Below are 72,089 nucleotides of genomic sequence, written 5' to 3' on the forward strand. Positions count from 1 at the left end.
TACTTGAACAGGTCTGTTCTCTATTAGATGCTGGGCCATTGTCAACACATTGAACACTGCCCGCAGTTCCAGAATATTTATTCGGAGTAGAGACTCCTCCTTGGTCCACCGACCCTGAAGAGAGTGTTGTTCCAACACCGCGCTCCAACCTCTCAGACTGGCATCCGTCGTCAGCCGGACCCAGTTGGATATCCAGAAGGGACGGCCCCTGCTTAATCGTTGGTCACCAGCTCAGAGACAGGCGGACCTCCGGAGACAAGGCGATCATGTGAGATCTGATACGGTGAGGCAGGCCATCCCACTTGGTCAGAATTAACTTCTGCAGAGGGAGAGAATGGAATTGAGCATACTCCACCATGTCAAAAGCAGACACCATGAGACCTAGCACTTGCATTGCCGAATGTATCGACACTTGCGGATGAGATAGGAAGCATCGAATCCTGTCCTGAAGCTTCAGGACTTTCTCCTGAGACAAGATCAACCGTTGGTTGCGAGTGTCCAATAACGCTCCCAGGTGTACCATGCTCCGAGCAGGAACCAGGGAAGATTTCTTCCAGTTGATCAGCCACCTGTGGGCTTTCATGAACTGGACTGTCAGATCTAGATGACACAGGAGAAGTTCTGGGGAATTTGCCAGGATCAACAAATCGTCCAAGTACGGTAGGATCCTGACCCCTTGACGGCGGAGTGTAGAAGTCATGACCGCCATTACTTTTGTGAAAACTTGGGGAGCCGTTGTCAAACCAAAGGGTAATGCCCGAAATTGGTAATGAAGGTTGCCCACTGCAAACCTGAGGTACTGCTGATGAGACACTGCAATAGGAATATGCAGGTAGGCATCCTGTATGTCCAGGGAGACCATATAGTCCCCAGGCTCCAAGGCCAGAACAATAGAGCGCAGAGTTTCCATATGAAACTTGGGAGACCCGCACATACTTGTTCAAGGACTTCAGATTGAGAATGGCCCATGGAGGACCCGTTCGGTTCGGGACTAGAAACAGCAGTGAATAGCACCCCTTGCCTCTCTGAGCCAGAGGCACCTGTACTACCACTCCTGTGGACAGGAGGGAATGTACCACCGAATGCAGAGTTTGCCTTTGTAGGGCCCAGAGGAACATCTGTCAGGCAAAATCGATGAGAGGGACGATTCTTGAAGGATACAGTGTAACCTCGAGTGATGAGTTCCCTTACCCAGGCATTAGAAGTGGCCTTCAACCATTCCTGGGCAAAACCTAGAAGTCGACCCCCCACCCTGGGATCCCCCAGAGGGAGGCCTGCCCCGTCATGCGGCAGGCTTGTCAGTTTTGGAAGCTTCGGTCTGGGCGCACGAGCTTGCTTTGGGTACGCCTGACCTTTTGCTTTACCTGGAGAACGAAAGGGCCGAGGGAAAAGTACTTTTAGCCTTCTGCGTGGAAGGAGCCGTACTAGGTAGGCAAGCCGTTTTAGCAGTAGCCAGATCAGCCACAATCTTATTGAGGTCTTCTCCAAAGAGAATGTCTCCCTTGAAAGGAAGCACTTCCAGGGATTTCTTGGAGTCCATATCCACCGACCAGGATCTCAACCAAAGGATACATCTGGCCAAGACGGACGTAGTAGCAGCCTTGGCCGCCAGCACCCCGGCATCGGAGGCCACCTTCTTAAGGTACAGAGAAGCCGCGGCAATATATGAGAGACATTGTCGAGCATGCTCAGATGCGTTGGAAGGCAGTTCCGCCTCTAGCTCCTGAGCCCACGCCTCAACAGCTTCAGCAGCCCAAGTTGCTGCAATGGTTGGCCTATGCACAGCCCCCGTTAGGGTGTAAATCGCTTTCAAACAACCCTCCACACGTCTATCCGTCAGTTCCTTCAGAGAGGTGACGGTAGTTACTGGCAGAGCAGAGGAAACTACCATGCGTGCCACATGAGAATCTACAGGCGGAGGAGTTTCCCAATTTTTACATAGCTCCGCAGAGAGAGGATAGCAAGCCAACAGTCTCTTATGCGGTGTGAACTTCGTTCCCGGATTTTCCCAAGATTCCCGACGTTGAGAATGAGGTAAAACTTGTTTAACCACCTTCTTTCATTTAAATCTGTCCGGATTTTTAGAGACTACGGCAGGCTCAGGTTCACCAGGCTCATGCCCAATAGCCTCAATCAAATCAGGGACATCCACCATTGACTTCCTTTCCCCATCAGAAGCATCCGAGTCAGTGTCTGTGGGGTCAGTATATGCACCATCCTCCTCAGAGAATGTGTCCGGGATAGCAGTGGATTGTGAGGAGGTAATTGACCTTTTAGAAGACGTCTTAGGTGGGCGAGTGTGAATTTTAGATTTAGTCAGTGACCGGTTCAATTGCTGTAACTGAGTGGAGATTTGATCTGCCCATGGTGGATTAATTGCAGGGACCATAAAACTGCTGCATTGGCACAGGTGGTCCCACAGGGGGAGTCAGTTTAGTTACAAGCGTGTTTAACAGTGTGGAAAAGGTAGCCCAAGGTGGGTCATTTGTTGCCCCCAGTGCTACAGACCCACTGGGGGGGTAAGGAACCCCCTGAACCTGAACTCTCTGCTGCCAAATTTTCCTCCAAAATGTCCGCGGCATCACCACGCAACGTGGGAGAAGCCCCGGCTCCGTTGCCTTGTGTAGCTGACATAAGAAGCACAATATCATGCAACCTGGTACAATCTTAGCAGCGATATGCCTTAGCAAGAACTCCCATAGTGGTGTGACTTGTGTCAGCACAAACCGCGAATCCAAGAGATATATGGCGACTATAAATCACAAAGAAACATACACAGCAAGTATATCTTGTGTAACACCTATATTATTCAGAAAATCTGACACACTAAGCCCCTCAGGTTACAGAATATAGGAGTAGCACGCTGAGTGAAATACCCGATTTGGGGTGTGTGTGTGTGTGTGTGTGTGTGTGTGTGTGTGTGTGTGTGTGTATGTATATATATGTGTATATATATATATATATATATATATATATATATATATATATATATATATATATATATATATATATATATATTAGTCACAAGCGTACCATGCAAAAATTATACACCATAAAACTACACTGGACCAGCAATACAAATACTCAGTATAGCTATATATGTAAACAGTAGATCTAACAAAGCACAGTAGGCACTGGATGTATATCACAGGGCGTTTGTACCACACAGCCCTGAATGTATGCACTCTTTCTTAACCAATACTGTCCCTTGACAGGTAGAATACTTAAGTGTCCTGTAAAATGCACAGCGCTGGCGATCAGGCGGCTTTACAGAGGAGGATATGCCCCAGCAGTCCCAGGAACAGCTCAGCTCCATAGTGATGGCTGCTGACAGGGAGTGAGGGAGAGAAATGCAGCTCCAGGGCGAGAACATTCACAGAAATGGCGCCCTGGGGCTGGGGGAGTGGCTACAAGTTAGGCCTGATCCCCCTGCTGGCTTCCCCACCGGGTGCTGCGGGCTTTGATTTAAACAGGGTTTTTATGAGAGAAAACCCCCCACCTGTGCCCAGTGACTAGTGGAGCGGCTGCCCTTTACAGTGATCACACCAGCGCCAGATAGCGGTTAACAGCGGGCCAAAGTGACCCCTTACCTCCCCTTGTACCTGCGGCCACGCGATCCTGGAGGGCAGCGGCGGGTGTGTGTGACTAACAGAAGGACACCGGAGCCTCTGCTGTAGTTACCCGGCAACTAGGGCGCGGGAGTATACAGCGCCGCTGGGGGGAGTGATGGAGCTGCAGCAACGGATGTCTTATGACATGCATAAAAGCTGCAGCCCTTGAAGTCTTCAAAAGTTCTTCTTTTCTTCTGAATAAAGCTATAGTACCAGCTTGCGGGGGAGGCTTGTTGGGACTTGTTTTTTGTAGCAGAACTACAATACTCTTTTTGACACAAAAGGCTATCAGCCTCCCATCCGCCGCCCACGGATGGGGAGTAACGACAACCTCGGGCTTCACCCCTGGACCTTGGGTGGCTGGAGGGAGGGGAAGAGAGAGAACCCCTTGATTTAAGGGGTCCCCACTCCTCCAGGGTACCCCGGCCAGGGGTGACTAGTTGGGGATTTAATGCCAGAGCCGCAGGGACCAATATATAAAAAAAAAAAAAAAAAAAAAAAAAAGTGTCCCCCGGCTGTGGCATTCTCTCTCTAACTAGTGGAGCCCGATGCTGGTGTTAAAAATACGAGGGACCCCTACGTTTTTTGGCCCCCGTATTTTTTGCACGAGGACCAGGCGCAGAGCCCGGTGCTGGCTGTTTAAATATGGGGGTACCCCAGTCATTTCCCCCCCCCCCGTATTTTTACAACCAGGACCAGCTCAAAGAGCCCGAGGCTGGCTATGCTTAGGAGGGGGGACCCCACGCAAAAAATTTTTGTGGGGTTTTAACTCTCTTTACTTCTCAGAATATACACAATGAAGCCTGCACGGATCTCACAGATCCGGCCGGGATTCATTGTGTTAAGTCCAGCAGTGTTTTACTAATCACTCCCGTAAAACACTGCCTGACATTACGAATGACATCGGCAAAAACGAAAAAGCAGAATACGACAGCATAGTAAATGAGGCGGAAAACCCCCCAAAAAGTTGCAAATTCACACTACCAATGTAATTCGTGTTTAATCTCCCTCCAAATCCCGACAATTACAAATCTTAGTAAATATACCCCAAGGACCCCGGAGGAAAGTCTCTAGTCTAAACAAATACTGTTGGGTCATATTGCAATGTAATTATACCAGTAAAGAACAAAAAAAGATGTACGTACGTACATAATCCATATTATACATTTAAAATAAAACCAAAAAGAGGAAACTTTGTACATTCTGCATTTATTGATATATATAAAAGTCATTACAAAATACACACAAGCCGTTACATTTCAACAAGCACTTCAGTTCCAAAAATAATAAGATATGGCGTTGTTTACAGGCTAAATGCAGTACTTCTCAGTTCCCCATGTGTCACTCAGACGCTCATCACGCTCATTATGAACTGCAACAAAACAAACACAAGAAGTAGTTAATATACAATCATCAATATTCCTGTATGGACACATATGAACGCCTCTTCTCCAGAACTCTCCCCACGTAGTGCTTCTCCTTCATGTTAGTGATTGGACAACCACAGTCCTGCTATGCCATAAACTCACAGCGCAAAACAGCTTCCGCGCTTAATGTACATTGCAATATGTGCCAGCAGGTTGATTCAGAGATGTACACTAATGCCGCCACTGAATGTCAAGGTGTGCGCAGATAATCTATGAAAATATGGCAATGCCGCAGTCATTATCAAACTTACCCTATGTGAATACCCTATGGTCGCGCAGTATGGCCGCAGGAAGTGAGACGCAGGCTGAGACACAGCCCGCAAGCGGTCATGGCGCGGTCTGGGCTTCCACTGCCACCGCTACCTCCCCAACAAACGGTCCCTGTACGTCAATCACTTTGCCAATTGATGATGTTCTCAGCGACCGCTGTCGCAAGTCCATCGCAGCAAATGAGCAGCGCGACTTAAACGCTCAACTGCGAACACATTGGGTTTGCGTACATCTCTGAATAATGTCCAGAGAGCGAGGCTGACAGTAAGTGGACAAACCAATTTATGTTACTAATGGTAATTACAGGAAAGCTTAAAGTCTTCCATATTATATATTGCGCAATGTATCAATCCTACATCTAACCATTGGTTACACAGGAGTCTATTTACTAAGCCTTGGAGAGAGATAAAGTGGCCGGAGATAAAGTACCAGCCAATCAGCTCCTAATTGCCATGTTACAGGCTGTGCTTGTAAAACGGACATTAGCCAGTTGGTTGGTACTTTACCTCTGCACTTAGGGGCGAATTCAGTATGAATCGCAAGTAGCGTTTTATACGGAATTTTTGCTGAGGGGCCGCGGGCGCTTGCGCAGCAGGCCCTACTGTGCATGAACCCGCATTTTCTGCGGGGGGCCGCAAAAAATACGATCACCTCTGCCTGTCAATCAGGCAGAGGCGGTCGCGGGGTGGAAACGGAGCATTGCGGGGGTGTGCCAGCCCAAACGGTGGGCTGGTACGCGCAAACGGGGGGGGGGGTGCGTGACGTCACCTGCAGCCGCTGCGACAGCAAGAATGGCGCCGGGACTCCTGCGGCCGCAGCAGGAGTCATCCTTAATTTCTGCTAACAGGCAGAAACTGCGTGCTGTTCGTAATTTCTGCTTGAAGTGGGGGGAGGCGCCGGTCAGCATGCTGGGCGGCCCGCAGCATGCGTGCTAATGGCTAGCAAAATTCTGCGGTGTAGCAGAATTTGCTAACCTTACTGAATTGGCCCGTTAATCATTCTCCAAGGCTTAGTACATCTGCCCTCCCTTCAAGTATTAGGGGGAGATGTACTAAGCCTTGAAAAAGTGATCCGTTTCACGGTGATAATGTACCAGCCAATCAGCTTCTAACTGTCATGTTACAGGCTAGGTTTGAAAAGAGACAGTTAAGAGCTGGTTGGTTGGTACTTTATCACCGTCAAATGCTGCAAATCATTTGTACATGCTTGCAGTGTCAACCACTGTTTTTTTTGGTGGCGGCCACGGACCATGGAGTGTACTCATATTTACAAAGGCATCCTTTCTGCAAACCTGGAGTAAAATCAGGATTTTGGTACTTACCGATAAATCCCTTTCTCCGATTCCACAGGGGCCACTGGAGTGTAGTTACAATGGGGAGATAGTAGGTGGTATTGGTAGCTGGCACTTTAAAAATTCTCACACTGTGGCTAGCTCCTCCCCTACTATCTCCCCTCCAAGCCAGTCTACGTTAAACTGTGCCCGAGGAGAGCTGTAATAAACAAACCGTAAGGTAGAGGAGGTTAACGACGCCCTGTAAACCAGGCGAACACAAACTAAACCTGGAACAGAACCTGACAAAAAACCAGGCTAGCCTGAACCCAACAAGCAGTCATATGGTGATCTGCAATCGTTAATCAAACAAAAATCAGGAGAAACAGCGCTGGGCGGGCGTCCAGTGGCCCCTGTGGAATCGGAGAAAGGGATTTATCGGTAAGTACCAAAATCCTGATTTCTCCTTCATCCACTAGGGGCCACTGGAGTGTAGTTACAATGGGGACGTCCCAGAGCTCCCAAAAAACGGGTGGGAAAGCGCTGAGAGTCCTGTAAAAACTGCTCGGCCAAACAGTGATGCAGAGGCCGTAAAAGTGTCAAACTTGTAGAATTTGACAAAACGAATGTCGGTTTGACCAAGTAGCCGCCCGACAAAATATTCATGGAGACCCCGCGGGCGGCTGCCCACGAAGGTCTTACAATGCGCGTAAAGCGCGCTGAATTGGAAAACGGAGGTTCCCTAGTAACCGCCAAGAAGACTGTCTGATGATCAGATGTATCCAACTGTCCAGCATATGCTGGGGCCCCGGCTATTTAGTACGGGAGCATCGTCCAGAGCAAAGAAGAAAAAACACTTCATCGAATAGCCTGAGACCTCTGTAGAGAGAGTTGACGAGCCCTGACAACATTCAGAGAGGATTGAAAACCACTAGTGTCAGATTTATATGAAAAATGGACCTCCCCTCTGGAAGAAACGACCGCTGAGGCCGAAGCCGAGCCCGGGGAGTTGCCAATAGAGTACTCCCTGAACAAGAGGCCGAACTTACGGCCGCTAGGCTAATCTCATTTGGAAGAAAAGCGAAAAAGGCAGAGACCTAAAATTCCGGTCAGTGTGGTTTGAAGCGCAGCGGAGCAAAAAACCTCCCAGAGAAACCAAAGATGAATGGTAACTGGAAGAAGGGGGAAAAACCCCCTTTTATCTTCATTATGTTCCATAAAGTTTTCCCAAAGTGGCAAAAGCGAGAAGAGGTAATAGACTTCTGAAATCGGAGCCCAGTAGGCCTAACCGAACTAGGGAACTCCTCCCTTCTGAGGTCTCGTGAACAGTCACACGGGTAACCGAAACCAGTGTAAAATTGAACAAGGAGAAAAAAAAAAAGGAGCCTGTTGAAGTAGACAGTCCCGTCGAGGTAGGAGCCAAGGCTCCTCTACTGACAACAGGCGTATCTGTATCTTCAAGTCATGCGTGGCCCAACCAGCGCCACCGAGAGGACTAGCACGCATAATCCCCTCCTGTGTTACTGAACATGAAGTAGAAATAGAAAAGGAGGCAGGATAGAATAACCAGAAAACTCCCCGGAGCCCTGAGGGCCTCCACGGCTACTGCCGTCCGAGAGTAATAAAGGGTTAAAGAGTCAGTCAGAACGCCCTGAGGTCGATCCGAAATCTCCGCCCACAGCGGACCAGCTGACAAAACTCCGGGGCATGTTCCCTCACCCAGGAGTCTGACCTGGTGGCTTGATCTGGAAACAAGATTGTTGTCCCCCGTTCCGAGAGGAATGGAGGCGACCACTCATTACGTCGCAACTTGACTGAAGAAATAGAGTCTCTGGTGCCGAGGAATGAAAAAACCTCTGACGGACCGTGTTGAGAAACGTCTATGCGGAGCATAAATTGGATCTGTGTCGAATCAGAAGCTCGTGGATCCTCCGGATATTCAGAAGCCACCTAATGTACAGAGTGGGATAGTAGCAGTAAATTGTCCCATTAGGGAACCAACGTCACCCACTGCCCTTGAAAAAGAGTTATTCTGTTATCTTCCTAAACTCTGTGGGAGCGGAAGAGAGAAGAGTAAAGGACTTACAGTGAAAATGAGAATCCTGTTAAGGGGGAATCTGAGAAAAGCCTGTCCAACGGAAATCAGTAAACAGGCATCTCTGAAGACAAGGGACACGTAAAACTCCCTTTCTTGTTTAAACTAGCAATCACAGACTAAAAGGATTGTAAGGCCAGAATAGGCCTGTCCGAGCCACTTGGCTTCGGAACGTGAAAAGAAAACAAAGGCCTGAGAACTGTCCTAATTCAAATGACATGTGTAAAACAGGGATCAACACCCTTTGCGGTTAGAAACCTATGGAGCGCAGCCTGCAGTATGACTCTCTTGTCATCGTAAATCAGCCGACCCATGCCGAGGGACTCCTGAGACGGTTGTAACCGCCCAAGCCTTCTCCCATCGACCTGCGCCTACCCTGGGACCCTGCAGGTGTAATGGGTGTATAGGATGACATAAAATCAGACTGGACTGAGGATGTTGAACCTCTGCTTCAGCCTTTTTACCCTGAGAACCCCTGGCGACGAAGATATCACCCGTGTGGAGTCAAAAACCTGAAAGGGCACGAAACAATCTAAAGGGAAGACCAGTAAAGGTCTGTCTTGGAGCTGGGGCAGTAGTAGGAGAAATCAAAGTGGACCTACCTCCATTGGTTCAAGAAATCCTGCAGAAAGTTCCTTCCCCAGAACCATCTGCCCCGTAGGATTTCATGTTTACTTGTCACTGTCGCAGCCCCAGAGGTCGTCGGGTTAAGACAGCCCAAGCGAAGATGCAGGGTCCGAGTCTGTAGACATGGAGACCTCCAAGGAACATAAAGCAGAATCGTGATTCTGACCTGTATCAAAGTATCAATTGATCCTGATGCGAAGCATCCTGTAACCTAGAGGACAATTGTTCCCCAACCTACCTGCTCCGGATACGGTAGAACCATGCTGCCGCATATGTCGATGGATCCCTGAGCAAGGTTGCCTCAGGAAAACGGCGGCTTGATGGACCGGCGATACACCGAGGTGTATACCCTAGAGAGGTTCTGATACCATCTCCTGCCATCTGCGGGGAAAAGATAGGAAAACAAACCCTGTTTGATACCTGATATTGTGTATTCGGGTGTCTGTCGGCCGCCTACCGGAGCCTGCCCAGCTCATCCGAAACTGAACCAGTCGCTGTCATTTTCGTCAATGGCGTGGAACCCTGATGGACTTGACGTGTCCTCCTCCTTTACCTGCAGTATCAGATGAACTGCTGTATTATGTACCTGTATATTCTGAGACACTGGTTCAGATCCACAGAAAACAGACATCAGTAATGCATGGAATGTTAGCAAAGTTTCTTTTTGGAAAGGTGTGTTTGGTCCCGCTGTGATTTGATCCTGTGACCTTGGAAACCAAAGTCCAAGGGCTTACCTGATGAGCTATTGTCTGGTTAATAGTGACATTACCTGCATCATTGATCAAACAGGGGTGTGCAGGTGCGTGGAGGGCGAAGCAGATGGCTCCGCCGCATACTTCACACCTAAGAGGGAATTCTTCGACTATCCCAGGAGAGACAAACGAAAGGAGAAAAGGTGGGTTAAATAAACAGAGCCCTACGTAAGGTCTGCACTATAATGTGTAGTGACCGATACGATTAAAATAAACTTTCTGGAGCAGCGGAGACCTGAACCAGCAACGCTGCGCTGTGGGACAGGAGTCTTAGCCCTAGGCTATAGGAGTTCTCCTTAAAGTTTTGTTTGGATTCAAACCCCTGTTCAGATACCCGCTACTAGCGTACTGAGCCGCAGCGCTATTTGTCTGATGCCTTACACGCATTCCACAATTACAAATAGCATTAGTAACTAGTGACAACAAGGAATAATAAAGGGAAGGCAACACCCCGCCCTGTATTTAGTGTACCGCTAATTAAGGTGCACCAGATGTTTCTCTGAGGTTCCGTAAGAAAAATAAAATAATAAAGAAAAAAGAAGAAAATTCTTCAGCTAAACCCAAGTGAACCAGCTACCTCGGGCACTTAACTAAGACTGGCTTGGAGGGGAGATAGTAGGGGAGGAGCTAGCCACAGTGTGAGAATTTTTAAAGTGCCAGCTACCAATACCACCTACTATCTCCCCATTGTAACTACACTCCAGTGGCCCCTAGTGGATGAAGGAGAAAGTGACTAAATATTCCTGTTGTACTAAGACCAATGCCTCCACCATGTACGCTCATAACAGACACGACCATATAAAATCTCCCTTTCCAGTGTTTGATGAACAATATATTGGACTGTTGTACTCACATCATCATATTGAAAACTCACTATCCCCTGTTGGGCGCCATCTCTCCTCCTGAACGTATCTGCAAACAAACAAGCGCACATCTTTAGTTCCAAGACGTTATCAAGGATCTCACTTAGCTTATACCACCCGCCAACATACCTGTCATGGCGCGGAGTTTCACACAGCAAGCAATGTAATCGTCAAATGTTATTCGCCCATGGGTGCTGTATCTCCGTACAACCACATTCACCGCTTGCGGGCTCAGCCGGTAACCTGAAACATATCAGGCAAGAATAAATAAGTGCATCTGCCATCATTGGCTTTCAGAAAGCCAACATCTCATCACCACCAAGACCCAATCACCCCCTATTTGTATGTAAAGGACAGTAAGAGAACCAACACTGGAGACTTGACATGGGCGTCTCTTGTTCAAACTTTTATTCTTGATGTTAAAATAGTTACTGGCACATTTTGATATTTTCCTCCTCTTAGAGGACATCACCAGATGGTTACTACAATGAACAGACTACAGAATAAGTAATAGACTAAATTGAGGAAAGAAGGGAGATATCTAAAATTACCGATATCAGATTTAGGGGGACATTTACTAAGCAGTGAGAAGAGCGGAGAAGTGAGCCAGTGAAGAAAGTTTCCCCATCAACCAATCAGCAGCTCTGTATAATTTTATAGCATGCAAATTATAGATGTTACTTCAGTGCTGATTGGTTGCCATGGGCACTTCTCCACTGGCTCACTTCTCCGCTCTTATCCCTGCTTAGTAAATGTACCCCTTAGAGCAAAACCAACCAATCTCCACCTTAAACTTAGCAGCAATCTCGCTGCTGCCCACGCTCGCAGCCTATTACATTTGGGCTTACCTATGTAAAAGGACCATGATCGCCAAAACCATAAAAGTAAATGTACTTGGTCTAGGCCACAGGTTCTCAAACTCGGTCCTCAGGACCCCACACAGTGCATGTTTTGCAGGTCTCCTCACAGAATCCCAAGTGAAATAATTATCTCCACCTGTGTACCTTTTAAAATGTGTGAGTAATTAATACACCTGTGCACCTGCAAAACATGCACTGTGTGGGGTCCTGAGGACCGAGTTTGAGAACCCCTGTTCTAGGCACACCATTAAGGTCAACCCAGTTTCATGAAGCACAAATACTTTGGGACACAGTGCAATCAGGATTTTGGTACTTACCGATAAATCCCTTTCTCAGATTCCACAGGGGCCACTGGAGCGTAGTTACAATGGGGAAATAGTAGGCAGTAATTGGGAGCTGGCACTTTAAAATTCTCACACTGTGGCTAGCTCCTCCCCTACTATCTCCCCTCCAAGCCAGTCTACGTAAAACTGTGCCCGATGAGAGATGGAATAAACAAACCTTAAGGTAGAGGAGGTTAATGACGCTCTGTAAACCAGGATAATCCAAACTAAACCTGGAACAGAACCTGACAAAAACCAGGCTAGCCTGAACTCAACAAGCAGTCATATTGATCTGCAAACGTTTAAGCAAAAAACAAGGATGAACAGCGCTGGGCGGGCGTCCAGTGGCCCCTGTGGAATCGGAGAAAGGGATTTATCGGTAAGTACTAAAATCCTGATTTCTCCTTCATCCACTAGGGGCCACTGGAGCGTAGTTACAATGGGGACGTCCCAGAGCTCCCAAAAACGGGTGGGAGAGCGCTGAGAGTCCTGTAAAAACTGCTCGGCCAAACTGTGATGCAGAGGCCGCAAAATTGTCAAACTTGTAGAATTTGACAAAACGAATGTCGGTCCGACCAAGTAGCCGCCCGACAAACTATTTATGGAGACCCCACGGGCAGCCGCCCACGAAGGTCTTACAACGCGCGCAAAGTGCGCTGAAATGGAATACGGAGGCTCCCTAGCAACCTCCAAGAAGACTGTCTGATGGTCAGATGTATCCAACGGCCCAGCGTATGCTGGGACCCCGGCTATTTAGCACGGGAGCACAAAGAAGAAAAAACTTCGTCGAATAGCCGAAGACCTCTGTAGGGAGAGTCGGCGAGCCCTGACAACATTAAAAGAGGACCAAAAAACACTAGTGTCAGATTTATCTGAAAAATGGACATCCCCTCTGGAAGAAACGACCGCTGAGACCGAAGCTCAGCCGGGGGAGTTGCCAATAGAGTACTCCCTGAAAAAGAGGCCGAACCTACGGCCGCTAGGCTAATCTCTTTTGGAAGAAAACCGAACAAAAAAGGCAGAGACCTAAAATTCAGGTCAGTGTGGTTTGAAGCGCAGCGGAGCAAAACCTCCCAGAGAAACCAAAGATGACGGCTGAATGGTAACTGAAAGAAGGGGAAAACCCCTTTTATGCTTATTATGTCCCATACAGTTTTCCAAAAATGGCAAAAGCGAGAAGAGGTAACAGACTTCTGAAATCGGGGCCCGGTAGGCCTAACCAAACTAGGGAACTCCTCCCTTCTGAGGTCTCGTGAACAGTCACACGGTTACACGGAACCAGTGTAAGATTGAACAAAGAAAAAGTTGTTTAAGTGGACAGTCCAGTCGAGGTAGGAGCCAAGGCTCCTCTACTGACAACAGGTGTATCTGTATCTTCAAGTCATGCGTGGCCCAACCAGAGCCACCGAGAGGACTAGCACGCATAATCCCCTCCTGTGTTACCGAACATGAGGTAGAAATCAAAAAGGGAGGCAGGGTAGAATAACCAGAAAACTCCCCGGAGCCCTGAGGGCCTCCTCGGCTACTGCCCGAGCTCACGTCCGAGAGTAGTAAAGGGTTAAAAAGTCAGTCAGAACGCCCTGAGGTCGATCCGAAATCTCCGCCCACAGCGGACCAGCTGACAAAACTTCGGGGAATGTTTTCTCACCCGGGAGTCTGACCTGGTGGCTTGACCTGGAAAGAAGATTGTTGTCCCCCGCTCAGAGAGGAATGTTGTCCCCCGCTCAGAGAGGAATGTAGGCGACCACTCATTGCGTCGCAACTTGACTGAAGGAATAGAGTACCTGGTGCAGAGGAAGGAAAAATCCTCTGACGGACCGTGTTGAGAAACGTCTACGAGGAGCATAAATTGGATCTGTGTTGAACCAGAAGCTCCTGGATCCTCCGGATATTCAGAAGCCACCTAATGTACAGAGTGGGAAAGTAGCAGTAGATTGTCCCATTAGGGAACCAACGTCACCTTCTGCCCTTGAAAGAGAGTTATTCTGTGATCTTCCTGAACTCTGTGGGAGCGGAAGAGAGACCGAAAGGAAAGGACTGACAGTGAAAATGAGAATCCTGTAATGCGAATCTGAGAAAAACCCGTCCAACGGAAATCAGTAAACAGGCATCGCTGAAGACAAGGGACACGTAAAAACTCCCTTTGTTCAAACTAGCAATCACAGACTGAAAGGATTCTAAGGCCAGAATAGGTCTGGCCGAGCCAACTGGCTTCGGAACGTGAAAAGAAAACAAAGGCCTGAGAACTGTCCCGATTCAAATGATATGTGAAAAACAGGGATCAACACCCTTTGCGGTTAGAAGCATATGGAGCGCCGCCTGCAGTATGACTCTCTTGTCATCGTAAATCGGCCGACCCCTGCCGAGGGACTCCTGAGATGGTTGTACTCCGAAATCTAGTTTGTAACCACCCAAGCCTTCTCAGTTCTTCCCATAGGACCACCGACCTGCGCCTACCCTGGGACCCTCCAGGTGGTAGGAAAGTCTGACCTGTAGTGGGTTTATAGGAGGATGCTGAACCTCTGCTTCAGCTTTTTTAATTTTTTTTTTTTTTTTTACTGAGATCCCCTGGCGACTGAGATATCGCCCGTGTGGAGTCGAAAGTTTTTGAAGGGGCACGGAAAAATCTAAAGGAAAGACCAGTAAAGGTCTGTCTTGGAGCTGGGGCAGTATTAGGAGAAAGCAAAGTGGACTTACCTCCAATGGTTCAAGAAATCCTGCAGAAAGTTCCTTCCCCTGAACCATCTGCCCCGTAGGATTACATGTTCACCTGTCACAGTCGCAGACCCAGAGGTCGTCGGTTTAAGACAGCCCAAGCGAAAATGCAGGGTCCGAGTCTGCAGACGTGGAGACCTTCAAAGATCATAGAGCAGAATCGTGATTCGGACCTGTACCAAAGTATCAATTGATCCTGATGCGAAACATCCTGTAACCTAGAGGACAATTGTTCCACAACCTACCTGCTGTGGACAAGGTAGAACCCTGCTGCCGTATATGTCTTCGATGGGTCCCTGAGCAAGGTTGCTCAGGAAAACGGCAGCTTGTTGGACCGGCGATACATCGAGGGGTATACCCTAGAGAGGTTCTGATACCATGTCCTGCCGTCTGTGGGGAAAGGATAGGAAAAAATAAGATTTTACTCACCGGTAAATCTATTTCTCGTAGTCCGTAGTGGATGCTGGGAACTCCGTAAGGACCATGGGGAATAGACTGGCTCCGCAGGAGACTGGGCACTCTATAAGAAAGATTTGGTACTATCTGGTGTGCACTGGCTCCTCCCTCTATGCCCCTCCTCCAGACCTCAGTTAGGATACTGTGCCCGGAAGAGCTGACACAATAAGGAAGGATTTTGAATCCCGGGTAAGACTCATACCAGCCACACCAATCACACCGTATAACTCGTGATACTATACCCAGTTAACAGTATGAAATATAACAGAGCCTCTCAACAGATGGCTCAACAATATCCCTTTAGTTAGGCAATAACTATATACAAGTATTGCAGACAATCCGCACTTGGGATGGGCGCCCAGCATCCACTACGGACTACGAGAAATAGATTTACCGGTGAGTAAAATCTTATTTTCTCTGACGTCCTAGTGGATGCTGGGAACTCCGTAAGGACCATGGGGATTATACCAAAGCTCCCACACGGGCGGGAGAGTGCGGATGACTCTGCAGCACCGAATGAGAGAACTCAAGGTCCTCCTCAGCCAGGGTATCAAATTTGTAGAATTTAGCAAACGTGTTTGCCCCTGACCAAGTAGCAGCTCGGCACAGTTGTAAAGCCGAGACCCCTCGGGCAGCTGCCCAAGATGAGCCCACCTTCCTCGTGGAATGGGCTTTCACTGATTTAGGATGCGGCAATCCAGCCGCAGAATGCTCCAGCTGAATTGTGCTACAAATTCAGCGAGCAATGGTCTGCTTAGAAGCAGGAGCACCCAGCTTGTTGGGTGCGTACAGGATAAACAGCGAGTCAGATTTTCTGACTCCAGCCGTCCTGGAAACATATTTTCAGGGCCCTGACAACGTCTAGCAACCTGGAGTCCTCCAAGTTCCTAGTAGCCGCAGGCACCACAATAGGCTGGTTCAGGTGAAACGCTGACACCACCTTAGGGAGAAACTGAGGACGAGTCCTCAATTCCGCCCTGTCCGAATGGAAAATCAGATAAGGGCTTTTACAGGATAAAGCCGCCAATTCTGACACGCGCCTGGCCGAAGCCAGGGCCAACAGCATGACCACTTTCCATGTGAGATATTTTAAATCCACAGATTTAAGCGGTTCAAACCAATGTGATTTGAGGAACCCCAAAACTACATTGAGATCCCAAGGTGCCACTGGAGGCACAAAAGGAGGCTGTATATGCAGCACCCCCTTGACAAATGTCTGAACTTCAGGAACGGAAGCCAGTTCTTTCTGGAAGAAAATCGACAGGGCCGAAATCTGAACCTTAATGGATCCCAATTTGAGGCCCATAGACACTCCTGTTTGCAGGAAATGCAGGAATCGACCCAGTTGAAATTCCTCCGTTGGGGCCTTCCTGGCCTCGCACCACGCAACATATTTTCGCCAAATGCGGTGATAATGCTTTGCGGTTACATCCTTCCTGGCTTTGATCAGGGTAGGGATGACTTCCTCCGGAATGCCTTTTTCCTTCAGGATCCGGCGTTCAACCGCCATGCCGTCAAACGCAGCCGCGGTAAGTCTTGGAACAGACAGGGTCCTTGCTGGAGCAGGTCCCTTCTTAGAGGTAGAGGCCACGGGTCCGCTGTGAGCATCTCTTGAAGTTCCGGGTACCAAGTCCTTCTTGGCCAATCTGGAGCCACGAGTATAGTTCTTACTCCTCTCCGTCTTATAATTCTCAGTACCTTGGGTATGAGAGGCAGAGGAGGGAACACACACTGACTGGTACACCCACGGTGTTACCAGAGCGTCCACAGCTATTGCCTGAGGGTCCCTTGACCTGGCGCAATACCTGTCCAGTTTTTTGTTGAGGCGGGACGCCATCATGTCCACCTTTGGTTTTTCCCAACTGTTTACAATCATGTGGAAGACTTCTGGGTGAAGTCCCCACTCTCCCGGGTGGAGGTCGTGCCTGCTGAGGAAGTCTGCTTCCCAGTTGTCCACTCCCGGAATGAACACTGCTGACAGTGCTATCACATGATTTTCCGCCCAGCGAAGAATCCTTGCAGCTTCTGCCATTGCCCTCCTGCTTCTTGTGCCGCCCTGTCTGTTTACGTGGGCGACTGCCGCGATTTTGTCCGACTGGATCAGCACCGGCTGACCCTGAAGCAGAGGTCTTGCTTGGCTTAGAGCATTGTAAATGGCCCTTAACTCCAGGATATTTATGTGAAGTGATGTCTCCAGGCTTGACCACAAGCCCTGGAAATTTCTTCCCTGTGTGACTGCTCCCCAGCCTCGCAGGCTGGCATCTGTGGTCACCAGGACCCAGTCCTGAAGGCCGAATCTGCGGCCCTCTAGAAGATGAGCACTCTGCAACCACCACAGGAGAGACACCCTTGTCCTTGGTGACAGGGTTATCCGTCGATGCATCTGAAGATGCGATCCGGACCATTTGTCCAGCAGGTCCCACTGGAATGTTCTTGCGTGGAATCTGCCGAATGGGATTGCTTCGTAAGAAGCCACCATTTTTCCCAGGACCCTTGTGCATTGATGCACTGAGACTTGGCCTGGTTTTAGGAGGTTTCTGACTAGCTCGGATAACTCCCTGGCTTTCTACTCCGGGAGAAACACCTTTTTCTGGACTGTGTCCAGGATCATCCCTAGGAATAGAAGACGTGTCGTCGGGATCAGCTGCGATTTTGGGATATTGAGAATCCAACCGTGCTGCCGCAACACTACTTGAGATAGTGCTACCCCGACTACCAACTGTTCCCTGGATCTTGCCCTTATCAGGAGATCGTCCAAGTAAGGGATAATTAAAACTCCTTTCCTTCGGAGGAGTATCATCATTTCGGCCATTACTTTGGTAAAGACCCGGGGTGCCGTGGACAACCCAAACGGCAGCGTCTGAAACCGATAGTGGCAGTTCTGTACCACAAACCTGAGGTACCCTTGGTGAGAAGGGTAAATTGGGACATGGAGGTAAGCATCCTTGATGTCCAGAGACACCATATAATCCACTTCTTCCAGGTTCGCAATCACCGCTCTGAGTGACTCCATCTTGAATTTGAACCTCTGTATGTAAGTGTTCAAGGATTTCAGATTTAAAATAGGTCTCACCGAGCCGTCCGGCTTCGGTACCACAAACAGCGTGGAATAATACCCCTTTCCCTGTTGCAGGAGGGGTACCTTGATTATCACCTGCTGAGAATACAGCTTGTGAATGGCTTCCAGTACCGCCTCCCTGTCGGAGGGAGACGTCGGTAAAGCAGACTTTAGGAAACGGCGAGGGGGAGACGTCTCGAATTCCAATTTGTACCCCTGAGATACCACCTGAAGGATCCAGTGGTCCACTTGTGAGTGAGCCCACTGCGCACTGAAATTCTTGAGACGGGCCCCCACCGTGCCTGAGTCCGCTTGTAAAGCCCCAGCGTCATGCTGAGGATTTGGCAGAAGCGGGAGAGGGCTTCTGTTCCTGGGAACTGGCTGTTTGCTGCAGCCTTTTTCCTCTCCCTCTGCCACGGGGCAGAAAAGAGGAGCCTTTTGCCCGCTTGCCCTTATGGGGCCGAAAGGACTGCGCCTGATAATACGGCGTCTTCTTATGTTGAGAGGCTACCTGGGGTAAAAATGTGGATTTCCCAGCAGTTGCCGTGGCCACTAGGTCTGATAGACCTACCCCAAATAACTCCTCCCCTTTATAAGGCAATACTTCCATATGCCTTTTGGAATCCGCATCACCTGACCACTGCCGCGTCCATAACCCTCTTCTGGCAGAAATGGACAGCGCACTTACTCTTGATGCCAGTCGGCAAATATCCCTCTGTGCATCACGCATATATAAAAATGCATCTTTTAAATGCTCTATAGTCAGTAATATACTGTCCCTATCTAGGGTATCAATATTTTCAGTCAGGGAATCCGACCAAGCCACCCCAGCACTGCACATCCAGGCTGAGGCGATTGCTGGTCGCAGTAGAACACCCGTGAGTATATACATTTTAGGATATTCTCCTGCTTTCTGTCAGCAGGTTCCTTTAGGGCGGCCGTATCAGGAGACGGTAGTGCCACCTGTTTAGACAAGCGTGTGAGCGCTTTATCCACCCTAGGGGGTGTTTCCCAACGTGCCCTATCCTCTGGCGGGAAGGGGTATGATGCCAATAACCTTTTAGGAATTATCAGTTTTTTATCGGGGGAAACCCACGCTTCATCACACACTTCATTTAATTCTTCAGATGCAGGAAAAACTACAGGTAGTTTTTTCTCACCAAACATAATACCCTTTTTAGTGGTACTTGTACTATCAGAAACGTGTAAAACATTTTTCATTGCCTCAATCATGTAACGTGTGGCCCTACTGGAAGTCACATTCGTCTCTTCATCGTCGACACTGGAGTCAGTATCCGTGTCGGCGTCTGTATCTGCCATCTGAGGTAACGGGCGTTTTAGAGCCCCTGATGGTCTTTGAGACGCCTGGACAGGCACAAGCTGAGTAGCCGGCTGTCTCATGTCATCAACCGTCTTTTGTAAAGAGCTGACACTGTCACGTAATTCCTTCCATAAGCCCATCCACTCAGGTGTCGACTCCCTAGGGGGTGACATCTCCATTACAGGCAATTGCTCCGCCTCCACATCATTTTCCTCCTCATACATGTCGACACAATCGTACCGACACACAGCACACACACAGGGAATGCTCTGATAGAGGACAGGACCCCACTAGCCCTTTGGGGAGACAGAGGGAGAGTATGCCAGCACACACCAGAGCGCATGTATATTATAATATATATATATATATATATATATATATATATATATATATATATATATATATATACATACATACACACACACACACACACACACACTGGGATAACACTATACAGAGTGTTTTTCCCCTTATAGCTGCTGTTTATATTATTACTGCGCCTAATGAGTGCCCCCCCCCTCTTGTTTTACCCTTTTCTGTAGTGCAGGACTGCAGGGGAGAGTCAGGGAGACGTCCTTCCAGCGGAGCTGTGAGGGAAAATGGCGCCAGTGTGCTGAGGAGATAGGCTCCGCCCCCTTCTCGGCTGACTTTTCTCCCGCTTTTTTCTGGAATCTGGCAGGGGTTAATATACATCCATATAGCCCTGGGGGTTATATGTGATGTATTTTTGCCAGCCAAGGTGTTTTTATTGCTGCTCAGGGCGCCACCCCCCCAGCGCCCTCCACCCATCAGTGACCGCAGTGTGAGGTGTGCATGAGGAGCAATGGCGCACAGCTGCAGTGCTGTGCGCTACCTTGTTGAAGACTGATGTCTTCTGCCGCCGATTTTCCGGACCTCTTCTTGCTTCTGGCTCTGTAAGGGGGCCGGCGGCGCGGCTCTGGGACCGGACTCCGAGGCTGGGCCTGTGTTCGGTCCCTCTGGAGCTAATGGAGTCCAGTAGCCTAAGAAGCCCAAGCTGGCTGCAAGCAGGCAGGTTCGCTTCTTCTCCCCTTAGTCCCTCGATGCAGTGAGCCTGTTGCCAGCAGGTCTCACTGAAAATAAAAAACCTAAAACTATCTTTTTTCTAAAGAGCTCAGGAGAGCCCCCTAGATTGCACCCTGCTCGGTCGGGCACAAAAATCTAACTGAGGCTTGGAGGAGGGTCATAGGGGGAGGAGCCAGTGCACACCAGGTAGTCCTAAAGCTTTTTCTATTGTGCCCAGTCTCCTGCGGAGCCGCTATCCCCATGGTCCTTACGGAGTTCCCAGCATCCACTAGGACGTCAGAGAAATCTATATATATATATATATATATATATATATCTATATCTATATCTATATCTATATACACACCCACAGTGAATCCAACCGTGTATGTGAACCCAATAGGGTAGATAAATACTGTGCCTGTGAACCTAATAGTATTTGTAGAGTAAAGAAATACTGCACAGTAGATTTTTAATCATTAATGAGATGAGCCCCAGCTCCTGTAATAGAGCAGGCTCCTGTATGAAATGCCTGGCAGAGGACTCTCCTGCAGGGAGGAATGGCTGCCAAAGTCAGATATTACAAATATGTCAACAACTCCCTGCACAGAAAAACTAAAAAAAAAACCCTTGCCTAGAGGCAGTGAAGGCTGCGATCCGCCGCCGGGAGCCCGCTGAGCGGGAATAGCCTTCACCCCCACATCCTACCTTTATCCTCCCTGAACAGCCCGGAGAGGGAAGGGAGCTTGCAGCGGCCGGGGAGCGGTGTGACAGTGAAGCGGCGGTCCTGTAGCGGCCGGGGGACGGAGAGCGCTTAGCCCGCCGAACAGAGCGGGAGTTAGCTCCGCCCCCGCCCCCCCCCCCCCCCGCTTCGGCGCCAAATTCAAACCTGCTCTACAGTAAGCGGGAAGCGCCCTGTATCTCCCCGGCCGCTTGTATGCTGCGGCCGGGAAGCGTTTCATCAACAGAGCCACATGTTTTTGTTGTTTTTACACCACACGGACATAAGATGGCGGCAACTATAAAAGGCAACCAGCCTTGGATTCAACTTACATCTGTTCTGTATCCCCCGGCTGCCTTCTGCAGCCGGGTAGTGAAGAGCGCTGAGCCCGCTTACAGAGCGGGCTGAAGCTCCGCCCCCCATATAATGGCGCCAAGTTCAAATTAGTAAGCGCCTTTGATGCACTCCAGCCTTCTATGACTGGAGAGTATAAGGGTCCATACATACGTTGAAAACTGAAACTGTAAAAACATACATCAGTCTGGAGGGGGGGGGATGTTCGTACTCACCACACTTTAGGCGTACTCTGCTCGACCCCGCGGCCCCGACACGCGCCGCACGCAGCGGTGTCCGGCCACTTTTGATACTCACCGCTGCCGTAATCTTCTGCTGGATGGAGTGGCCCCGACACGCGCCGCACGCAGCGGTGTCCGGCCAACTCAGGAGAGCTCGGTGTCTCCCTCAGCCGGGGCCCATCCCGAGCCGCACGCAGCTGCGATGGGACCCCGCCGGCAGCCTCCCGCGGTGCAGAATGGCAGTGGCAGAGCTGCCAGTCTGTGCATGTGTGAAAGAAAAATAAAATAAAGAAAAAAGAAAATTTTCTTCAGCTAAACCCAAGTGACCAGCTCACATCGGGCACTAAACTAAGACTGGCTTGGAGGGGAGATAGTAGGGGAGGAGCTAGCCACAGTGTGAGAATTTTAAAGTGCCAGCTCCCAATTACTGCCTACTATTTCCCCATTGTAACTACGCTCCAGTGGCCCCTAGTGGATGAAGGAGAAAAAGGCTTAGACACAAAGTCGTATTTCCTGTTTGGTTGTAAAGCCCTTTCATCTTCACTGTGCCCGCCTGGCAGTCATGGAAACAGCGGACAAATAAGCCACCTATGATGCGACAGCAGTATTGTTCTCTCCAAGTACACTGTATGTGTTTTATTGTCAGTGCTACCACACCTTGTGTGCACCAAGCCACCTGCTGCTCGTCACCGTTTCCTTGTGTATGCATAAACTTAATATCAATAATGGCTGCCTACCCTAACTGAAATACAGAGGGCCGGCCTCCCTCGTACTCACCCATAGTCCCCAGGGCTCGCTGCAACTCCATCCCATCGACGCTTCCACTCCTGTCAGCATCAAATGACATGAAGTTTTGCTTCCAACCATTTAAAACAATCGCCAGTTCTTTAAACTCATTAAATCCCATCTTGCCCGACATGTCCCTCTTATAGCAAGTGTCAAGGAAAATAAGAATTTACTTACCGATAATTCTATTTCTCGTAGTCCGTAGTGGATGCTGGGAACTCCGTAAGGACCATGGGGAATAGCGGCTCCGCAGGAGACTGGGCACAAAAGTAAAGCTTTAGGACTACCTGGTGTGCACTGGCTCCTCCCCCTATGACCCTCCTCCAAGCCTCAGTTAGGATACTGTGCCCGGACGAGCGTACACAATAAGGAAGGATTTTGAATCCCGGGTAAGACTCATACCAGCCACACCAATCACACCGTACAACCTGTGATCTGAACCCAGTTAACAGCATGATAACAGAGGAGCCTCTGAAAAGATGGCTCACAACAATAATAACCCCATTTTTGTAACAATAACTATGTACAAGTATTGCAGACAATCCGCACTTGGGATGGGCGCCCAGCATCCACTACGGACTACGAGAAATAGAATTATCGGTAAGTAAATTCTTATTTTCTCTGACGTCCTAGTGGATGCTGGGAACTCCGTAAGGACCATGGGGATTATACCAAAGCTCCCAAACGGGCGGGAGAGTGCGGATGACTCTGCAGCACCGAATGAGAGAACTCCAGGTCCTCCTCAGCCAGGGTATCAAATTTGTAGAATTTAGCAAACGTGTTTGCCCCTGACCAAGTAGCTGCTCGGCAAAGTTGTAAAGCCGAGACCCCTCGGGCAGCCGCCCAAGATGAGCCCACCTTCCTTGTGGAATGGGCTTTTACAGATTTTGGCTGTGGCAGGCCTGCCACAGAATGTGCAAGCTGAATTGTACTACAAATCCAACGAGCAATAGTCTGCTTAGAAGCAGGAGCACCCAGCTTGTTGGGTGCATATAGGATAAACAGCGAGTCAGATTTTCTGACTCCAGCCGTCCTGGAAACATATTTTCAGGGCCCTGACTACGTCCAGCAATTTGGAGTCCTCCAAGTCCCTAGTAGCCGCAGGTACCACAATAGGCTGGTTCAGGTGAAACGCTGAAACCACCTTAGGGAGAAATTGAGGACGAGTCCTCAATTCTGCCCTGTCCGTATGAAAAATCAGGTAAGGGCTTTTATAGGATAAAGCCGCCAATTCTGACACGCCTGGCCGAAGCCAGGGCCAACAGCATTACCACTTTCCATGTGAGATATTTTAAGTCCACAGTGGTGAGTGGTTCAAACCAATGTGATTTTAGGAACCCCAAAACTACATTGAGATCCCAAGGTGCCACTGGAGGCACAAAAGGAGGCTGTATATGCAGTACCCCCTTGACAAACGTCTGAACTTCAGGAACTGAAGCCAGTTCTTTCTGGAAGAAAATCGACAGGGCCGAAATTTGAACCTTAATGGACCCTAATTTTAGGCCCATAGACAGTCCTGTTTGCAGGAAATGCAGGAAACGACCCAGTTGAAATTCCTCTGTAGGGGCCTTCCTGGCCTCGCAGCACGCAACATATTTACGCCAAATACGGTGATAATGCTGTACGGTTACATCCTTCCTGGCTTTGATCAGGGTAGGGATGACTTCCTCCGGAATGCCTTTTTCCTTCAGGATCCGGCGTTCAACCGCCATGCCGTCAAACGCAGCCGCGGTAAGTCTTGGAACAGACAGGGTCCCTGCTGGAGCAGGTCCCTTCTTAGAGGTAGAGGCCACGGGTCCTCTGTGAGCATCTCTTGAAGTTCCGGGTACCAAGTCCTTCTTGGCCAATCCGGAGCCACGAGTATAGTCCTTACTCCTCTCCTTCTTATGATTCTCAGTACCTTGGGTATGAGAGGCAGAGGAGGGAACACATACACTGACTGGTACACCCACGGTGTTACCAGAGCGTCCACAGCTATTGCCTGAGGGTCCCTTGACCTGGCGCAATACCTGTCTAGTTTTTTGTTGAGGCGGGACGCCATCATGTCCACCTTTGGTTTTTCCCAACGGTTCACAATCATGTGGAAGACTTCTGGGTGAAGTCCCCACTCTCCCGGGTGGAGGTCGTGTCTGCTGAGGAAGTCTGCTTCCCAGTTGTCCACTCCCGGAATGAACACTGCTGACAGTGCTATCACATGATTTTCCGCCCAGCGAAGAATCCTTGCAACTTCTGCCATTGCCCTCCTGCTTCTTGTGCCGCCCTGTCTGTTTACGTGGGCGACTGCCGTGATGTTGTCTGACTGGATCAGCACCGGCTGACCTTGAAGCAGAGGTCTTGCTAGGCTTAGAGCATTGTAGATGGCCCTTAGCTCCAGGATATTTATGTGAAGTGATGTCTCCAGGCTTGACCACAAGCCCTGGAAATTTCTTCCCTGTGTGACTGCTCCCCAGCCTCTCAGGCTGGCATCCGTGGTCACCAGGACCCAGTCCTGAATGCCGAATCTGCGGCCCTCTAGAAGAGGAGCACTCTGCAACCACCACAGGAGAGACACTCTTGTCCTTGGTGACAAGAGTATCCGCTGATGCATCTGAAGATGCGACCCGGACCATTTGTCTAGCAGATCCCACAGGAAGGTTCTTGCGTGGAATCTGCCGAATGGGATTGCTTCGTAAGAAGCCACCATCTTTCCCAGGACCCTTGTGCATTGATGCACTGAGACTTGGCCTGGTTTTAGGAGATTTCTGACTAGTTCGGATAACTCCCTGGCTTTCTCCTCCGGGAGAAACACCTTTTTCTGGACTGTGTCCAGGATCATCCCTAGGAATAGAAGTCGTGGCGTCGGGATCAGCTGCGATTTTGGAATATTGAGAATCCAACCGTGCTGGCGCAGCACTATCTGAGATAGTGCTACCCCGACTTCCAACTGTTCCCTGGATCTTGCCCTTATCAGGAGATCGTCCAAGTAAGGGATAACTAAAACTCCCTTCCTTCGAAGGAGTATCATCATTTCGGCCATTACCTTGGTAAAGACCTGGGGTGCCGTGGACAATCCAAACGGCAGCGTCTGAAACGGATAGTGACAGTTCTGTACCACAAACCTGAGGTACCCTTGGTGAGAAGGGTAAATTGGGACATGTAGGTAAGCATCTTTGATGTCCAGAGACACCATATAGTCCCCTTCTTCCAGGTTTGCAATCACTGCTCTGAGTGACTCCATCTTGAATTTGAACCTTTGTATGTAAGTGTTCAAGGATTTTAGGTTTAAAATTGGTCTCACCGAGCCGTCCGGCTTCGGTACCACAAATAGTGTGGAATAGTACCCCTTTCCCTGTTGTAGGAGGGGTACCTTGATTATCACCTGCTGGGAATACAGCTTGTGAATGGCTTCCAATACTGCCTCCCTGTCTGAGGGAGACGTCGGTAAAGCAGACTTTAGAAAACGGCGAGGGGGAGACGTCTCGAATTCCAATTTGTACCCCTGAGATACCACCTGAAGGATCCAGGGGTCCACTTGCGAGTGGGCCCACTGCGCACTGAACTTCTTGAGACGGGCCCCCACCATGCCTGAGTCCGCTTGTAAAGCCCCAGCGTCATGCGGAGGACTTTGCGGAGGGCTTTTGTTCCTGGGAACTGGCTGTTTGTTGCAGCCTTTTTCCTCTCCCTCTGCCACGGGGCAGAAATGAGGCGCCTTTTGCCCGCTTGCCCTTATGGGGCCGAAAGGACTGCGCCTGATAATACGGCGTCTTCTTAGGTTGAGAAGCTACCTGGGGTAAAAATGTGGATTTTCCAGCAGTTGCCGTGGCTACCAGGTCTGATAGACCTACCCCAAATAACTCCTCCCCCTTATAAGGCAATACTTCCATGTGCCTTTTAGAATCCGCATCACCTGACCACTGCCGCGTCCATTAACCTCTTCTTCCAGAAATGGACAGCGCGCTAACTCTTGATGCCAGTCGGCAAATATCCCTCTGTGCATCACGCATATATAGAAATGCATCCTTCAAATGCTCTATAGTCAGTAATATACTGTCCCTATCTAGGGTATCAATATTTTCAGTCAGGCCCGCACTGCACATCCAGGCTGAGGCGATTGCTGGTCGCAGTATAACACCCGTGTGAGTGTATATACATTTTAGGATATTCTCCAGCTTTCTGTCGGCAGGTTCCTTTAGGGCGGCCGTATCAGGAGAGGGTAGTGCTACCTGTTTAGACAAGCGTGTGAGCGCTTTATCCACCCTAGGGGGTGTTTCCCAACGTGCCCTATCCTCTGGCGGGAAAGGGTACGATGCCAATAACCTTTTTGGAATTATCAGTTTTTTATCAGGGGGAACCCACGCCTCATCACACACTTCATTTAATTCCTCAGATACAGGAAAAACTACAGGCAGTTTTTTCTCACCAAACATAATACCCTTTTTAGTGGTACTTGTATTATCAGAGATATGCAATACATTTTTCATTGCTTCAATCATGTAACGTGTGGCCCTAGTGGAAGTCACGTTTGTCTCCTCATCATCGACACTGGAGTCAGTATCCGTGTCTGCCATTTGAGGTAACGGGCGTTTTAAAGCCCCTGATGGCGTTTGAGACCCCTGGACAGGCACAAGCTGAGTAGCCGGCTGTCTCATGTCGTCAACTGTCTGTCGTAAAGAGCTGACACTGTCACGCAATTCCTTCCATAAGCTCATCCACTCAGGTGTCGACTCCCTAGGGGGTGACAACTCTATAATAGGCAATTGCTCCGCCTCCATCTCATTTTCCTCCTCAAACATGTCGACACAATCGTACCGACACACCGCACACACACAGGGAATGCTCTGATAGAGGACAGGACCCCACTAGCCCTTTGGGGAGACAGAGGGAGAGTATGCCAGCACACACCAGAGCGCTATATATAGACAGGAATACCACTATAAAATGTGCTTTTCCATTTATAGCTGCTGTTAGTATTAAAACTGCGCCAAATTAGTGCCCCCCTCTCTTTTTTACCCTTTTCTGTAGTGCAGGACTGCAGGGGAGAGTCAGGGAGACGTCCTTCCAGCGGAGCTGTGATGGAAAATGGCGCCCGTGTGCTGAGGAGATAGGCTCCGCCCCCTTCTCGGCGGCCTTTTCTCACGCTTTTTGGTGAGTTCTGGCAGGGGTTAAAATACATCCATATAGCCCTGGGGGTTATATGTGGTGTATTTATGCCAGCCAAGGTGTTTACATTGCTGCTCAGGGCGCCCCCCCCCTAGCGCCCTGCACCCTCAGTGACCGAAGTGTGAAGTGTGCCTGAGTAACAATGGCGCACAGCTGCAGTGCTGTGCGCTACCTTGTTGAAGACTGATGTCTTCTGCCGCCGATTTTACCGGATCTCTTCTTGCTTCTGGCTCTGTAAGGGGGCCGGCGGCGCGGCTCTGGGACCGAGCTCCGAGGCTGGGCCTGTGTTCGGTCCCTCTGGAGCTAATGGTGTCCAGTAGCCTAAGAAGCCCAAGCTGGCTGCAAGCAGGCAGGTTCGCTTCTTCTCCCCTTAGTCCCTCGATGCAGTGAGCCTGTTGCCAGCAGGTCTCACTGAAAATAAAAAACCTAAAACTAAACTTTCACTAAGAAGCTCAGGAGAGCCCCTAGTGTGCACCCTTCTCGGCCGGGCACAAAAATCTAACTGAGGCTTGGAGGAGGGTCATAGGGGGAGGAGCCAGTGCACACCAGGTAGTCCTAAAGCTTTACTTTTGTGCCCAGTCTCCTGCGGAGCCGGTATTCCCCATGGTCCTTACGGAGTTCCCAGCATCCACTAGGACGTCAGAGAAAGTATCATTCACCAGGCAATACTAGATCATATTATATTTATGTATCGCTTTCATAAAATCTAAGGTTGTAATACACACATTACCCTAAGATGGCGCTAACATGTTCTGCAATGCAATGTGTAATGCCGGTATGTGGAATACAATACAATATAAACACACTGCAAATAATGTGAACAATCATACGTCAGATGATCCTGCTTATGAAGATCCCTGTAGTTTAGTAATAAAAAAAAAAAAAAAAACAACACAACGTAAAAACACCCATGATAAAAAGATACATCCAACATGGCGATCATAAGTCTGCAGGTTTCCAAGTTAAAGGCTGTAAAATATACAAACACAGGTTAATGACAACATACTGTACTAATCAACGACACTCATTTAACATTAACTGAAAAGTATACCTTAATTATAATTAGGTTGTATTTGCACTTTGTCTACAGAACACGGAAAGACAGTGGCAGATTTTATTCACCACAAACAGCCTTTTGGGATTTTAGTGATCGCGTCAGCTGCCGACCCAAAGACACACTCGCTGTTACGGTCCTTTCTAAAAAAAAGTCAGCCGTGGCTGAAACGTTGCGCAAAAATCCACTCATTGCTGTGTTGCGATTCTGCCTTACTTATAAATATATATCAGGTTTTGAAAAGCCCTTCAAATTTTATTACTGGGGATTGGGATGGGGGGGTGGGGGGGGGGGATTCAGACCTGATTGCTGGGCTGCTAACTTTGCTGTCCTGCGTTCAGATAGTCGCCGCCTCCAGTGGGAGTGTATATTCACCGTGCAAGTGTGCGATGCCATCTGTACGCCGAGCTGCTAAAATCCACTTTGTGCAGTCTCTGCGCAGCCCAGGACTTACTCCTCCAGTGCGATGAGAATCAGGCTGATCGGGTCCGGAGCAGACGTCAGACACCCTCCCTGAAAACGCTGGGGCACGCCTGCATTTTCCGGACACTCCCAATAAACGGTCAGTTACCACCCACAAACTGCTTCCTCCTGTCAATCACCTTGCGAACGCCCGTGCGATCAGATTTTTCGCACCATCCTGTCGCTAACCGGCGATGCCCTTTGTTGCTGTGCGACGCGCGTGTGTATTGCGGTGCATGCGCAGTTAGTACCCGATCGCCCGCTGTGAGAAAACGTACAGCAGCGATCAGAAATGAATCACCCCCTTGGCTTTGCCCAGATGCGGTCACACAAAGCAGACTTTCTGGTACTATACTAACTGTAGCGTTTAGCGCCAGCAGCAAAATCGCTCTCTCAAAATAACGAAAAGCTTTATCCCAATCTATTTCTCAGTTTATACGCTCATGTTTGGGTAAGACATTTAACCCCTTCAGCACAGACCGTAGTAATTAGAGAACATGAACTAGCAGTTGTAATGTGTTTAAACACTAGTTCCGAGGTCGCAGAATTGGACCATCTGCGATACCATTGGCCACCTCAGTAACCCTGAGGTTATCCAGGGGGGAACTGCCTGCGACGATGCAAGCCTCGTTCTGCACATGCACAGACCCCCCCCTTTCTCAGAGATCGGGATTGCGTACATCACCCAATTAACCACAAATCACCGATTTATCAATTAAACACCAACCTTAAAACAAATGAAAAGCCTATGTGAGCTATTAAACACAGAAGTCCCTTATTTTATACAACTTTGTACTCTAGAATGTTAAAACCATTGTAAGTATCCATGCGTCCCACAAAAAGCAGTAACGTTACCATTACACACTCACGTTTATATCCGCCTGACATGCCGGCCTGTGTGAGACATCTCTGCAGCTCCTCGGACTCTATCTGACCATCCTTTAATGAAAGAAAACAATTATCACAGCAGGTTTTACAGCAAGAGCTTCAATTGTGCAATTTAGAAATACAATACTTATAGGGTTTCTTGCAAAACAACAATGTAGTCTATTCCCCGCTTGTATTGATATGTAAAGGGGGGTACTCACGGAGCGATATTCTAAGCAATCTGACTAGATTGCTTAGAATATCGGCAGGATCGCTCCGTGTGTAGCCCCCTCGGCGATAGCGATGCGCGGCCCCGCATATCGCTATCGCCGCTGCTAGATTGGCCTGCATGCAGGCCAATCTAGCGGGTCGCTCACTTCACCCGCTGGGTGAAGTGAGCGGCCCCCCCGTCTCCCCCCGCACGCTCAGCACAGATCGCGCTGTGCTGAGCGGCAGGAGAGATGTGTGCTGAGCGGTTCGCTCAGCACGCATCTCTCCTTGATCGGCCCGTGAGTACTGGGCTTTAGCTATGAACAGATCTCCCAAGGAAGAGTTTTAGGGTTGCAAAGTGTTTTATTAAGTCAGCACCCAAAGAAAATAGGATGTGGACTGAATGAATTGCAGCTGACTTACAAATTATATACGCAGGTTTTAAGTCATTCAAGGGAGGAGGGGAAGGGGGTTTAAATTCTAAGCAATGGATGCAATGAACCGTTCAGGAACGAGAAGTCGGGTCCGCCAGCATCGCAAGTATTCCCCCCCCCCCCACAGAGGTGCAAGGGGAAACGTGCAATATCTGCTCTTCCGTGAATGCCAAATATGTGCGCAGCCGTCCATAGCTGCTTTGATTTCAATTCCCACAAGAGCGCACGATGGCACATTAGGAATACTGGAGCTGTGTGCATTCATCAGAAGAGATTCATTACTGAAGGGAAATGGAGGCAACATCTACATCAGTCAAAGGAAAACAAAAGGGTCAGCTCACCTGGCCAGCAATGGCTGCAAAATAGCCATACAATGGATCTTGCTGCTGGTACGCAGGACCCCCGGGCGCACCACCATACTGTAAGGAAACAAACATAGACAGGTGATGACAATGTCCCCTCCAAACACATGATACTGCAACGCAATTATTAGATTAAGAACAATATTATATATATATCTATCCGGAGCGCCATACTTCTTCTTGGAGATATATAGCTAGAGATGTAAAATGCATCTAAACCCTCCCACCAGAACGCCCTGCATCCAGCAAGTGGAGGTAATAAGGATAATGGGACTGTGGGGTGTATTCAAACTGAAATCTGAATTGCAGTGTAAAAATAAAGCAGCCAGTATTTACCCTGCACAGAAACAAAATAACCACCCAAATCTAACTCTTTCTGCAAATGTTATATCTGCCCCCCCCCCCCTGCAGTGCACATGGTTTTGCCCAATTGCTAACAAACTTGCTGCTGCGTCAACTCAGAATTACCGCCATTATTGCATCCAGCTTAATGAAATAAATAGGAGAAAATCTCGGTCAGCGTGAATGACATCTCAAAATTCCCATTATTGTACAGAATGCTCCAATACGTATAAAGCATATTCCCGCAATAAGGGTGCAGACAGAACTTGCTGTGTAGCTCACAGCGCCTGAAACATGCAAGCAAGTTTAGGCCGTGCCCGCAATACAGTACGGCAGTCACGTCCTTCAGAGCAAAGGGCAAAAGCCCACTAGCTGCAATTAGGCAATGATATACCACACTGTGTCTACACAATATACTCTGCTAGCAGAAACAGCCAAGCAAGAGGCATCCCCTCCAGTCACAGAGCAGAGGCTGCAGGTTATGCAGCCATATGTAACAATCTATGCAGCACAGAGCATTATTCTCCATTAACCTGTGTTTATATAAGACAAACATATTAAGCAGCGCTCTACAGAGGTGGTTTGTTTAATCACAAATAAATAAAATAATAAGGCACCGACAGGTTCCTTCTGTACTATTGTCATGCAGGGAAGTCAAGGGAAAGGCTCATATTAACCACCCTTCACATACTATGCACTCCGTTATCAGTGTTGGCTCTCACACCCCGTTACTATGAGTCAGCGTAGCAGGATTAGTAATGCACACGCCTGTGTATATTAGTGCCGAGCCGTTAGCGGTGGTTACCACACACCTCAAAAGCAAGGTGCATTCCAGCCACAGAATGCCAGCCATCACTAGTACGCTCTATAGCACCTGTAAACACTTGTTTATAGCAACCAGGGAACATTAAACCTGCAATCCGGACAGTACAAGTTTCTCCATCATCTATTTCACGGTTCTGCAGCAGCTAGGCCTATTATTGAGCCATGCATGCTGCAATCTGGCAAATTGGCCATTTGTGAACAGATTTGCTCACTGTTGTAAATGGGGGAAGGTCATGCTACCCCCGCTGTTGCGATTGGTCAGGCTCTGAGAGGAGAATAGCCAATGAGTATGCTGGTCTGTTCAAATTATCTGCGGAAGTCAAAAGACAAAGGGGTCTATTCATGAAGCAGTGAAGTGTGGAGAAGTTGCCCATGGCAACCAATCAGCTGCTTCGTCTAATTTTATAGTATGCACTTTTATAGTATGCAGTTACCTCAACACTGATTGGTTGCCATGGGCAACTTCTCCACTGGCTCACTTCTCCACTCTTTTGACTGCTTCATGAATAGACCCCTATATAAGTGAACTTTACATTTCATTCTTTTTTTTTTTTTTTAAAGGCCTTTGCCCACCTATATCTTCCCCAATAGTCAAACATTAAGTCGCTTATCTCACGATTTCCCTTCTAATGTCGAATAAACACACACCCTGACTTGCGTCTGGACGCCCGTATAAATGCACACTTTCCATTCTAGACCCGGCTGTGATCTTAATAGAAGCCAATGGTATCCCCTCACATATATCACTGCAACCACAAGGGATGAATGACAAATATACCCCTCAATCCACCATTCATAGCGATTCCTGCTTAAACCATGGGGAAAGAATGGGCTGAATTAGTGCATTAGTGAATTCATTAGCATACCTAGAAGTTTAGGTCTATAGTGCCACTGGCGTTACTCTTAATTAATAATACAGGGAAGACATGACAGTAAGGCATGGGTAACCTATGACTCTGCAGCTGCAATTAAACTACAAGTCCCAGCACGCTATGCAAAAAAGCTGCCAGGGAATGCTGGGATCTGTAATTCCAAAACACTTGCAGAGTCACGGGTTGCCTGTTCCAGAATATCAGGAGCTTATCAGATTCTTTTGGACAGAACTGAAACACTGAGTTCATGACTGCATATGAAATGATTGCCCATGATATACCCTGACAATAAGTGGTAGGCGCAGTCTTTCCACTGCAATCCTCCATGGCTTGGCACAATGCTGCCCTTTTCCTGCTCATTAGGGGGCAACACGTTTAGGGGGAGATTTATCAAATCTTTAAAGTAGAGGTGTTGCCCATAATAACCAATCAGGTTCTAGCTGTCATTTTATAGACTGTACTAGTCAAATGATAGCTAGGATTTCATTGGCTGCTACAGGCTACACCTCTACTTCTCCTCTTTGTAAGGAATCATGGCCCTCATTCCGAGTTGATCGGTCGGTATTTTTCATCGCATCGCAATGAAAATCCGCTTAGTACGCATGCGCAATATTCGCACTGCGACTGCGCCAAGTAATTTAACAATGAAGATAGTATTTTTACTCACGGCTTTTTCATCGCTCCGGCGATCGTAATGTGATTGACAGGAAATGGGTGTTACTGGGCGGAAACACGGCGTTTTATGGGCGTGTGGATGAAAACGCTACCGTTTCCGGAAAAAACGCAGGAGTGGCCGGAGAAACGGGGGAGTGGTTGGGCGAACGCTGGGTGTGTTTGTGACGTCAAACCAGGAACGACAAGCACTGAACTGATCGCACAGGCAGAGTAAGTGTGGAGCTACTCTAAAACTGCTAAGTAGTTTGTGATCGCAATATTGCGAATACATCGGTCGCAATTTTAAGAAGCTAAGATACACTCCCAGTAGGCGTAGGCTTAGCGTGTGTAACTCTGCTAAATTCGCCTTGCGACCGATCAACTCGGAATGAGGGCCCATGTATTTATTGGTTTGGAATCTTGATGGATATTAAACTCTGCTAGACAACCAAGGCCACATATGAGAACAGCATGCCATAAAACTGAAGGACCTACCCCAAACCGAAGTCCGGAAATACCTAATACTTGGGTAGTTGACAAGATATAGCCGTGCAAAGGTCACACATTAAATGTGATTCAGCATATAGTTAGCCCATTTTATGGTCTCTATTTATTGCTGGATGTTGGAGATAACAGGAACACACAAATGTAATCATTAGTCATCCAAAGTCCGAGCCAATCCGATGGAAACATGACCGCAGCGGCAGCCACTCACAGGGCAAATGTGGAACAAAAACTGACCAAGCTGCCAGCCTGACCAGCAGCCGTGCCCAACTTTACGGCTTTAAAAAGGCCTAGATGTACCTGCTGCCTTTGTATTGCGCTCAGAGAGGGAGAAATGCTGAAAGCAAGTCACTTTGTTCTAATGAATCCTTTATTTTCAGCCCTTTAAATGACTGTCCCTGTTTACATGTATTCCAATTAAGGGGGTTATTCAATTAGGTCCGTTGTTTTCGCCTAGGTGAAAATAAAACTGGCCTTTTCGCTATTTTTAGAGCGAATGGGGATTCGCCCTATTCAATAGTAGGGCCATTTTTTCGCCTAGGCAAAAAAAAATTAAAAAAGGTGAAAAGGCTTTGCCGAAAATGCCTTAAAAAGGGCCTTAATTCAATAGGCAGGGAGGCAAATTCAATAGCGCTGAGACTACCGCAGCTAACTGAATACCACCCATAGGGGTCTATTTACTAAGCCTTGGATGGAGATAAAGTCGCTGGAGATAACGTACCAGCCAATCAGCTCCTAACTGTCATTTTTCAAACCCAGCCTGTAACATGGCAGTTAGGAACTGATTGGCTGGTACTTTATCTCCAGCGACTTTATCTCCATCCAAGGCTTAGTAAATAGACCCCTAAGCCTCTTATAGGCCCTACACACTGGGCGATCTGACTGAAAGATATGAGCGATCTCGTTCATTAATGAACGAGATACCGTTCATATCTTTCAGTGTGGAGGCACAAGCGATGAACGATGCGCGGCCCCGCGCTCGTTCATCGCTGGTGCCCCGTCGCCTGTGCATGCAGGCCAATATGGACGATCTCGTCCATATTTGCCTGCACTTCTATGGAGCTGGGTGACGGGGGGAGTGAAGAAACTTCACTCCCCCCGTCACCGGGTCGCCCGTATCCGCCGTCGGGCAGCTCGGCGGCGGATCGCTCAATGTGTAGGGCCTTTTAGAAGCAAACATTATTGATTATAAGACCAAACCTGCTGCAATTTACTCTTTTTCCAATCTAACTAATGTCATGTAGTATCTGCTACCTGGCCAAGGAAGGAACAAACTATTATGGGTACTATGCAAAAAGTAGGAAGTATTACCCAAGCCTAACCTCTTACAACACTATAACTGGCCTCACGAAAGACCAGCTAAAACAATTAATGTAGAATAGCACTGGGCTGTATAATATAGTGGAGCGCTTCTGTAACCTAGTCCTCATGGAACCCTAATGCTGGGTACACATTGGCCAATATATCAGACGGTCAACTGAACAGCCAATTTATTGTGAGTACAGCGGCGGGTGTGTACCAGCGATATGTCTGTGAACGACGTTGTTCACAGACATACTGCTCCGGCTGTGCAGCACAGTCAATGGCCGATATATCGGTGCATCATGCTATGTGTACGGACGGTCGGCCGACCGCCCATACAATTGCTGCAGAGGCCGCCGGTGACTGATATCACAACCGGGCGGGCACATGTAAATGCCCACCCAGATGTGATGTCAGGTACGACACATAGGGCCGACGATTGGCAAGTCTGCATGCACTTACCAGTTGTCAGATAGGTCGGCAGATCACCCGTCGTCCTAGTGTGTACCCCAACATAACAGTGCATAATGTCCAGATCATCAAGCTGGAGCACAGGTGTGTTAATTGACTAACACAACAGATCTACAGATAGGAATAATTATTCCTGAGGATACCTAGAAAACATGCACTGTCAGGGTTCCACAAGAACAGAGTTTGAGAAATACTTATGCAGGCCTCGGAGCCATGCCTGCCCAAGGAGTTCTCCAGAAAGGGTTAAAGGGCACTACGGTCAGTTGAATGGAACACCATCATTAGCAACTAATAAAGCAATCAAAATTGATCATTTTAAAACAACTTAATGCAGGAGGAGTGGGTACAAGTGCACCGAGCTTAGCAGGTACAATGAACCATGTGCACACTGGAGGCTGTACTTAATAAATAATACTATAACAATAGGAATAAGCCATAACAGCTGGTGTAAAGAGTATGAAGAAACCCTCCCCCTGCATCTTTGCAGCAGCACACTAATGGATGTAGAGGAGGCCAGCCTAGTTCCACAGTCCCCCGGGTCCTGTATGAAGCAGACCATTGCAGATAGCTGTACAGCAATCCCTGCATGTACAGTGCACCCATAAATAAACCTTCCATATCCAACCAGCAGCCCACCAACACCATCCCGGGGCCTGTGTGCAAAGGACTTACCCCAGCCTGATAGTAGCCCCCTCCTGCTCCTGGATAAGCCATTGCTGCAATGAGAGATCTGAATGCACAATGAGAATAGAGATCCGGCCGGTGACCTCACTCTGGTAACTAGTACCGCTAAGCCCCGCCTACTCCTCCCTGCACTGAGAGGTGGGCGGGGGCCGCATCCGGCATTCCTCCGCCAGCCCCATACCCCACCATCAGGGATTTCCCTAATTCCCCTGGCTGATAGCTGCCTGTTATCTCCTGTTACTGTTCCTCTCTCTCACACACATAACACAGAGAGACAGCAGAACAAAGCCTGATGATTTACTCCCAGTAAAGCTCAGTACAGCCCAGCACTGTTGTGAATGATGTTGTGATGTGGAGGCATGTTGGTGTGTAACCCTGCATTTACAATCCCTCTGCTGGATTCAGCTGTTTATGCGTTTTGCTCTTTTATAGCTTAAACTAAGTCACTGGCTGCATAGCCAGATTAAGGGGGTGTCGCAGGGCATACAGTACCCCGGACCCCCCTTTGTTAGGGGGCCCCCCAGCCAGAGCACACCGACATCGCTAGCTTTCACTCTCACGCAGTAGCAGAGCCAGACAGCCAGAATGCGAGCAGGGCAGTATTGAGTATATACTGCGAGCAGGGCAGTATGTATTGCAGGCAGAGGGGATGCGGTCAAGATCCCGCCGGACAGGATTCCGGCGGTCGAAATACCAACACTGGGATTCCGACCGGCACAATCGCGACATATTCTCCCTCTGTGGGTGTGCGTTGCGCTCGCCCCCCTGTCGGGATTGAGCCAGTCGGAATCCCGGTGTCGGTATTCCGACCGCCGGGATCCCGTCTGGCAGGATTTCGTACTGATCCCAGGCAGAGTATCAGGTTTTATGAGCTGCTGATTGAGCTTTCTGACCAGAGGAGACCAGAGGAGAGATAGGAGGGCGGAGAGAGCTGTAAGTGACACAAGGATCCCAGCTTCTCCTCCTCTCTGCCTGGGTGTCTGGGTCCTATGTAACCTGGCATTATTCAACTATTAGCTTATATCTAATATACCTAGGGTGACCATATTATCCCTTTTACCTGGGACGCTCATGGATTACACAGGTTCTGGGGCTGACTGACTTCAAGCCTACATTTCAGCTGGTTTTAATCAGCCACAAAACCTGTGTAATCCATGAGCGTCCAGCTGAAAGGGATAATATGGTCACTCTAAATATACCCCATTGGATTAAATTTAATATACACAATCCATACATCCTAACATGACCCAGTCCTGGAGGGACAACATGCTATCTTCTTAAGTTATGATTGCAATCACCTGTGGTGAAGCACCTTTCTTATATATTAAATAGTTCAACACAGGTGACACCAATCATATATTAACAAGGAAGTCCAGGTAGAGAGCATTTTGTCCCTCCTGGAATGGGTCATGTTGGGGGGGTATGCACAATCCAAAATACACTCCCCCGCCTTCCACCGGGGACCCTCTTATCTTAAGTGCCCCGAGGCTTAATCCGGCCCTGGTACTACCCTTTAGTCTTTCCTAGCAGGAGGCTACGACTGCATCTAAATCTGGTACCAGGGTGGGAAAGAAAAAATCTACACCTTAGTAGGTCTCTGATTATTAAGGTGAAGAGAAGGGAAGGAAGAAAAGCTAGGTGATCCCCACATTGCATACGGTGGCAGCATTTGTACTAAGGGCTATGACTTTGGGCCTGATTCTCATGTGTCTGCAATGTGTCTGGTCAAGATGAATACTCTCCCTAAACTGTTATATATTCTTAAAACTTTACTGATAGGAGTTCCAGACTCCTGGTTCTGGTCCACACAATTGCTAATACAACAATATGTATGGTTCCGTAAAAGGCCCCAGATAAGCCATAATGTTATTACGAGACCTGTTCGGCGAGGGGGTTTTCAATTGTCAGATATGAAGACATATTACCATGCAATATTGCAGTGCCGTAACTAGGCATTTTAGCGCTGTGTGCAATGCCCCATCCGCACACACCTAGTTAGGGCACTGCAATATTGCTTAATAGAATCTTGGACTGGACTAGGAATTGGGAGTGTAAACAATGGGTGGCGTTAGAAGTTAAATTACTTCACAGAAAGGGTAGTGGATGTGTGGAATAGCCTCCCATCAGAGGTGGTAGAGGCTAAGACTGTAGGGCAATTTAAACATGCTTGGGACAGGCATATGAATATCCTTACAAAGAATTAAGGTTAAAAAAGGGTTGAGATTGCCTAAAGGATAAAATAAAAAAGGGGCAGACTAAATGGGCCAAGTGGTTCTTATCTGCCGTCAAATTCTATGTTTCTCTGACGTCCTAGTGGATGCTGGGGACTCCGTAAGGACCATGGGGGATAGCGGCTCCGCAGGAGACTGGGCACAAAAGTAAAGCTTTAGGACTACCTGGTGTGCACTGGCTCCTCCCCCTATGACCCTCCTCCAAGCCTCTGTTAGATTTTTGTGCCCGAACGAGAAGGGTGCACACTAGGTGGCTCTCCTGAGCTGCTTAGTGAAAAGTTTAGTTTAGGTTTTTTATTTTCAGTGAGACCTGCTGTCAACAGGCTCACTGCATCGAGGGACTAAGGGGAGAAGAAGCGAACTCACCTGCGTGCAGAGTGGATTGGGCTTCTTAGGCTACTGGACACCATTAGCTCCAGAGGGATCGAACACAGGCCCAGCCATGGAGTCCGGTCCCAGAGCCGCGCCGCCGGCCCCCTTACAGAGCCAGAAGCAAGAAGAGGTCCGGAAAATCGGCGGCAGAAGACATCCTGTCTTCACCAAGGTAGCGCACAGCACTGCAGCTGTGCGCCATTGCTCCTCAGCACACTTCACACTTCGGTCACTGAGGGTGCAGGGCGCTAGGGGGGGGCGCCCTGAGCAGCAATTAAAACACCTTGGCTGGCGAAAATACATCACATATAGCCCCCAGGGCTATATGGATGAATTTTAACCCCTGCCAGAATCCATAAAAAAGCAGGAGAAAAGTCCGCGAAAAAGGGGCGGAGCCTATCTCCTCAGCACACTGGCGCCATTTTCCCTCACAGCTCCGTTGGAGGGAAGCTCCCTGGCTCTCCCCTGCAGTCACTACACTACAGAAAGGGTTAAAAAAGAGAGGGGGGCACAAATTAGGCGCAGTATTAACAATACAGCAGCTATAAGGGGAAAAACACTTATATAAGGTTATCCCTGTATATATATAGCGCTCTGGTGTGTGCTGGCAAACTCTCCCTCTGTCTCCCCAAAGGGCTAGTGGGGTCCTGTCCTCTATCAGAGCATTCCCTGTGTGTGTGCTGTGTGTCGGTACGTTTGTGTCGACATGTATGAGGAGGAAAATGATGTGGAGGCGGAGCAAATTGCCTGTAATAGGGATGTCACCCCCTAGGGGGTCGACACCTGAGTGGGTGAACTGTTGGAAGGAATTAACAGTGTCAGCTCTTTACAAAAGATAGTGGTTGACATGAGACAGCCGGCTACTCAGCTTGTGCCTGTCCAGACGTCTCATAGGCCGTCAGGGGCTCTAAAGCGCCCGTTACCTCAGATGGCAGATACAGACGCCGACACGGATACTGACTCCAGTGTCGACGGTGAAGAGACAAATGTGACTTCCAGTAGGGCCACACGTTACATGATTGAGGCAATGAAAAATGTTTTACACATTTCTGATAATACGAGTACCACCAAAAGGGGTATTATGTTCGGTGAGGAAAAACTACCTGTAGTTTTCCTGAATCTGAGAAATTAAATGAGGTGTGTGATGAAGCGTGGGTTTCCCCCGATAACAACTGATAATTTCTAAAATGTTATTGGCATTATATCCTTTCCCGCCAGAGGTTAGGGTGCGTTGGGAAACACCCCCTAGGGTGGATAAAGCGCTCACACGCTTGTAAAAACAAGGGCTCTACCCTCTCCTGAGATGGCCGCCCTTAAGGATCCTGCTGATAGAAAGCAGGAGGGTATCCTAAAATGTATTTACACACATACTGGTGTTATACTGCGACCAGCAATCGCCTCAGCCTGGATGTGCAGTGCTGGGTTGGCGTGGTCGGATTCCCTGACTGAAAATATTGATACCCTAGATAGGGACAGTATATTATTGCCTATAGAGCATTTAAAAGATGCATTTCTATATATGCGTGATGCACAGCGGAATATTTGCCGACTGGCATCAAGAGTAAGTGCGTTGTCCATTTCTGCCAGAAGAGGGTTATGGACACGACAGTGGTCAGGTGATGCGGATTCCAAACGGCATATGGAAGTATTGCCTTATAAAGGGGAGGAGTTATTTGGGGTCGGTCTTTCAGACCTGGTGGCCACGGCAACAGCTGGGAAATCCACGTTTTTACCCCAGGTCGCCTCTCAACATAAGAAGACGCCGTATTATCAGGCACAGTCCTTTCGTTCCCATAAGGGCAAGCGGGCAAAAGGTTCCTCATTTCTGCCCCGTGACAGAGGGAGAGGAAAAAGGCTGCAGAAATCAGCCAGTTCCCAGGAACAGAAGCCCTCTCCCGCCTCTGCCAAGCCCTCAGCATGACGCTGGGGCTTTACAAGCGGACTCAGGCAGGGTGGGGGCCCGTCTCAAGAATTTCAGCGCGCAGTGGGCTCACTCGCAAGTAGACCCCTGGATCCTTCAGGTGGTATCTCAGGGGTACAAATTGGAATTCGAGACGTCTCCCCCTCGCCGTTTCCTAAAGTCGGCTTTACCGACGTCTCCCTCCGACAGGGAGGCAGTTTTGGAAGCCATTCACAAGCTGTATTCCCAGCAGGTGATAATCAAGGTACCCCTCCTGCAACAGGGAAAGGGGTATTATTCCACACTGTTGTGGTACCGAAGCCGGACGGCTCGGTGAGACCGATTTTAAATCTAAAATCTTTGAACACTTACATACAGAAGTTCAAATTCAAGATGGAGTCACTCAGAGCAGTGATTGCGAACCTGGAAGAAGGGGACTACATGGTGTCTCTGGACATAAAGGATGCTTACCTTCATGTCCCAATTTACCCTTCTCACCAAGGGTACCTCAGGTTTGTGGTACAGAACTGTCACTATCATTTTCAGACGCTGCCGTTTGGATGGTCCACGGCACCCCGGGTCTTTACCAAGGTAATGGCCGAAATGATGATACTCCTTCGAAGGAAGGGAGTTTTAGTTATCCCTTACTTGGACGATCTCCTGATAAGGGTAAGATCCAGAGAACAGTTGGAGGTCGGTGTAGCACTATCTCAGGTAGTGTTGCGGCAGCACGGTTGGATTCTCAATATTCCAAAATCACAGCTGGTTCCGACGACTCGTCTTCTGTTCCTAGGGATGATCCTGGACACAGTCCAGAAAAAAGGTGTTTCTCCCGGAGGAGAAAGCCAGGGAGTTATCCGAGCTAGTCAGGAACCTCCTAAAACCGAGCCAAGTCTCAGTGCATCAATGCACAAGGGTTCTGGGAAAAATGGTGGCTTCCTACGAAGCAATCCCATTCGGCAGATTCCACGCAAGAACTTTCCAGTGGGACCTGCTGGACAAATGGTCCGGGTCGCATCTTCAGATGCATCAGCGGATAACCCTGTCACCAAGGACAAGGGTGTCCCTCCTGTGGTGGTTGCAGAGTGCTCATCTTCTAGAGGGCCGCAGATTCGGCATTCAGGACTGGGTCCTGGTGACCACGGATGCCAGCCTGCGAGGCTGGGGAGCAGTCACACAGGGAAGGAATTTCCAGGGCTTATGGTCAAGCCTGGAGACATCACTTCACATAAATATCCTGGAGCTAAGGGCCATTTACAATGCTCTAAGCTTAGCAAGACCTCTGCTTCAAGGTCAGCCGGTGTTGATCCAGTCGGACAACATCACGGCAGTCACCCACGTAAACAGACAGGGTGGCACAAGAAGCAGGAGGGCAATGGCAGAAGCTGCAAGGATTCTTCGCTGGGCGGAAAATCATGTGATAGCACTGTCAGCAGTATTCATTCCGGGAGTGGACAACTGGGAAGCAGACTTCCTCAGCAGACACGACCTCCACCCGGGAGAGTGGGGACTTCACCCAGAAGTCTTCCACATGATTATAAACCGTTGGGAAAAACTCGACAGGTATTGCGCCAGGTCAAGGGACCCTCAGGCAATAGCTGTAGACGCTCTGGTAACACCGTGGGTGTACCAGTCAGTGTATGTGTTCCCTCCTCTGCCTCTCATACCCAAGGTACTGAGAATTATAAGATGGAGAGGAGTAAGCACTATATTCGTGGCTCCGGATTGGCCAAGAAGGACTTGGTAACCGGAACTTCAAGAGATGCTCACGGAGGATCCGTGGCCTCTACCTCTAAGAAGGGACCTGCTCCAGCAAGGACCCTGTCTGTTCCAAGACTTACCGCGGCTGCGTTTGACGGCATGGCGGTTGAACGCCGGATCCTGAAGGAAAAAGGCATTCCGGATGAAGTCATCCCTATCCTGATCAAAGCCAGGAAGGATGTAACCGCAAAACATTATCACCGCATTTGGCGAAAATATGTTGCGTGGTGCGAGGCCAGTAAGGCCCGACGGAGGAATTTCAACTGGGTCGATTCCTACATTTCCTGCAAACAGGTGTGTCTATGGGCCTGAAATTGGGGTCCATTAAGGTTCAAATTTCGGCCCTGTCAATTTTCTTCCAAAAAGAACTAGCTTCAGTCCCTGAAGTTCAGACGTTTGTAAAAGGGGTACTGTATATACAGCCTCCTTTTGTGCCTGCAGTGGCACCTTGGGATCTCAATGTAGTTTTGGGTTCCAAAAGTCACATTGGTTTGAACCACTTAAATCTGTGGAGTTAAAATATCTCACATGGAAAGTGATCATGCTGTTGGCCCTGGCCTGGGCCAGGCGCGTGTCAGAATTGGCGGCTTTATCCTGTAAAAGCCCTTATCTGATTTTCCATTCGGACAGGGTGGAATTGAGGACTCGTCCTCAGTTTCTCCCTAAGGTGGTTTCAGCGTTTCACCTGAACCAACCTATTTGTGGTGCCTGCGGCTACTAGGGACTTGGAGGACTCCAAGTTGCTAGACGTTGTCTGGGCCCTGAAAATATATGTTTCCAGGACGGCTGGAGTCAGAAAATCTGACTCGCTGTTTATCCTGTATGCACCCAACAAGCTGGGTGCTCCTGCTTCTAAGCAGACTATTGCTCGTTGGATTTGTAGTACAATTCAGCTTGCACATTCTGTGGCAGGCCTGCCACAGCCAAAAATCTGTAAATGCCCACTCCACAAGGAAGGTGGGCTCATCTTGGGCGGCTGCCCGAGGGGTCTCGGCTTTACAACTTTGCCGAGCAGCTACTTGGTCAGGAGCAAATACGTTTGTAAAATTCTACAAATTTGATACCCTGGCTGAGGAGGACCTGGAGTTCTCTCATTTGGTGCTGCAGAGTCATCCGCACTCTCACGCCCGTTTGGGAGCTTTGGTATAATCCCCATGGTCCTTACGGAGTCCCCAGCATCCACTAGGACGTCAGAGAAAATAAGAATTTACTTACCGATAATTCTATTTCTCGTAGTCCGTAGTGGATGCTGGGCGCCCATCCCAAGTGCGGATTGTCTGCAATACTGGTACATAGTTATTGTTACCAAAAATCGGGTTATTGCTGTAGTGAGCCATCTTTTCTAGAGGCTCCTCTGTTATCATGCTGTTAACTGGGTTCAGATCACAAGTTGTACGGTGTGATTGGTGTGGCTGGTATGAGTCTTACCCGGGATTCAAAATCCTTTCTTATTGTGTACGCTCGTCCGGGCACAGTATCCTAACTGAGGCTTGGAGGAGGGTCATAGGGGGAGGAGCCAGTGCACACCAGGTAATCCTAAAGCTTTACTTTTGTGCCCAGTCTCCTGCGGAGCCGCTATCCCCCATGGTCCTTACTGAGTCCCCAGCATCCACGACGGACTACGAGAAATAGAATTATCGGTAAGTAAATTCTTATTTTCTATGTTTCTATGTAAGCCCTATATATGCAGCAATACTCAGAAATTTTTCCCTGGCTCCAACCTCTCCCTAAGCCTTCCTTTGTGCACCCAACTATTTCTCCTACTCTCTGTTTCTGGAAGACAGTGCGTCGATGGCCCCATATTTCTTCCATCTTCAGCCCTTTGACCTCTTTTCTAGCTAATGTGGACTTCACGCCGGGATTCACTCTCTCCCACTTTAGTACATGGGCGATGGAGAGGCTTTTCAGGGTCGTCCAGCTGATGACTCCATCGGAAGTTAAACAATTCTCACATATTACAACAAAATGGAATATTAAATTTTCTTATTTTTGGAAGTACCTGCAAGTCAGACACTTCTTGAACTCAGGTGGTGGGGTCTTCCATGCTTCTAGAGAATTGACGCCATTCTAGAGACTTTGTGTTGCTCCAAATAACCCAACCCACATGATTTCCACCTTGTATAAACTCATACAATTTGCTACCTCACAGACCCTTCCCCTATTTGCCTCAGCTTTGGAAATAGATTTGGGTTACTCACTCTCAGATAAAGAATGGGAAGTGATTTTTCTTAAAGCTCATAGCAGCTCTATTTGTATCCAGGTGATCCCGTCTGCGTTTTCTCTGACACTCCCAGTAAACGGTCAGTTGCCATCCACAAATGGCCTCTTCCTGTCAATCTCCTTGCGTTTACCCGTGCGAATGGATTTTTCACACCATCTCGTCACATAGCGCTGATGCCCGTTGCAGCTGTGTGACGCGCCGACACAGTGCAGTGCATACGCATGCACCATTCAGATCTGATCGCCCGCTGTGCGAAAACGCACAGCAGCGATCAGATCTGCATTAAACCCCATGTGCACTGCAGGGTGGGCAGATATAACAAGTGCAAAGAGAGTAGATTTTGGTGGGGTATGTTCAAACTGAAATCTAAATTGCAGTGTAAAAATAAAGCAGCCAGTATTTACTAGAGATGAGCGGGTTCGGTTCCTCGGAATCCGAACCCCCCCGAACTTCAGCCTTTTTACACGGGTCCGAGGCAGACTCGGATCTTCCCGCCTTGCTCGGCTAACCCGAGCGCGCCCGAACGTCATCAACCCGCTGTCGGATTCTCGCGAGGCTCGTATTCTATCGCGAGACTCGGATTCTATATAAGGAGCCGCGCGTCGCCGCCATTTTCACACGTGCATTGAGATTGATAGGGAGAGGACATGGCTGGCGTCCTCTCCGTTATAGATAGAGACACTTGAGTTGATTACTTAGTAATTTTGGGGGGCATTAGGAGTACTCAGAGTGCAGAGTTTTGATGATAGTTATACTAGTGACCACCACCAGTTTTATTTATTATTTAATATAATCCGTTCTCTGCCTGAAAAAAAACGATACACAGTCACATACCATATCTGTGCTCAGCCTCAGTGTGCTGCATGATAATATCATCTATGTATATCTGACTGTGCTGAGTGCTCACTGCTCACACAGCTAAATTGTGGGGGAGACTGGGGTGCAGTTATAGCAGGAGTACAGTGCACACTTTTGCTGCCAGTGTGACTGACCAGTGACCACCAGTATATTGTCTGCCTGAAAAAGTTAAACACTCCTGTGGTGTTTTTTTTTTTATTCTATAAACGCATTCTGCTGACAGTGTCCAGCAGGTCCGTCATTCATTATATTATATAAATATTTACCTGCAGTAGTGTTATATATTTTTTGTTCATCTCTATCATCTTTATCATCTCTATATTAGCAGACGCAGTACGGTAGTCCACGGCTGTGGCTACCTCTGTGTCGTCAGTGCTCGTCCATAATTGTATACCTACCTGTGGTGGTTTTTTTTTTCTATCTTCTTCATACTAGTAGTTTAGGAGTCTGCTGACAGTGTCCAGCAGGTCCGTCATTATATTATATATACCTGCAGTAGTGATATATATATATTTTTTATATCATTATCATCTCTATACTAGCAGACGCAGTACGGTAGTCCACGGCTGTAGCTACCTCTGTGTCGTCAGTGCTCGTCCATAATTGTATACCTACCTGTGGTGGGGTTTTTTTTTCTATCTTCTTCATACTAGTAATTTAGGAGTCTGCTGACAGTGTCCAGCAGGTCCGTCATTATATTATATATACCTGCAGTAGTGATATATATATATTTTTTATATCATTATCATCTCTATACTAGCAGACGCAGTACGGTAGTCCACGGCTGTAGCTACCTCTGTGTCGTCAGTGCTCGTCCATAATTGTATACCTACCTGTGGTGGGGTTTTTTTTTCTATCTTCTTCATACTAGTAGTTTAGGAGTCTGCTGACAGTGTCCAGCAGGTCCATCATTATATTATATATACCTGCAGTAGTGATATATATATATTTTTTATATCATTATCATCTCTATACTAGCAGACGCAGTACGGTAGTCCACGGCTGTAGCTACCTCTGTATCGTCAGTGCTCGTCCATAATTGTATACCTACCTGTGGTGGGTTTTTTTTTTCTATCTTCTTCATACTAGTAGTTTAGGAGTCTGCTGACAGTGTCCAGCAGGTCCGTCATTATATTATGTATACCTGCAGTAGTGATATATATATATTTTTTATATCATTATCATCTCTATACTAGCAGACGCAGTACGGTAGTCCATGGCTGTGGCTATCTCTGTGTCGTCAGTGCTCGTCCATAATTGTATACCTACCTGTGGTGGGTTTTTTTTTTCTATCTTCTTCATACTAGTAGTTTAGGAGTCTGCTGACAGTGTCCAGCAGGTCCGTCATTATATTATATATACCTGCAGTAGTGATATATATATATTTTTTATATCATTATCATCTCTATACTAGCAGACGCAGTATGGTAGTCCACGGCTGTAGCTACCTCTGTGTCGTCAGTGCTCGTCCATAATTGTATACCTACCTGTGGTGGGTTTTTTTTTTCTATCTTCTTCATACTAGTAGTTTAGGAGTCTGCTGACAGTGTCCAGCAGGTCCGTCATTATATTATATATACCTGCAGTAGTGATATATATATATTTTTTATATCATTATCATCTCTATACTAGCAGACGCAGTACGGTAGTCCACGGCTGTAGCTACCTCTGTGTCGTCAGTGCTCGTCCATAATTGTATACCTACCTGTGGTGGGTTTTTTTTTCTATCTTCTTCATACTAGTAGTTTAGGAGTCTGCTGACAGTGTCCAGCAGGTCTGTCATTATATTATATATACCTGCAGTAGTGATATATATATATTTTTTATATCATTATCATCTCTATACTAGCAGACGCAGTACGGTAGTCCACGGCTGTAGCTACCTCTGTGTCGTCAGTCACTCGTCATCCATAAGTATACTAGTATCCATCCATCTCCATTGTTTACCTGAGGTGCCTTTTAGTTGTGCCTATTAAAATATGGAGAACAAAAATGTTGAGGTTCCAAAAATAGGGAAAGATCAAGATACACTTCCACCTCGTGCTGAAGCTGCTGCCACTAGTCATGGCCGAGACGATGAAATTCCATCAACGTCGTCTGCCAAGGCCGATGCCCAATGTCATAGTACAGAGCATGTAAAATCCAAAACACAAAATATCAGTAAAAAAAGGACTCAAAAATCTAAAATAAAATCGTCGGAGGAGAAGCGTAAACTTGCCAATATGCCATTTACCACATGGAGTGGCAAGGAACGGCTGAGGCCCTGGCCTATGTTCATGGCTAGTGGTTCAGCTTCACATGAGGATGGAAGCACTCAGCCTCTCGCTAGAAAAATGAAAAGACTTAAGCTGGCAAAAGCACAGCAAAGAACTGTGCGTTTTTCGAAATCACAAATCCACAAGGAGAGTCCAATTGTGTCGGTTGCGATGCCTGACCTTCCCAACACTGGACGTGAAGAGCATGCGCCTTCCACCATTTGCACGCCCCCTGCAAGTGCTGGAAGGAGCACCCGCAGTCCAGTTCCTGATAGTCAGATTGAAGATGTCAGTGTTGAAGTACACCAGGATGAGGAGGATATGGGTGTTGCTGGCGCTGGGGAGGAAATTGACAAGGAGGATTCTGATGGTGATGTGGTTTGTTTAAGTCAGGCACCCGGGGAGACACCTGTTGTCCGTGGGAGGATTATGGCCATTGACATGCCTGGTGAAAATACCAAAAAAATCAGCTCTTCGGTGTGGAAGTATTTCAACAGAAATGCGGACAACAAGTGTCAAGCCGTGTGTTGCCTTTGTCAAGCTGTAATAAGTAGGGGTAAGGACGTTAACCACCTCGGAACATCCTCCCTTATACGTCACCTGCAGCGCATTCATCATAAGTCAGTGACAAGTTCAAAAACTTTGGGCGACAGCGGAAGCAGTCCACTGACCAGTAAATCCCTTCCTCTTGTAACCAAGCTCATGCAAACCACCCCACCAACTCCCTCAGTGTCAATTTCCTCCTTCCCCAGGAATGCCAATAGTCCTGCAGGCCATGTCACTGGCAATTCTGACGAGTCCTCTCCTGCCTGGGATTCCTCCGATGCATCCTTGAGTGTAACGCCTACTGCTGCCGGCGCTGCTGTTGTTGCTGCTGGGAGTCGATGGTCATTCCAGAGGGGAAGTCGTAAGACCACTTTTACTACTTCCACCAAGCAATTGACTGTCCAACAGTCCTTTGCGAGGAAGATGAAATATCACAGCAGTCATCCTGTTGCAAAGCGGATAACTGAGGCCTTGGCATCCTGGGCGGTGAGAAACGTGGTTCCGGTATCCATCATTACTGCAGAGCCAACTATAGACTTGATTGAGGTACTGTGTCCCCGGTACCAAATACCATCTAGGTTCCATTTCTCTAGGCAGGCGATACCGAATATGTACACAGACCTCAGAAAAAGACTCACCAGTGTCCTAAAAAATGCAGTTGTACCCAATGTCCACTTAACCACGGACATGTGGACAAGTGGAGCAGGGCAGACTCAGGACTATATGACTGTGACAGCCCACTGGGTAGATGTATTGACTCCCGCCGCAAGAACAGCAGCGGCGGCACCAGTAGCAGCATCTCGCAAACGCCAACTCTTTCCTAGGCAGGCTACGCTTTGTATCACCACTTTCCAGAATACGCACACAGCTGAAAACCTCTTACGGCAACTGAGGAAGATCATCGCAGAATGACTTACCCCAATTGGACTCTCCTGTGGATTTGTGGCATCGGACAACGCCAGCAATATTGTGTGTGCATTAAATATGGGCAAATTCCAGCACGTCCCATGTTTTGCACATACCTTGAATTTGGTGGTGCAGAATTATTTAAAAAACGAGAGGGGCGTGCAAGAGATGCTGTCGGTGGCCAGAAGAATTGCGGGACACTTTCGGCGTACAGGCACCACGTACAGAAGACTGGAGCAACACCAAAAACGCCTGAACCTGCCCTGCCATCATCTGAAGCAAGAAGTGGTAACGAGGTGGAATTCAACCCTCTATATGCTTCAGAGGTTGGAGGGGCAGCAAAAGGCCATTCAAGCCTATACAACTGACCACGATATAGGAGGTGGAATGCACCTGTCTCAAGCGCAGTGGAGAATGATTTCAACGTTGTGCAAGGTTCTGCAACCTTTTGAACTTGCCACACGTGAAGTCAGTTCAGACACTGCCAGCCTGAGTCAGGTCATTCCCCTCATCAGGCTTTTGCAGAAGAAGCTGGAGACATTGAAGGAGGAGCTAACACTGAGCGATTCCGCTAGGCATGTGGGACTTGTGGATGGAGCCCTTAATTCGCTTAACAAGGATTCACGGGTGGTCAATCTGTTGAAATCAGAGCACTACATTTTGGCCACCGTGCTCGATCCTAGATTTAAAACCTACGTTGTATCTCTCTTTCCGGCAGACACAAGTCTGCAGGGGTTCAAAGAACTGCTGGTGAGAAAATTGTCAAGTCAAGCGGAACGCGACCTGTCAACATCTCCTCCTTCACATTCTCCCGCAACTGGGGGTGCGAGGAAAAGGCTCAGAATTCCGAGCCCACCCGCTGGCGGTGATGCAGGGCAGTCTGGAGCGACTGCTGATGCTGACATCTGGTCCGGACTGAAGGACCTGACAACGATTACGGACATGTCGTCTACTGTCACTGCATATGATTCTCTCACCATTGAAAGAATGGTGGAGGATTATATGAGTGACCGCATCCAAGTAGGCACGTCAGACAGTCCGTACGTATACTGGCAGGAAAAAGAGGCAATTTGGAGGCCCTTGCACAAACTGGCTTTATTCTACCTAAGTTGCCCTCCCACAAGTGTGTACTCCGAAAGAGTGTTTAGTGCCGCCGCTCACCTTGTCAGCAATCGGCGTACAAGGTTACTTCCAGAAAATGTGGAGAAGATGATGTTCATTAAAATGAATTATAATCAATTCCTCCATGGAGACATTCACCAGCAGCAATTGCCTCCACAAAGTACACAGGGAGCTGTGATGGTGGATTCCAGTGGGGACGAATTGATAATCTGTGAGGAGGGGGATGTACACGGTGATGAATCGGAGGATGATGATGAGGTGGACATCTTGCCTCTGTAGAGCCAGTTTGTGCAAGGAGAGATTAATTGCTTCTTTTTTGGAGGGGGTCCAAACCAACCCGTCATTTCAGTCACAGTCGTGTGGCAGACCCTGTCACTGAAATGATGGGTTGGTTAAAGTGTGCATGTCCTGTTTATACAACATAAGGGTGGGTGGGAGGGCCCAAGGACAATTCCATCTTGCACCTCTTTTTTCTTTCATTTTTCTTTGCGTCATGTGCTGTTTGGGGAGTGTTTTTTGGAAGGGCCATCCTGCGTGACACTGCAGTGCCACTCCTAGATGGGCCAGGTGTTTGTGTCGGCCACTAGGGTCGCTTATCTTAGTCACACAGCTACCTCATTGCGCCTCTTTTTTTTCTTCTTTGCGTCATGTGCTGTTTGGGGAGTATTTTTTGGAAGGGCCATCCTGCGTGACACTGCAGTGCCACTCCTAGATGGGCCAGGTGTTTGTGTCGGCCACTAGGGTCACTTATCTTAGTCACACAGCTACCTCATTGCGCCTCTTTTTTTTCTTCTTTGCGTCATGTGCTGTTTGGGGAGTATTTTTTGGAAGGGCCATCCGGCCTGACACTGCAGTGCCACTCCTAGATGGGCCAGGTGTTTGTGTCGGCCACTAGGGTCGCTTAGCTTACTCACACAGCTACCTCATTGCGCCTCTTTTTTTCTTTGCGTCATGTGCTGTTTGGGGAGTGTTTTTTGGAAGGGCCATCCTGCGTGACACCGCAGTGCCACTCCTAGATGGGCCAGGTGTTTGTGTCGGCCACTAGGGTCACTTATCTTAGTCACACAGCTACCTTATTGCGCCTCTTTTTTTTCTTCTTTGCGTCATGTGCTGTTTGGGGAGTATTTTTTGGAAGGGCCATCCGGCCTGACACTGCAGTGCCACTCCTAGATGGGCCAGGTGTTTGTGTCGGCCACTAGGGTCGCTTAGCTTACTCACACAGCTACCTCATTGCGCCTCTTTTTTTCTTTGCGTCATGTGCTGTTTGGGGAGTGTTTTTTGGAAGGGCCATCCTGCGTGACACTGCAGTGCCACTCCTAGATGGGCCAGGTGTTTGTGTCGGCCACTAGGGTCGCTGAGCTTAGTCACACAGCTACCTCATTGCGCCTCTTTTTTTCTTTGCGTCATGTGCTGTTTGGGGAGTGTTTTTTGGAAGGGCCATCCTGCGTGACACTGCAGTGCCACTCCTAGATGGGCCAGGTGTTTGTGTCGGCCACTTGGGTCGCTGAGCTTAGTCATCCAGCGACCTCAGTGCAAATTTTAGGACTAAAAATAATATTGTGAGGTGTGAGGTGTTCAGAATAGACTGAAAATGAGTGGAAATTATGGTTATTGAGGTTAATAATACTTTGGGATCAAAATGACCCCCAAATTCTATGATTTAAGCAGTTTTTTAGGGTTTTTTGAAAAGAACACCCGAATCCAAAACACACCCGAATCCGACAAAAAAAATTCGGTGAGGTTTTGCCAAAACGCGTTCGAACCCAAAACACGGCCACGGAACCGAACCCAAAACCAAAACACAAAACCCGAAAAATTTCCGGTGCACATCTCTAGTATTTACCCTGCAGAGAAACATATAACACACCCAAATCTAACTCTCTCTGCACATGTTATATCTGCCCCACCTGCAGTGTACATGGTCTTGCTCATTAGCTAACAAATTTGCTGCTGCGATCAGGTCTGCATTGGGCCCTTGGCTCTTTTTATGTTTTTTTTTTTTAAATCCAGATCCAAAACCACCTTCTGCTTTAAAAGGAGGGGTCGAGGGGGACTGTGGGAGTCATCGGTGTACCGGGCTCCAAGATTTCTGTTGGCGGCCCTGACTGTATATGCATTAACGACAGTATTTTGTGTTTAATTAAACCCCAAAAATAGAAATATCAATTAGCAGTAGAGGCTTCTACTGACCCCCAACCAGATTTGTCAGGTAAGAGTGGTCACTTAAATATATATTAGAGGTGTGCAATTTGGTTCTTTAGAAATCTGAACTACCCGAATTTTGTGGAACCGAGCCGAGTCCCGGTTCGGACCTCCCCGTGGTTAAAAATGTGGACTTTAAATCTGGATATCAGGGTTTTGGATTGCATGACATGATTTTACTTTTTTTATCCATTTCCAAGAAATCCAAAACCGGCTTTTCAATCTGAATTTCCGAACCAAAACACTTGAAAGTGGCTTTTGCAAAACCAAAACACGACGATAAAATTAGAACCAAAACACGAGACTACGCACATCTCCAATGTTTATATATTTCAACACCAAAATGCTGGGATTTGCAGCAACGAAAATTTAGTTGTTTTAAATCCTGCGGCACAATAACGCATACAGTTGTAGCTTATTCAGCAGCAGTTGCTGCGTACATGCAGACCAGCTGATTTATCCGTCTGTGCAGGCGGCAGGGGGCAGTGGCATTGCAGCATTGCGGGGGCAGGGTCCAGACAATGAAGGTGTGACCGGACCATTTTAGAGGCGGCCACATGACGTCAACCACAGCCGCTGCGAGGTGAAGGAAGGTGGCACTGCGTCTGAATATGCGGGCTACCGCTTTTGTAATGCAATCGCAATGCAGGACGGCCCTTATCATGCTGGATGGCCTTGCCCTGCGCTGGGCAGAAACATTTGGTGTACCCCCATGCCGACTCTTTCACTTTGCAAAATGAACGACATGTACATGACATTCCTATGAAATGAGTTGTATTGTGTGACTCAGCACACCCCGTCCAGTTACAGTTCATTTCCCGCTAACCTATGAATCATTAACCCATGGGTACCGAGAGTATTTTTGTGGCCACCAGACAATATGGAAAACATTTTTGTGACTGCTACACAATACTAAGAGCATATTAATGACTAATACACAATACTAAGAGGATATTAGTGACCGCTACACAATAATAGTATTGTGTAGTGGTCACTAATATTAGATCATATTAGTGACCGCTGTGACCACCAGACAATACTGAGAGCATTATTGGGACCTCCAGTCAATATGGATAGCGTTAGTGTGACCGACAGACAATACAGAGCAGCGCCGTAACTACCTATGTGCCAGGTGTGCCTGGCACACAGCGCAGATACACTGAGGGCGCCCGGCGAGCGGCATGTAATGAGTCAAATTGACTCATTACATGCTGCCTCTGCTGGGTGCCGCGCGCCGCGCTGGAGGGAGAGCAGCGCAGGAGACAGAGAAGGAGGAGGAGGGAGGGGGACTTGAGCCGCAGCAGCGCTATGTCATTCTATATTGGCTGCCCGGCGCTGCTGTGAATGCTGGGATGTGGTTCCCTCATCCCAGCATTCTCAGCAGCGGCCAGCCAATACGGAAGGAGAGGGTAGTGCTGCAGCGGCGCTGCTACCAATGACATAGCGCTGCTGCGGCTCAAGTCCCCCTCCCTCCTCCTCCTTCTCCACTGCGGCTGCCTGGGATCTCTGCCAGCACGAGGAGCCTGACTGCCAGCGGGAGAGATGGTAAGTATATATCTCTCTCTCTTTCTCTCTCTCTCTTTCTGTCGCTCTTTCTTTCTGTCTCTCTTTCTCTCTCTCTCTCTGGTGTCTGTCTGCCGCAATGTGTAAAAAGGGGGTCTGGCGGCCGCAATGTGTAAAAAGGGGGACTGGCTGCCATAATGTGTAAAAAAGGGGACGCTGTCTGCCATAATGTGTAATAAGGGGGACGCTGTCTGCCGTAATGTGTAATAAGGGGGACGTTGTCTGCCGTAATGTGTAAAAAAGGGGATGCCGTCTGCCGTAATGTGTAATAAGGGGGACTCTGCCGTAATGTGTAATAAGGGGGACGATGTGTGCCGTAATGTGTAATAAGGGGATGCTGCCTGCTGTAATGTGTAATAAGGGGGACTGTCTGCCGTAATGTGTAAAAAGGGGCTCTACCTGGTGTAGTGGCTCTACTGTGCAGCGTAATTTGAATAATGGAGACTACTATGCACCGTAGTATGAATTGCCATTATTTTGTGGCCACGTCTCTTCCCCATGAAGCCACGCCCCTATATATTTTTCACGCACCTGCGGCGCGCACTGTTCCTTTCTTGCGGTGGGGGGGCGGCAATGCCGTTTCTTGCACACAGCGCTTAAATACCTAGTTACGGCACTGATACAGAGAGTGCAGGGGTGTATCCAGGGGTCCGAGCGCCCCTGGCAAAGTCAGGGGCAGCCCCCCCTCCACACACACATATTTGAAATAAGGGAGGCGTGTCAAAAAATAAATGTGGCCTTGTGGGGAAGGGAAGGGGCATGGCCACACAATAGTACTTCCAATTCAAATTATGCCTCACAGTATCACATTACACCGCACAGTAGTGTCCATTACTCACATTACAACGCACGGTAGTGTCTTTTATTCATGTTACGCCACACAGTCATACCCCTATAGAAAACACAGTCTATAAAGGGCATATGGGGAATGCAAATAGAAAATGGAGATGTGGACCAGTGCTAATAAATATATTCCTAATTTTATATGGGAAATGCGGTCAAACCACATTTGCCATTAGTATCTCTGATCCTGCCCATAGGCAGACACATATATACTTACATACATAGTCACACACAAAACACATACATATGATATACAGTCCAGTCACACATGCAGTATATACAAATACAGTCACATACATACTGTACATAGTTACACACTTATTCACATACATAGTCACACACTAAAACACACAAATACAGTAGATACTTATACACACACAAACATACATTCATACATACATAGTCACACACATACATAAATTCAATCACAGACACACGTACAGACAGACTATATAGTATCCCCCTCACCCCCCACATTACAGACAGGGTACGCTGACTGCATGTACTTTAGTAGCTCATTGTCCTCTCTCCCTCTCCTCCATGCTGCTGGGCTGCCTGGCAGTGAGTGTAGTGTTGTCCCACCCCCGTGCTTCCACTCCGTCCACGGCCCTAGCCCAATGCAGGGCAGTGTAGTCCTGTGCCTTGACCCCCCCACCTCCCTATAATCCGGCTCTGACTGTACCTGGTGACTGTCTGTCACTGCCGATGCCAGGGTCCAGCGGCACAGCTCCACACTAGTGATCAATCAGACTCAAAGTAAACTACAGCTCCTAGCAGCCATTGGTGCCGGGAGCTCCCAGCAGCCCTTGTTGTAGTTTATGTTGTGTCTGATACTCTGATTACAAGCGATGTGCAGTGTGCTGCTGCCGGACACTGGCGCCGACACTAACAGACAGTCACCAAGTCTAACAGTACCACTTGGTTCTACCACCTGGCCATGGATGGCACAGCCGGACGGCGCCCCCTCCTTGCCTGGCGCCCCTGGCGAGTGCCATCCTGGCCAATAGGTAGATACACCCCTGAGAGAGTGTTATTGTGACCACCAGACAATATGGAGAACATTATTGTGACTACCAGACAATATGGAGAACATTATTGTGACTGCCAGACAGTACGGAGAGCATTTTAGTAACCACTCCATTTATATTGCATTTTATGACAACGGGTGGAGGTAAAACATACATATTTATTTTTCAGTTTTGTCAACAATTTTAAAACACCATATAAGCCTATTGGGCCTAATCCCAGCTAGCTGGCTACAAGCAGTAGGTTACAGGTGGCATTATGACATCACTATGACATCACAGACACTAGGTGGTAATAAATTGCTGCTGCTGGGAGGTGCGGCTTTGATAGGTGAAGAAGGAGTTGTCGTCTAAGGACGAAGTTGAGAAGAATGATGAAGATTATTCTTTTTGCGATTTTTCTCATGGTGAGCTTGCTCACCATGGGGACCCAAGGCCGGCCTATATATCCATCTAAAGGTAAAAGAGAATTATTTCTAGGACTTTCTATTAGTAAGGATTAAAAAACAAAGTTATATAGGATTACAGCCTATTATCATAGCAGAGCCCTATGGCTGATGCGCCCACCCTATTTATTATTATTATTTTAATTACATAAATATATGTAATTTCTTTTTAAACATATTGCAGTATTGTACATGTTACTATGTTGTACATTATGGCAATTTGAAAAAAAGGAGATTGAACACCCGTCACTTTATCAGACAGACAAGTGTTATGTTATTATTATGTATACACTGCACTGTCTCTTATTTCATTCTTTACACCATGTGGGGTATTTTAGGGAGCGCCAGCTTCCAACACCCCTCTTATTCTGTATGTATTTATTACAGCAATTACCCCCTCACATTACATGTCGCTGCGATATAAGTACCGATGTAATTCCTGTTCTGGTAACACTACAGTATAATGTCACTGCCAGAACAAAAGCATCAAAAATCCTTTATTCCTGTGTCCGGGTTTTCTTTATTCTGTGTCTAGTATTTATAGGATGTTTTATTATTACTACAGAGCAAATAATATAAATACAATGTGTAGATAGATAGATGTATAGATAGATAGATAGGGCCATATAAAACACACCACACGCCTATTGAGCCTGATCCCAGCTATCTGGCTCAATGCAGTAGGTCACAGGCGGCATTATGACATCATTATGACATCATAGACACTAGGTGGTAGTAAATTGCTGCTGATAGATAGATAGATAGATAGATAGATAGATAGATAGATAGATAGATAGATAGAAATGCTCTCTTGTGAGTCTCCATGCACTATTACATCACTGGGTCACAGAATACTCTGTAGTTATGTAATGTCTAAGTAATACACATGTGACCTTCTTAATAAAGACACACAAACACACACATATGTATAATGCATGTCTTTCTGTTTATTTTTAAAGGCTCGGCAGAGGCGCCATTGGCGCACGCTGCTCAATCGAGGAGCTTTGATTGGCATCAAGGTACAGTAATTGTTGTATTTGTTGCTCTGCACCAATTCCCTTGATGTATAAGTGTGATACCCCTTTTCCACTAGCTCAAAAAACACGGGTAAATGCACGGGGGCGCGCATTTACCCGTGTTTTTGGCAAGTGGAAAAGGGTAAACCCGGATCAAGTGACCCGTGAATCCTACCCGGCTATTTACCTGGGTAGGACACGGGAATGATCCGGGTAGGGTGTAGTGTAAACGGGAGCCGTGTCGATGCGACACGGCTCCCGTTTACACTGTATGGATGGGCGGCGCTGGGAGATCATGTGATCTCCCTGCGCCGCCCCTGCCGTGTAGCTAGAAGCGTCACCAACCCGGCATATGCCGGGTTGTGACTGCTAATGGGAAAGGGACCGAGCACGGGTCGCAGCAGGGGGCAGCTCCCGTGTCAGGCTCCCGGCTGCGACCCGTGCTCGTAGGTGTAAAAGGGGTATAAATGAAGATATTTACCGTGTTGGCTGGGAATGACATTATTAGTCCCCTATAGTTACATACTCCCTCTATGGATGGTTATAGCAGTGTGTGTCAGAGAGGCGCCTCAGGCAGCAGTACAGCTCTGCAGGCGGCACACATAGGCCTGTACATGTCACTGTCTCATACACCACCCTGTGACAGGATTACTGGTCAGTTTCTGAATTACACAGGAGTCAGCCATTCGTATCCTGGCCATAAATAACCACACACGATAGGCCGGCAGCAGTCATGTGCGCATTGTCCCCTCCCGATAGGCTCATTATCAGCACCTCAGCTGTTCTCAGGTGACACGTGCTGTGATACCCGGCCAATTGGCAGATATAAGTGGCAGTATCACAGCATCCATTATGTAGGCAGCTTACACATATCAGCCTTACTGATGTGATCTGTCTCTCTAAGGGGGTATGCAACTATGCAATTAGCCCTGTTAAGCGCTGGCATTGGGGCAGTGGTAAATTACCGCGGCTAATTGAATACGCTATAAGTGTAATAATTCCCCATATCCAATGTCTCTATACACATGTAACGTTTCTCACGTGCGTCTCTCATCTGTCTTTCTTTCCTGAACAGTTACACTGGACTGGAAATCCGTGGGTACCATCATCGGTTTCCTCGGCCTGGTGATACTTGCCGGAATATGCCTTTGCTGTACTGCATAGTAAGTTACTAACATTCTGTACACATTATATTACATTACATAGGTGCTCTAATCTCAGATATTTACTTTTCCTGAAGCGCTTATCACTTACACATGATGGTGGAAACCATTTTGTGTATTTAACCAATATTCATAAGGATGCAGCCTAACACCTCAACAGGACCCATTGCCTCATGAATATTGCTCATCAGGTGCCTCAGTGACACCATTGGTACCCAGTGAATGGATAGGCTGCATTCCTGTGCATTTTGGTTTAACCCATAAAATAGCTGCCTTGTATAGTACAGGAGGAGACATCTATTTACCTTATCACCTATCTGGGATGTATGAGGAAGCATGGGTTTATTTTATGGGCAAAGTCTGGTCATATGGGAGTCCTAGATTATTTGTAAATTATGAGGTTTCTAAGTATACTGTATATAGAGCAGTAGTGGTTTAAGACCTCAGAGGGCAGAACTAATGGGTGCTTACATGGGGCATGTGTACCCATAGAGGTGAAGAATTGAATTGCTCCGGTGGATACCCATAACATTTGGGCACCCACAAAACAACTGAATTCCCCCCATTGAGTCTGTACCTAGTGAAGGGTGAGCACACAGAGTCAGAGCCGCTTAAAGGGAGTAGAAGACAAGAGACAAGTATCACTGGAAGTGAGGATAGTGCTATGGATGATATATGAGGAAGAAGGGTCCTGTCTCTGAGACCTTATATGCTTAGTAGAAAGGTGAACAGTTGGTGGGTAAACTGGGAAGAAGAGTAGGAGAGGGGAGGAGGGAGCAACAGAATTAGGATGAGGGATGGATGGTAGGCTCTGATGAAGGTGTGTGTTTTTGTTTTAGCGCCCGTTTGAAGCTGAAAACATCCAGACTTTTCCTCTTTGACCAATTACAAAGTACACTGTATACACAATGCAATTGTCAATATACATTTTATTCTGGGGTTTATATGACCATCTATTGCATTGGAATACTGAAAATGAAAAAACAATAATTTATAATCACCTAGTGAAGGTGTCATTATGGGAATTGCAGAACGTCATTAGAACAATGAGTTAGACTATGAATATGGCAGAACTTGAGTAGAACACAAAGAGAATGAGAATTATGGCTCAGTGATGGATACATTGGGGGAACAGGTCTGTGGGCTGTGCTCTGTGCACTATTGTACCCTGACAGCTTCTCATTATTGTTACATTTCAGCTTCCAAGCACTAAAGAAGTATCTGAGTAACACCTTCCAGTTGGTTTACGGAGTAGTGCAAGATAACATCGAGGCACTACTGCAGCAACATCTACCCAAGCGAGGTAATTATACTTATTTCTTCTACAAAGTTGTCACTGCCAGGCATTTCTTATACTGAGGGAGCGACACCTGCACTGCGCACTTGTCTTACTACAACTGTCAGTAATAATTCTGTATAGTTACTAATTTACATACCACATTACTGCAGAGGGTCAGGCAGCCACCAGGGGCGCCCTCAGTTGTGTTCTATAAAACTATCACTTCAGTCCCTGCACCACTGGAGCTTACAGTAATGTCTTATCACTCACACAAATACACAGGATCTACCAGTATGTTTTTGTCAGCGTATGCTGATACTTGTAGTTTAGGAGAGATGTTTAGTTCTGTCAGGCAAGATACAAGAGCTCATATGGCATGCAGTACCTCTGAGCACCTCAAGGGGGAGTATTACACTTACAGTACATACAGTACACACACCCTACTGTACAGAGATTATGCCTGTCCACCTCAGATTCACCACTCCAGGCATTATGTGCGTGTTTCTGCACATGTACAATGTAGAACAGCATATTCTTACCATGGGCTTGTGTCCAACCCTCAGTAGGGCCCATGGTGCCACCAAATCAGTAACACTTGATATTAGGACAGTGTTTTATATTACACATGGTGACATCACTCCTGCTTTATTATAGCTTCATAACTAAGTCTAGAATAGTCATTGTTTTTTTTTAGTTCTGTACTTACATTTTCTCATAATTTCTTTCATGGTCAACAGCTGGCAGATACCTGGAATTGGACGATGAGGATGATGAACCCCGTGGAAAAGATCACTACCATGTGGAACACGAGATGGGACATCATCAGAGAGACCACCGCCAGAAACAACATGTGGCAGAGCGTTATAACATCGTACGCTACGGGAGAAAGGACCCCAGGCAAATGAAGAAACAACAAAAACCATCCATAAAGAAGATCATTAAGAAGCCCATCCAGAAACTGAATTTAAAAAAATTTGTGCCGAAAGCACCCAAGATCGTCCGGAAACTGAAGGTGCCCAAATTCATCAAAAAAATGAGGCGCTAAAAATCACCATTCATGAGGGACGGCATTAACACCCTGTCCTGTGGTGATTTTCTGGATGAAGGCTGTTTCTGGCTTCAGAGGCTTGATGGTGCCTATTACATTCTCCTGGCCGGTCCTGCCTTGGATGCTGTGGGCACTGACCATCGTGCCACAGACTGCAAACATCTTGGAGGCCTCCTGCTGGTCTCTCTGTCATTCCTGGTTCTTCCGCTGACACCGCACTCTAGTGCTGGGCTACGTGGAGCTGGTCTCTGCTGTGGCTTCTTATCCATTCTGAGTGCTGGTGGTTAACAACAAAAATTTGCCTAAATTAATAAAGATCTTCTTGGGCACTTTTGTGTATTTGTAAATTGAAAACATAGACTTTAAGGTATTGGAAAACAGCACACAAGGGCATCAAGCATTGAGCTAGGAAAGGATTAATCGGCGCAACTTTGTATTAACTATGTAGCGATTAAGGGGGTAATTTAGACCTGATCGCTAGGGTGCATTTTTTGCAGCCCTGGGATCAGGTAGTCGCCGCCTACAGGGGGAGGGGAAAAGTGGTGTGCATGTGTGCGTTCGCCTTTGTAGCAGAGCTGCACAAACATCAGTTTGTGCAGTCTCTGCTCAGCCCAGGACTTACTCTGCCGCTGCGATGGATTGCTGGTGATTGTGGCTGGAGTTGATGTCAGACACCCTCCCTCCAAACGCCTGGTCCCTCCTGCTTTTCTCTGAACACTCCTTTAAAACGGTCAGTTGCCACCCAAAAATGGCCTCTTCCTGTCAATCACTTTGCGATAACCCATGCAATTGCTTTTTTCGCACCATCCCGTCTCTAGGCACCGAAGCCCGGTGTAGTCATCCGACACGCCGGCGCATTGCGGTGCATATGCATGCGCAGTTCAGATCTGATCGCCCGCTGTGCGAAAACTCACAGCAGAGTTCAGGTCTGAATTACCCCCTAAATGCGGATCAGGTGATATATATTTAGTCAGCAATGTTCTCCCGTCAGGTATCTACTCAGTAGTGTATATGTCACGGCACTCCCTATAGACACTTGATAGGTGGCTGCTCAGTCTGTCAGTGAACTGATGGAATAGTCCGTGTATGAATCTGGTAAAAGTAGAGATGAGACAAGCACCTAACAGTGTATTAGATATAAAAATTAATATACATATTCTTAATATTAATTGTGCATACCGGATTCCACTCCTCTCCTGAGCGGCTCTCAGATTTCTCAATCCCTCCGAGTAGTGGCAGCTTCTTCTAATCAAGGACTCTGTATAATACTTCCAGTCACCAATGGGTTATATAAGATTGCTCATCTCTGTCCAATGGTGTTTGGATGGATGTCCTTACCCCAATATTAGCCAATGTCACCAGCAATTCATAAGTCCATATTGAATAAAACCAGTCAAATATTAGAGCATAACAGAAAGTACAGTGTACCAACGCATTTTGCCCTTTTCTGGGCTTTTTCATGGGTATAAAATATAGATTATTATGGCTGTAATGCAAAAACCACAGAGTTTATTAGTAAAATACATTAAAGTATATTAAAAAATGTGGACAAATTCATAGATATATGTACATACATATAAAAAGGACTTTGTACGAGGAGATCTACTGGCTATGTGTTGGAACCTTCTGCACATTGTCGCAGAGTTGGAGACTCCTCACCATGGAACTGGGGTTTGGGGATTATAAATCTGGATGTCAGGGTTGTGGATTGCGTGCATGACATGATTTTAGCTGTTTTTATACTTCTCCACAAAATCCATAACCCAAGATTCGTTTTTCAATCTGAATTCCGAACCAAAACACTTGAGGGTGGTTTTGCAAAACCAAAACTAAAACACAATGATGAAATTACAACTAAATCCATAACACAAGACTGCGCACATCTCTAGTATTTGTATAATTCAACCCCAAAATACCGGGATTTGTCTTAAAGAAAAAAATGGTTGTTTTAAATCCCATGGCGAAATAACGCATAAAATTGATGATTTTGTTGCATCGCTCTTTGTTACACTTTTCTATTAAGGGAGGTACACACAGAGAGATCCGTTCTTATAATCTAGGCAATCTGACTAGATTGCTTATATTTTAAGCACAGATCTCTCGTGTATATGCCCCACAGCGGGTGGTAGTCATGTGACCGCCGGTCGGCTGACCGACAGTCACATGACCTCCTCCGTGAGCCCGACGGCTCACTATCCCGATGGTCGGCATGCCGACCAACAGGGACTATTTCCACTCGTGGGTGTCCACGACACCCATAGAGTGGGAGTAGAACCCATGGCGACCGCAGGTCGCCACCGAGCCCGCAGCGTGGCAAGCGCAGCGAGCCCGCAAGGGGCTTGCTGCATTCGCCCCTCCCCGCCGGGATCCCGGCGTCGGTATGCTGCTGGGATCCCGGCGTCGGTAAGGTGACCGGCGGTCAGGAGACCGCCGGTCACCCGTACTACACCCCCCACAGCGATAGTGATGGACGGGCCCGTGCAACGCTATAGCCGGTGCCAGATTGGCCTGCATGCAGGCACAATCTAGCACATTTCTCATTTCACCCGCTGGGTGCAATGAGCGGCAACCCCGGTCCCCCCACCTCGCTCAGCACACATCGTGCTGTGTTGAGCGGGGGGGAGAGATGTGTGCTGAGCGGTCTGTGACAGATCGCTCAACACACCTCTCTCCCATGTGTACTGCCCATAGCCAGATTAAAGGGGGGGGGGGGGTCGCAGGGCATACAGTACCTCGGGCCCCACTTTGTTAGGGGCCCCCCCAGCCAGAGCACACCGACATCGCTAGCTTTCACTCTCACGCAGTAGCAGAGCCAGAAAGCCAGAATGCGAGCAGGGCAGTATATACTACGAGCAGGGCAGTATGCATTGCAGGTAGAGGGGATGCAGTCAAGATCCCGCCGGATGGAATCCCAGCGGTCGAAATACTGACACCGGGATCCTGACCGGCACAATCCCGACATATTCTCCCTTTGTGGGTGTCCACGACACCCAAAGAGGGAGAATAAATTAATGTACCAAGCGTAGCGAGCCCGCAAGGGGTTGTGTTGCACTCGCCCCCCTGTCGGGATTGAGCCGGTCGGGATCCCGGTGTCGGTATTCTGACCACCGGGATCCCGACTGGCGGGCTTTCGTACTGATCTCAGGTAGAGTATCAGGTTTTATGAGCTACTGATTGAGCTTTCTGACCAGAGGAGAGATAGGAGGGCGGAGAGAGCTGTAAGTGACACAAGGATCCCAGCTTCTCCTCCTTTCTGCCTGGGTGTCTGGGTCCTATGTAACCTGGCATTATTCAACTATTAGCTTATATCTAATATACCTAGGGTGACCATTTTATCCCTTTTCCCTGGGACGCTCATGAATTACACAGGTTCTGTGGCTGGCTGACTTCAAGCCTACATTTCAGCTGGTTTTAATCAGCCACAAAACCTGTATAATCCATGAGCGTCCCAGGTAAAAGGGATAATATGGTCACTCTAAACATACCCCATTGGATTAAATTTAATATACACAATCCATACATCCTAACATGACCCAGTCCTGGAGGGATAACATGCTATCTTGAGTTATGATTGCAATCACCTGTGGTGAAACACCTTTCTTATCTATTAAATAGTTCAACACAGGTGACACCAATCATATATTAAGAAGGAAATCCAGGTAGAGAGCATTTTGTCCCTCCTGGAATGGGTCATGTTGGGGGGTATGCACAATCCAAAATACACTCCCCCGCCTTCCACCGGGGACCCTCTTGTCTTAAGTGCCCCGGGCACCCCCAAGGTTTAATCCGGCCCTGACTGGCTGTGAAATCTGTATATGGCAATACCCTGTCTATGGGCTTCTATCACATTGCCCCTGTGAGGATCCAATCAGATCACTCACAGCACCCCCTGTGGCGCATGTGTCACTACTAGAGGATGTAGTTACAATACCGACACCTACATCTCGAACCCCCACTATCCTGACAGGGCCTATTCCCACTTTGGGCTGTCCACGACACCCATAGAGTAGGAATACATACTTGCCTACCTGACCCTCTCCATGAGGGAGAAAATGCTCTGTTCCTGGACTTTCCTGATAATGTATGATTGTCATCACCTGTGGTGAGCTAGTTAATTGATAAGAAAGGTGTTTCACCACAGGTGATGGCAATCACACATTACCAGGAAAGTCCAGGAACAGAGCATTTTCTCCCTCATGGAGAGGGTCAGGTAGGCAAGTATGGGAATAGAACCTGTGCTCGCTGGTAGGGCCCTTTAGCTGGTATTGCGGCAGACGGGATGCGTCTGTCGGGATACTAAAAGCCGGCATCCCGAATACCAGGATATCGTATGTATCCCAATCACTTACCCAGGGTATTAGGGCAGTGCTTTTCAAATGAGGTACCCATGGAACCCTAATAGTGCACCCTCAACATTGGCGTTTCTATAATTGGTGCACATTGCACTCATTTTTAAATACTTACCTTTCCGGAGTCCAGCATCAGGCACTGCAGCCGCAGCGAAAATCACAGGCAAAATGGCTGCAGAGCATGCACAGTAGTGAAATTGGTCTCCAGAACATGGCGCATGCACGCGTAGTATATTCCAGCACAATGACGGAGTCTGCTGCAACATGTAGAGGTGGGGTCCCTCCTGGAGTCTGCGCATGAGCTCTCTCCTCTGTTGAAACGACCCTGACCCTCAAGCATGGTAAGGACTGTAGAGTACCAGCAAAAAATACACTTTAATTTTGTTCTGGCTTTTTTCCCTTGGGGTAAGGGAGGACATTTCCCTAGTGAATTCAGAGGCCCACTTACTTGTCTATAATAAATGGTGCTCCAGCCAATCATGTGTTTGAAAAATGACAGGAGCTGATTAGCTGGAGCACCATTTATCATAAGCAATGAGTTTTAAGTAGCTAAAACTCATTGATAAATGGACCCGTCAGTCTCGTATTGAACAGGCTAAGCTGCTAAACAACAGGCGCATCACCCTGCCATGGTGTCCCAGACAGAACCGGTGCAAGGTCTCTCTGCACCCTAGATAAAGCTTCAGCCTACCACCCTTCTAACCTGGAAACCCGACCGACACCAACAGTTTGGAGGTGACAGGGCCACAGCTAGGGGGGGCTAAGGGAGTATGCGCCCCGGGTACAGGATTTGAGGGGGCGCCGAGGAGTTACAGTTTTTTTACCGGCAGTGCTGTGCTGCTCCAGTGAGACAGCAGACGACTCCCAGGGCAGTTTCTCTGACCCACCTGTCTGCCCGCAGCTGGCTCATATGCTGTGCGGGTGAGCTCTAGTACCTGGGATCTCTGCTATGCCGGGTACACTCTTAAACTCTCTTCTTTGCCATGCAGTGCTGCGACTAGCGTGTGGTGCACCGTGCAAGCTATAGAAGCAAGCTGTTGGTACTGTGTTTTTTGAGCAGGCTATGATGCCGGCTGCAGAGCCATTTCTAGGGGCGGGCGAGGCGTGCATTCGCACGGGGCGCCCGTCGCGGCTCTTGCTGGCTTAGTTTGTGCTCCCACTCCTCCCCTTTATTACTACTCCGCTCGGGGGGCGGAGTTTCATGTAATGATGCATTTGCGTTGTGACGTCACGACGCAAACACGTCATTAAATGAAACTACGCCCCCGAGCGGAGTACTGATGATGAGGAGGAGGGGGAGCAAGGACACGGTGGGTAAGCCATGAGGAGGGAGAGGCGGGCAGGCGCAGGCCGAAGAGTGGGATGGAAGAGGACCTCTGGCCGGCGGATGCTGCTGCTGCAAACGTGAGTATAACACACTCTCTTTTCTCTCTCTCTCTTTCTCTCTTTGTAGAAGGGGACTGCTATAATGTGTAAAATGGTGACTCTTGCCTGCCGTAATGTGTAAAATGGGGACTCTTGCCTGCCGTAATGTGTAAAATGGGGACTCTTGCCTGCCGTAATGTGTAAAATGGGGGACTCTTGCCTGCAGTAATGTGTAAAATGGGGACTCTTGCCTGCAGTAATGTGTAAAATGGGGACTCTTGCCTGCAGTAATGTGTAAAATGGGGAGTCTTGCCTGCCGTAATGTGCAAAATGGGGACTCTTGCCTGCTGTAATGTGCAAAATGGGGACTCTTGCCTGCCGTAATGTGTAAAATGGGGAGTCTTGCCTGCAGTAATGTGTAAAATGGGGACTCTTGCCTGCCGTAATGTGTAAAATAGGGACTCTTGCCTGCCGTAATGTGTAAAATGGGGACTCTTGCCTGCCGTAATGTGCAAAATGGGGACTCTTGCCTGCCGTAATGTGTAAAATGGGGACTCTTGCCTGCCGTAATGTGTAAAATGGGGACTCTTGCCTGCCGTAATGTGTAACATGGGGATTTAGTGTATCAAGGGCATTGCAGTGTGTGGCATAATATGGTGCAGAGGGAATTACTGTGTGGGGCTTAATATGGTAGAATTTTTTTCTCTTACGTCCTGGAGGATGCTGGGGTCCACATTACGGGTCCACTAGAAGCCATTGGCACTTTAAGAGTTTGAGAGTGTGGGCTGGCTCCTCCATCTATGCCCCTCCTACCAGACTTAGTTTAGAAAATGTGCCCGGAGGAGCCCGTCACAGCTAAAGAAGCTCTCCAGAGTTTCTCTAGTAAAGTTGTTTTTTAGAGTTTATTATTTTACAGGGAGGCTGCTGGCAACAGCCTCCCTGCTTCGTGGGACTAAGGGGGGGAGTAGCGTCCGCCCTGCGGGGTCTGAGCCACTATCTCCGCTGACAGGACACTGAGCTCCTGAGGGGATCGAACGTTCACCGCCACAAGGGATCGCTCACCCCAGCAGCATGCCGCCACCCCCTTACAGAGCCAGAAGATCTGTGGCGAGTCAGTCACCGGCCCCCCTAGCAAGCGGGGAGCCGGTGTGAAGATGGCGGCAACAGGGTATGGACTAACTGCGCTCCGAGGCTCAGCGGTACATAGTGCGGCGCTGTGAGGGGCGCCCTGAGCCAGCGCCTACACCCTACACTGACCTCCAAGCCTGTCAGGGTCCCAGGATCGCTGCCAGCAAAATTCCTCAGGCCAGTATAATCTCCAGAAGAGCGGGAAGACAGCGCCATTAAGTGGGCGGAGCTTCTCCTCAGAGCGGACCCAGCAGCGTTCAGCACCATTTTCCTGCCTGCAGAAGCGCTGTCAGTGAGAGCAGTCCCTCCAAGTCAACTCCAGCTATCTCTTACGGTACCAGGGGGTTGGTGAAGGGGGGCGAGGCTGTGTACAGACTGTGTAACCTATTAAGGTGCACAGTCAGCACTGGTTGGGGGTCTCCCTATACCTTGAAAGCGCTGTGTGTGGGTTGGCTCCAATCTCTGTGTCTCTCTTGCCATTCTTGGGGGTGAAACTCTGTCTGTCCTCCCCTGTGTGTGTATGGAGTGTCTGTGGTCTCCATTAAGCTATGTCCAGGGACTCTGTGTCATATGCTGCAGAGGATATGTCCTCTCAGGATGATCCCATTCCATGTAATCAGGATTGCACTGTGTTAGCGCAGATACCAGCAAGGGCGCCTGAATGGTTATCCTCTATCAAATCTATGATTTCTCATTCTACTAGAGCTGCACAGAATGAATCTGCAACTCAGGTTTTACAGAACTCTATGGCAGTTTGGTCCGGTTCTGTAACCTCAGGGCCCTCCACTGTAGGTTCCCACAAATGTGCTCTTGCCCAGTTTATGCAAGTTGACACGGATACCGATTCTGACACGGCAGACCGTGATGGGGATGTGCTGAGGGGGGCCGCATCTCTTGCAAAAGGGGTGCAGTTGATGATAGAGGCTATTAGAGATGTGTTGAATATTGCTGATACAACACCTGAGCAGGTTGAGGAGGCTTACTTCACTGACAATAAGAAAGCCTCGCTAACATTCCCTGCGTCCAAAGAATTAAATGCTATATTTGAGAAAGCATGGGAAAACCCGGAGAAAAAATTCCAGAGCCCTAGAAGGGTTCTGGTTGCTTTCCCCTTCCCTGAGGAGTATAGGAAGAAATGGGAAAACCCACCCACAGTGTACGCGTCTGTATCCAGACTCTCAAAAAAGGTGTTTTTACCTGTTCCAGGATCTACCGCCTTAAAAGAGCCGTCTGATCAAATCCATATACACGGCTTCAGGGGCGATACTACGTCCCACTATTGCATGTGCATGGATTTCCAAAGCTATAGTAGAGGGGTCTGGCACGTTACTTGAGGATTTGGATACAATGGAGTGATGTTGAATTGTTTTTACGTAACATTCAGGATTCTGCAGGATTTATGGTGGAATCCATGAAAGACCTGGGTTCCATAGCTGCAGGGATATCTTCCATGTCTGTTTCAGCTCGTAGGGGACTTTGGCTGCACCAGTGGTCTGCCGACGCGGAATCCAGGAGAGGTGTGGAGACCCTACCCTACACAGGTCAGGCTCTCTTTGGGGAAGCGTTGGATGCATGGATTTCCACGGCTACAGCGGGTAAGTCTCCTTTTCTTCCCTCACCTGCACCTGCTACGAAAAAAGCCTTTTCTTTCTTCTTTCGGACTGCCAAAGCAAGAAAGACCAAGCCGTCCAACACCTTCTTTAGAGGAGGTCGGCCAAAATCCAAGAAACCTGCTGCTGCGGGTTCCCAGGAACAGAAACCTACTTCAAGTACACCAAAGTCCTCTGCATGATGGTGGACCGCGCGGCCTGGAGGTGGGGCTGGTGGGGGCGAGACTCAGGCATTTCAGTCACGTCTGGGTGCAAGATATTGTGTCCCAGGGGTACAGGCTGGAATTTCAAGATCTCCCGCCTTACTGATTCTTCAAATCGGGCTTGCCAGCTTTGCTGGCAGACAGGGCTATCCTACAGGAAGCCATCCAAAAGTTGGTGAGGGCACAGGTTATTGTACCAGTTCCACTCCATATGCAAAACAAAGGTTACTATTCGAACCTTTTCGTGGTACCGAAACTGGATGGTTCGGTCAGACCCATTCTGAACTTAAAATCGCTAACCCCTTCCTGAGGGAGTTCAAGTTCAAAATGGAGTCTCTAAGGGCAGTGATATCAGGTCTGGAGGAGGGGGAATTCCTGGTATCCCTGAATATCAAGGATGCGTACCTCCACATTCCGATTTGGCCGCCGCATCAAGCTTATCTTCGATTCGCGCTGTTGGATTGTCATTTTCAATCCCAGGCCCAGCCATTCGGCCTCTCCACAGCACCGAGGGTATTCACCAAGATGTTGGCGGAAATGATGGTTCTCCGCAGACAGTGGGTGAACATAATTCCATATCTGGACGATCTGCTGATAAAGACATTATCTAAGGAGAAGCTGTTACAGTCCATTGTTCTCACGACCCATCTACTCAGGGAACACGGTTGGATCCTGAATCTTCCAAAATCACATTTGGAACCAACCAGGAGGTTGTCCTTTCTGGGAATGATCCTCGACACGGAAGTGCAGAGGGTGTTTCTTCCAGAGGAAAAAGCGTTGGTGATACAAACAATGGTTTGGAGAACAAGGGTTCAAGTGATCCTCATTGCTCCAGACTGGCCAAGAAGGTCTTGGTACGCGGATCTACTGCTAGAAGAACCGAGGCTTCTTCCTCTTTGGGAGGACCTGCTGCAGTAGGGGCCATTCGCCTATCAAGACTTACCATGGTTACGTTTGACGGCATGGAGATTGAACGCCAGATACTAACTCGGAGGGGCATTCCGAACAAGGTTATTCCTACCCTGAAAAAATATGTATCTTGGTGTGAGTCCAAGAAGTTTCCTACGGTGGAGTTTCAACTAGGACGGTTTCTCCTCTTCCTGCAAGCAGGCGTGGATATGGGCCTGAGGTTAGGATCCGTAAAGATCCAAATTTTGGCGCTATCAATTTTCTTCCAGGAACAATTGGCTGCCCTCCCTGAGGTTCAGACTTTTTTGAAGGGAGTTCTGCACATCCAACCTCCCTTTGTACCTTCTATGGCGCCCTGGGATCTTAACGTGGTGTTGCAGTTCCTCCGGTCGGACTGGTTTGAGCCTCTACAGGAGGTTGAGGTCAAGTTTCTCACGTGGAAGGCTGTCACTTTGTTGGCCTTAGCTTCTGCTAGACGTGTGTCGGAGTTAGGGGCTTTGTCCTGTAAAAGCCCATACTTGATCTTCCATGAAGATAGAGCTGAGCTCCGGACACGTCAGCAGTTTCTTCTGAAGGTTGTGTCGGCATTTCATATCAACCAACCTATTGTGGTGCCAGTTGTGACTGACTCCTCAATCTCATCAAAGTCCTTAGATGTTGTAAGGGCTCTAAAAATCTATGTGAGGGGGACTGCTCGTCACAGAAAATTGGACTCTCTGTTTGTCCTGTATGATTCCAAGAAAATTGGGTGTCCTGCTTCTAAGCAGACGATTTCTCGCTGGATCAGGTTCATTATCCAGCATGCCTATTCTACAGCAGGATTGCCGTGTCCT

At 48.2% G+C, this 72,089-nt stretch overlaps 2 protein-coding genes across 2 annotated transcripts; one reads left to right on the forward strand and one right to left on the reverse strand.

Annotated features, from left to right (window-relative positions):
* Positions 1 to 4,801: 4,801 nt before the first annotated feature.
* SRI (sorcin) lies at positions 4,802 to 37,031 on the reverse strand. The gene is made up of 8 exons (XM_063921447.1): positions 36,924 to 37,031; positions 31,261 to 31,338; positions 30,278 to 30,347; positions 28,818 to 28,861; positions 22,745 to 22,892; positions 11,045 to 11,158; positions 10,906 to 10,964; positions 4,802 to 4,983 (listed from the first exon to the last, which is right to left on the reverse strand). The coding sequence occupies exons 1-8, from the start codon at positions 36,963 to 36,965 to the stop codon at positions 4,957 to 4,959; spliced, it is 582 nt and encodes a 193-aa protein (XP_063777517.1). The 5' UTR covers positions 36,966 to 37,031; the 3' UTR covers positions 4,802 to 4,956.
* A 20,010-nt stretch (positions 37,032 to 57,041) lies between these two features.
* Positions 57,042 to 62,004, forward strand: LOC134928802 (uncharacterized). The gene is made up of 5 exons (XM_063924793.1): positions 57,042 to 57,199; positions 58,146 to 58,205; positions 59,278 to 59,365; positions 60,565 to 60,668; positions 61,382 to 62,004. Exons 1-5 carry the CDS (start codon positions 57,112 to 57,114, stop codon positions 61,687 to 61,689), a joined length of 648 nt encoding a protein of 215 aa, XP_063780863.1. The 5' UTR covers positions 57,042 to 57,111; the 3' UTR covers positions 61,690 to 62,004.
* The last annotated feature ends 10,085 nt before the right edge of the window (positions 62,005 to 72,089 follow it).

This window comes from Pseudophryne corroboree, chromosome 5 (genome assembly GCF_028390025.1).
Source record: "Pseudophryne corroboree isolate aPseCor3 chromosome 5, aPseCor3.hap2, whole genome shotgun sequence".
NCBI lineage: Eukaryota > Metazoa > Chordata > Amphibia > Anura > Myobatrachidae > Pseudophryne > Pseudophryne corroboree.

Excerpts from the sequence above, each read along its gene's own strand:
- LOC134928802 (XM_063924793.1), top strand. The coding sequence starts at position 57,112 with ATGATGAAGATTATTCTTTTTGCGATTTTTCTCATGGTGAGCTTGCTC. Across the intron at positions 58,206-59,277 it reads GAGCTTTGATTGGCATCAAG|TTACACTGGACTGGAAATCC; the intron begins GTACAGTAATTG and ends TTTCCTGAACAG. Across the intron at positions 60,669-61,381 it reads GCAACATCTACCCAAGCGAG|CTGGCAGATACCTGGAATTG; the intron begins GTAATTATACTT and ends CATGGTCAACAG.
- SRI (XM_063921447.1), bottom strand. The coding sequence starts at position 36,965 with ATGGCTTATCCAGGAGCAGGAGGGGGCTACTATCAGGCTGGG. Across the intron at positions 22,893-28,817 it reads TTATGATCGCCATGTTGGAT|AGGGACATGTCGGGCAAGAT; the intron begins GTATCTTTTTAT and ends ACTTGCTATAAG. Across the intron at positions 11,159-22,744 it reads GCGAGCCCTGGGGACTATGG|GTTACCGGCTGAGCCCGCAA; the intron begins GTGAGTACGAGG and ends GATATGTTTCAG.